At 45.1% G+C, this 72,089-nt stretch overlaps 1 protein-coding gene and 2 long non-coding RNA genes across 3 annotated transcripts; 1 reads left to right on the forward strand and 2 right to left on the reverse strand.

Annotated features, from left to right (window-relative positions):
- Window positions 1-18,612: 18,612 nt before the first annotated feature.
- LOC124656561 (mitogen-activated protein kinase kinase kinase 18-like) lies at window positions 18,613-19,965 on the reverse strand. Its single transcript, XM_047195283.1, has one exon. It carries the CDS (start codon window positions 19,963-19,965, stop codon window positions 18,613-18,615), a length of 1,353 nt encoding a protein of 450 aa, XP_047051239.1.
- A 4,877-nt stretch (window positions 19,966-24,842) lies between these two features.
- Window positions 24,843-26,359, reverse strand: LOC124683373. The gene is made up of 2 exons (XR_006996668.1): window positions 25,685-26,359; window positions 24,843-25,599 (listed from the first exon to the last, which is right to left on the reverse strand). It is a non-coding gene; the product is annotated as an uncharacterized LOC124683373 (long non-coding RNA).
- Window positions 26,360-29,778: 3,419 nt separating this feature from the next.
- LOC124683374 lies at window positions 29,779-30,961 on the forward strand. The gene is made up of 5 exons (XR_006996669.1): window positions 29,779-30,031; window positions 30,118-30,267; window positions 30,522-30,588; window positions 30,667-30,753; window positions 30,880-30,961. It is a non-coding gene; the product is annotated as an uncharacterized LOC124683374 (long non-coding RNA).
- The last annotated feature ends 41,128 nt before the right edge of the window (window positions 30,962-72,089 follow it).

A 72,089-nucleotide genomic window follows, 5' to 3' on the forward strand; every position in this document is an offset into this window, starting at 1 on the left:
CCCTGAAGAAGATTTCGTCGGGTTCTTTCTTGAAGACAATTTCGTCGGGTTCTCTCTTGAAGACAATTTTTGTAGGCACAGTTCTTCTTTTGCCAACCTGAGATGTATAGTGAAGAAATATGGCGCAGCCCCCGAATGTGGGGTACGGCGAAAGTAAATGATAATTAACTTTATGTAAAACAAAGGAATCACTTAGCTTATTGGGCACGACGGAGTCGGCACGATGAAGTCTTCGAGTGCGGAGAAGAAGTCGAGCCGAAGTACAAACCACCAAATAGCGAAAATAGATGACGCCAAATTATTGATGAAGAAATAGCCGAGCCCCCGAGCACAATGTAGTGGTCGCCTGGAATATTATGTTGTAACTACGCTCAGGGGCGAAGTTGTTGTCGAGCCCCCGAGTATTTGCTCCATGAGTATGTAGCCAATTTTTGACTTCCACTAGAGAATCCGATGAAATTGTCGACCCCATTGAAGCTAAAGCCATTTGAATATTAAGCCATTGAAGATTACGCCATGAGAGATAAAGTCAATGTAGATGAATCCAAGATGAAATATTTGAGATGAATCCATATTGAAGATTACGCCATTAAATATCAAGCATATATTGAAGATGAATCCGCCGATATCATAAAGGATGAATCCATTGAACCGAAGAATCCAGTAATAACCATAGAAGTTGAATCCGCTGATATCATAGAGGATGAATTCATTGAGCCGGAGAAAATAGTTCCAATAATAACCATAGAAGATGAATCCATTGACCCGAAGAATCCAGTAATAACCATAAAAGATGAATCCGTTGATATCATAGAGGATGAATCCATTGACCCGAAGAATCCAGTAATAACCATAAAAGATGAATCCGTTGATATTATAGAGGATGAATCCATTGACCCAAAGAATCCAGTAATAACCATAAAAGATGAATCCGTTGATATTATAGAGGATGAATCCATTGACCCAAAGAATCCAGTAATAACCATAAAAGATGAATCCGTTGATATTATAGAGGATGAATCCATTGACCCAAAGAATCCAGTAATAACCATAAAAGATGAATCCGTTGATATCATAGAGGATGAATCCATTGAGCCGGAGAAAATAATTCTAGTAATAACCATAGAAGATGAATTCATTGATATCATAGAGGATGTATCCATTGACCCAGAAAAAATAGATCCAGTAATAATCATAGATGATAAATCCACTGACCCAAAAATGCGTCGGGTAGTATTATATAAGATAAACCCAATAGTAAGATAAATCCACGGAAGACGAATCCAATAGTAAGATAAATCGACTGAAGATGAATCCAATAGTAAAATAAATTCAATGAAGATGAATTCCATAGTGAGATTAAATCGACTGAAGATGAATCCAATAATAACCATAGAAGATATGTCCACTGATACCCTTATAAGATGAATCCGCTGAAGAGTAAGCCATTAAATATGAAATCCCGCAGAAGTGCGTCTATTCAATATTATACAACCATAGAAGATGAAACCATTGATAACCGTATAGTAAGAATTCGGAAGTGCATCGAGCCAGTATTATATAAGATAAGTCCAATAATAAACATATAAGACGAAGCCGACAATGGCCATATAAGATGAAGCCGATAATAACCATATAATATGAATCCACTCGCCCGGAAATGCATGATGTAGAATTTATAAGGATAATACCAATAATAACCATATAGATGAATCTACCGATTAACCATAGAAAAAGTTGAGGCATTTTTCGGGTTGTCCGACCTAGTGACTTGTCGATATACTATACTTTTTCCTTTTCTTTGCGTGTCGAGGTACATTGCTTTTATGATTTACCATTACTAGGTATTAGCTACGAAATCCATATAGGTGAGAACTTAAGGCACATCTGCATATGTGGTCGACTCGATGTTGTATTACTTGTACTCGATATTGTGGAATCAGTTTCCTTGCAGACCGATTAATTTAACAGGGGTAAAATCCAGATTTAAGCAAACTGAGCTAATAGCCATAAGATAAATTGAACAAGTACTCGCTTTGTAAACAAGGAAATCAAGTACTAGCTACGAAAAACTTAGAATAATAGCACCTGGATTTCTTCTTGTAGGAACGATGGTAGAAACAGGTTCTCTTCCTTGGGCTTGACCCGTTGTGGTGGCTGCTTTTTCCAGCTTTGAAACTGACTTAGACGTGTTCTGAGTTTTGCAACACGCTGCCGACCGGATTTGACAGCAGCTCCCAACAGCAGAAATTCATGTAATAGTATTAGAAAACCACTATCAATACTTTGGCTTTTTCCCTTTTAACTTGACCAGTCCGGTAGTCGATGAGCTCCATCCCCGGAATTATTTCTCGTACAAGATCATGGATAAAAACAGTGATTAGAATTCATAGTTTACTCGGCATTAGTTTAATTTATAGAAGAAAAAACCAACGTGCATGTGATTGAGAATTCGGTACAAGGCTGCAATTACCAACTAGACCATCGCTAGCTTGTACTAGATTGAAAACTAGTCCGTACCTGGTTTGGCCAGATGAATCAACAGACATGCAGATCCCCACGTGGTAGTCATCGCCTTGGGACTTGATCCTTGGAGCACGACGCCTGCAGTGCGAAGGCCACGGCGCTAGATTTCCATTGATCTTACTTTCTGCGCCTCCGCTGATACGATGCGATGAAAACGGAAACCACGATCCGGACGGCACACCCGAGCATACCGCCGAAAATCGAAGCAGATCCATATATCCTTCGTCGAATTAACTGCCCAGAAACGTACGTAACACAGGCACACACGTTTCCGATTTTGCCGCCACCATGACAATCTCTGATGAACTCGATGAAATCGATCACGCTAGATGCCGATGAGCTTGCTAGATGCCGATGTAGATGATGGATCCCGCCCGAATAACAAAATCCAGTCATCGCGATTCCCACAGACGGCGCCAATTGACGAGGGATCACCTCGGCAATGCCTACGTATTGTAGACTTGGGTTTCGGGAGATAGCGACGATGGAGATTCCGGGAACGAGATTAGGCACACGACGTACCTGGCTTCGGGTCCCCTCGGTGGAGGATCCCTACGTGCTGCTAGCAATCCAGTATATCACGATATGTATGTTTACAGGGTGCCGCCGTATGCGGAGCTATGTTGTCTATATTCTGTCTATCTGTTGGCCTCCCTATTTCGGGTGTCCTGGCTAGCTTTATATATGCAACCAGCCTAGGGTTTTACAAGAGTCCTAGTCGACTACTTCTTCGGGTTGCCTTGTTGGGCATTCTCCATATTGGGTCTTCTCCATATTGGGTCTACCTCAAAGGTCTTTATTCTTCTTGTCCATCAGATGCTGTAAACCCCTTCCCCAGCTTCTCATTTCCTGCTAAATCAATGTTGAACACAGGCAGAAGGCATGTTGAGGCTAGATTTGGCCGATTGCTAGGATCGGCCTCCTTTTTCATTGCAATGCTTACTGAGGGTTCACAACTTTTTGGTTCTCCGCTATGGCTACGTGATCTGCTTGAGGTGAGATCTTTGCTTTTTATTTTTTGGGGTCGATCGCAGGGATCGGCCTTGCCACGTATGCCCATAGACTCGGAACTTGTTACTCTGTCAGGCCGGTGGATAAGACCAGCTTCACCCCGTTTTTCGAAGCTTCGATGCGCTCACAGCCGTCCAGATTAACTCCAGAAAGCGGCTCTTGATCGTTTGCTTCCCAGATGTTCATGGCAGCCAAAGAGATTTCGATCGAATCATCTGCATGAACAACCTCCACTTTATCTCCATCCCATTGTATGATGCACTGATGCATTGTGGATGGAATGCAACAGTTAGCATGGATCCAATCCCTTTCAAGCAGGACAGGGTAAGTGCTCTTGCTGTCGACGATGAAGAAGGACGTAGGGATGGTCTTTCGGCCGACAGTTAAGTCCACGTTCAGAACACCCTTGGCTTCTGACGCTTGGCCGTTGAAATCGCTTAGCGTGACGTTGGTCTTGATCAGATCCTCATTGGAACGTCCCAAGCGTCGTAACATGGAGTACGGCATTATGTTGACTGCTGCTCCCGTGTCAACCAACATCTTGCTGATAGGCTGCCCATTGATATAACCTTTCAGGTATAGGGCTTTCAGATGCCTGTAGCTCCTGTCTCATGGCTTCTCAAAGATGACTGGCCGCGGGCCGCAATCAAACTGTGCCACTGACACTTCCTCGTCTTTCGGAGCACAAAACTCTGACGGAAGGATGAACACCATGTTCGTATCAGCCGATGCCTCTACATCGGCTTTTATCTGCTTGCGTCGCCACACTTTCTTCTGTGGCCGTGCCTCTGTCTCCAATGTTTGCTGAATTTTCACGGCCAGGTCGGGCCGTGCTTTCCTCAACGTGTACAGGTACTGCGCCTCGGCTTCCTCCAAGTTGCGTAGCCGCTGCACTCTGCGCTTTTGGGAGTGGCTGAGTCCATCAGGGCACCACCTTGGTCGATCATACCTATCTTCTTCCTCTGACTCCTCGAAGTCTTCATCTTGAGATGACTCAGCTCGTTTCTTCTGAGGTGGGAGAGGTCCAAGACGTTCGAACACTGAAACTTCAGTAGCTTCCTTCCTCTTCCGTCTACATTCTGGGCAGTTCTCGATTGTTGGCAATCGGCTCATTCCTGAGTCCCAGCAGTGTCTGAAGAAGGGACAGTTCCAATGCCTATCCATGTCCTCTTGCTCTCTTGATCTCCCTCGAGCGTGACGCTCATACCCTTCGTATCGACGGTACTTCCTGTCGTCTGCATCGGCCCGACGATATCTATCATCATCTTCGTCGTAGCGCCGACGTCGGTTGTACTGCTGCTCATATTTGTTGAGGAGGTGCGCGGAAAGTGGTCGTTGATACCGCACGCTTCTCACCTCTTCCTCAGTCAAGTACCGCCTGTCATCATGCTGGGGCCGGTCGCGTGGATCGGCCTCCTCTTTATCTTTGCCACGGGAGTTACTGCTCTCTGGTTTATCCTGGCTATGGCGATCTGCAAGCCCTGCCATGTTGATATCAAAAGAAAAATCTGGCTCGCGTCGCATGCAGTGGCTCAGATCTACCATGTTGACGTCCGGGAACGGCTGTGTGTCAACTCTCATGGCAAATTGACCGAAGAGTAATCGGCCTTGTTCTATAGCCATTTGAATTTGTCCGCGCAAGACTTTGCAGTCATTGGTGGCATGGGTGAACGTGTGATGCCACTTGCAGTATGGCCTGCCGTTCATCTCTTGCACCGTGGGGATCTTGTGGCCATCGGGTAACTTCAACTGTTTTTCCTTCAGCAGGAAATCAAAAATTTGCTCCGTTTTGCTCAAATCGAAGTCAAACCCTTTTGCGGGCCCCGGTTGTTTCACCCATTTGCAGGACACGGGTTTTGCCCCCCGAGTCCATTCAGCTACAGCGACTTCCTGATTTTCTGCAGAATCTTGATCTTCATCCATCTCGATCAAGGCGACGTGCTTGTACTTGTCCTGGTACAATTCTGGGTGGCGCTGTTCATATGATGTCAATTTCTGAACCATCTGCGCCAGTGAATTGTAGTCAGCTTGGAAGGTCACATCTTTGAGCGGCGGCTGACGGAGCTGCTATCGCCAGCTCGACTGCTTCCTTCTCAGATAAGCGAACCGAATAACATCGGTTTCTGACGGTCCTGAATCGCTGGATGTACTCAGTCACCGTCTCTCCACGCCTCTGCCGAACCTGTGTCAGATCGGCAATTCCAGCTTCAGTAGCTTCTGAATGGTATTGTTCGTGAAATTGTTCTTCCAGGTGCTTCCACGTCCGAACCGAATCTGGTGGCAACGAGGTGTACCACCCAAAGGTCGGACCCGTGAGAGATTGCGAGAAGAACCTCACACGCAGCTCGTCTGAAGCTGAGACCATGCCTAACTGTGCCAAATATCGGCTCACATGCTCAATTGAGCTGGTGCCTTCTGATCCACTGAATTTTGTGAAGTCAGGGAGCCGATACTTAGGCGGTAGTGGGATTAGGTCATACTCGTTGGGATACGGCTTGGAATAGCCGATCATTCTCTCCTTCGGCAGGATGCCGAACCGATCTCTCATGATGGCGGTGATCTCATCCACCGTAGGAGCTGCAGAAGTTGAGCGTTCATGACTCATTCCGGTGGCATATCTAGCTAGCCACGCCTGTTTCTCGGCATCTGCTCCCGGAAGCGCTTCCTGCTCCAGCAACTACTCCTGTTCCGGCGATCCTTCCTGCTGTGGCAGTCCCTCCTGCTAGAACCTGGCTCATCCAGTTGTTGCAGTCCGGCACGTATGTGCACACGTACCCATGTGGAATCTCCTTGGGCGGCTCGTACAGGAATTGGTAATCGCCAGGATCACCTCCAACCTTGTAGACAACGTACGCCGGCGAACCTTGTTGCTGTGGAGCTGCCATAGCGTACGGCAGTGGTGGCTCCGGTGTAGAACGGTATCTCTCCCTGATGAGTTCCTAGTGCAGGTCCTGAAGGAGAATACTGATGCTTCATGATTTCTTGCACCACCTTAAGCGCGACACGCTCCAAAGTGTTCACCAGGCTCTCAGAGTGCCGATGTAGAGAATGAGCAACGTCATAGTTAATTTCTTGTCGCAGGGCTCTGGTACGTTCATCCGAAGGGAGAGATAGATCTAGTCCCTCCAACGCGCCTTCGGGTTGGAACCCTTTGAACTTGATCCCGTGCGAACGGGTCTTCTCGAAAGAGCCGATGAGATCGGCTTCGAAGATGGCCTTGAGCTCATTATATTTCTTCTTATGCTCAGCAGGCAGATCTTCGTACTTGATTGGTTCCTCCGCCATCTCCGAGGTAGATGTCGACGTGGTTGCTGCGGAAGATTATACCGATTGTCCCACCGGGCGTGCCAGAATGTGTTGCCTGCCAAAACCCACCGGCGAGCAGAGGTTAAGCAACACGAAGAGCCGGGAGGCTTCCAAGACTGCAGTGGGCCCTGGTCCCTCGACGTCGTCCCGCAAAATGTTCCGGCACACGTCCTGGCGTTTGCAAGGGCGTGCCACCCGACCTATACCCGGCCGAGGAAGGTGTGGATTGCTTCGATTAGTTTCTGCATGGCAGACACGTAAACATTAAATACGAGCCCTATCGGCTCTCAGGTTGCCCTGTGGATCGGCTCAAAGAGCCGATCGCCCCATGGCTAACGTCGGGTTAACGATGACATGGGGCTCCTGCTTGATCAATATAAAAAAATCAATCTAATCTACGACAGTTTAGGGTTTTCACCGCATGATCGGAACATCCTGCGCGTAGTTGAGCCTAATAGACACGCAAGATAATGGAAAACTAACCCTAAAAGAGGCCTAAAAACCAACATTAAGTTAATTCCCGGAACATCCCTCTTAGGACTAACAAACCATACCTTACGTGCTACCGGATCGTTCAACCCGTTTGCAAGGCCTAACCATACGGATATCAAACCAATCCTTGAAGAATCAAGGAGCAACTATAACAGATTGGATCTACTAAATAACGAATAAGCAAGGTGCTGCCCTTACACCTAGGTAGGTGTAAGGGCAGCTAGATATCGTGGGGCAGCATAGCCAAACAAGCATGTATAAGAAAAAGCATCCATGCAAGCCCCAAAACACCTATGATAAATAGTGCTACTCGCCATCAACAACGCATCAGCACGAGCAACACAAGGTAAACGAATAAACGTACGCTGCCTAGATCGCAAGATGCGATCTAGGCAGCATGATGCTTACCCGGGAGAAACCCTCGAAAGAAGGGGTGGCGATGCGCCTGATTTGTGTTTGTTGTGAATGTGATTGTCCTTGTTTTCGATAACCCTAGATACATATTTATAGTCCAAGGGACTTTCTAATTCGGGCGTGCACCTAACCGTGCACGGGTTAAACTCTATCTTTTAATTCTAAACTAAGATGCGATCTACTATATTACAGATACACAGGCAATCTAGCCCAAACTCTTCGCGCAAGGCCGCTTCGAAGATCCTCCACGTGTATATCCTTCAAGCCCATCTCCACTTACGGCCCATCTCCTGATTTGGCCAAAATCTGGTGATAACAGTGGCACCTGAGAGCCAATCTGTATTTCTCTCTGTTAGATAGATATGTTTGCTTGTCTACATATGACTAATTGTGCTAGTGCTTCTATGATGGTGATTTTGGTAATTAAACTCACTTGAAAATTTCTTAATAACCTAACACAAAGAATAATTTCTTCTCTGGGTGGTTAATCAGTACTACTATTAAGCAGTACAGTGTGTGGTTGGCCAAGTGGTGGTGGCCAGGGAATAACCCAACGAACGTACGTCTCATGAGCAACAACTTCACTCCTACCGGTTGGGAGATTGGCGTTGCAAATTTGCAGATCCTAGGATGGCTAACGGTGATTTTAGGGGTTACACGTGAGGAGGCGAAACACGATTGGAACGTTTGTAGGCGATCGACCGAATGTCCGGAGGCTCCGTACCGTACGTATGCCGCCTGCCGACGGTTGCCCGCTCACCCCGTCGGTCCACATCGCCGCCAACCATTAGTAAGTGTACACAGCTCGCTCGCGCCTAAAACATGGTACAGCCTGCGTGCGCCCCGTCGCTACCGTTTAAATTCTGCTCGACCGACCGGTCCCATTCTCACGTACGCGCGGGTGGTTCATTTCCCTCCGCTCGATCATGCGTGTGTGTGCGTGCGTGCATGGTTAGATAGCGACACCTGATTCGCAAATGTTTGGTGTATTCGTTTCGGTTCACAGGAGTGAGTGTATGTACTTAGATATGATGTTTTGGAAACATATATCTTCCTAACAAAATATCGCCCCGAGTGAAAACCACAAAACTAACCGACCTGGAAAACCCATACTGGTAAACCTCACATGCGCGGGGGGTTGCCACCAGTGACACTATGGCGAGAAAAACGCTTCGTCCCTGTCCGTCCCCGCGGGCGGACTCGGGGCGACCCACGAAACCCTAGCGTCTAGGCCGCCTCTCCTCCTCCCCCTCCGCCGCCGTCGGCGCAGGCCGCCGGGCAAAGCCCGCGCGGTGCCGGCGGCGGCGGCCATGCCCTTACCCGCGCGCATGGTGGGGAGGCGCGGGGGCTCCCTCGTCCGGCGGCGGTGCGCTTTGGTGGACAAGGTTCCGGCGGCGGCGCTCCTCAGGTGGCGCAGCTCCGGGTGGGTCGACGGCGGCGGCGCGGCCACTTGGCAGCGGGGTGGCGCGGAGGCCAGCGGCGGCGCCTCCTGGCCCAGATCTGGGCCCTGTGGGCTCCATCCCGGGCTTGGACGGGCCGGATCCGGGTGCGTACGCTCCCGGCGGCCAATGGAGATGCTCCGGCCGAGGACGGTTAGGATGGCGGCGCGCGAGGCTGCGGCGCGGCCACGGGAGCTTCACGAGCCCGCCGGGATCGGCCGGGCCGGAAGGGGCTGGTATGCTCCTGTAGCTGCGTCCGGTCTGTCTCCGCAGTTGGCGGTGGAGGTTGTGCCCTCCCGCGTGGCTGCTGTCCAGACCCTCCTAGGCTCGGGATGTCTCCTCCCGGTTTCGTCGGTCGTCGTCTTTGGGCCACGGTGAGATGGCAATGGTGATTGCAAGATCGTGGTGGCGCGAGCTGGTGGGCGGCAAGATTGGCGGAGCGCGATGGAGTGTCCGGGTCGTGGTTCTTTGGGGGACGGGAGAAATCCTTGTCGGATGGTCGACACCGACGCGGTGACGCTCGCGGGCGCCGCCTTCCTTCTTGAGGGGCGTCGGGGTTCCCCCTACCCACAACCCTCCCGCATATCGGGGGAAACCCTAGGATTTGTCCGGGCAGCAGCGTCGTCATCGTCGCATCCCTTCTTGAAGGTGCTGCTTTGGTATGCGGCGCTTCGAAGGGCCAAGATCGTGGTGGAATTCTCCGGAGGGCGCAGCGGTTGCGGATCATCATTGTTTTCGTCGATCTGGCTTTGTCGACGTTATTTTCCTTTTTTCTTCTTCTTTTGTTTTCTTTTGGGCTTTGATGTGCTGTTTGGCCCAGCGGTGGTCTCTATCTTGTATCGGTGTTTGCTATATTAATATAGCGGGGCGAAAGCCTATTTCGAGGAACCTCACATGCGCCGTCGAAACACGCCTACATTCGGTTTCAGGGGAAGTTATCTAGTTCACCGCATTGTATCCTAGCCGCATGGACTCACCGTGCCACCGCCGCCTCCCACAAAACAAATATGACATTCGGTTTCAGGGGAAGTTATCCGGTTGGAGCATTAGTCGCGGGTTGCCTCCCGAACCGCGACTAAAGCCCCCTTTAGTCGCGGTTCGAATATTTCCGCGACTAATGGGGCTGGACGGAAGCCCTTTTTTCTACCAGTGCTGGTACTGCAAAACCGAACATTCAATTATGCGAGCCTTTGGGTCATTTATGGGTGCGAACAAATTGAGGTTTAGTTTGTTGGGAGAGTAGCTCTTGTAGTTTGTTGGGAGAGTAGTTCCTTTTGTAATACTTCCTCCGATTCATATTACTTGACATTAATATTAATGTATCTAGACATATTTTAATTGTAGATATAACCATTTTAGTGGCAAATAATACGGATCGGAGGGAGTACTTTTTTTACACTTTTTGTCATAACTCCTTTAATAAGGCCGGAGGGAAGTGAGCCTAGCTCAACTGGTTGGGGGAGTGGATGTACAAACCTAGCATCTGAGTTCAGATCCTGACGGACGCGGATTGAGGTTCCTATTTATACTTGAGGCCCAGGCTGATCCTGGTACTCATGCAAATTATCTTAAGGACTATGCTTTAATCTTAATCAAGATTAAAAAAATTAGTACTCATGCCAAATGGCTGTGTGCATCCCTGCTTGGTGCAGAGGCCGGGAAGTGAAATTCTCCCCATTTTTAGGGAACAGAACTATTTTTTTGATAATGGGAGTAGCTCCAACTCTCCCGCACCCCCAACTCTTTCGCATCCCCAACTCTCCCAACCCTAGCCGCCTCCCGCCGCCGCCGGGGCAAAGACCTCGGGGCGTGGCGGCGGTGGAGGCCCTTCCTCGCTGTGCCGCGACCGGTCGGCGTGGATGGATGGGCGGCGGCGGCCTGGCGCTGCAGACTCCCTCCTCCCCTTCGGCTCCCCCCGCAGCACGCCGGCATGGGCTGGTGGTGGGCGGCGGCCAGGCCCATGGTCTGCGCCATTTTTCCCCCGGCCTCTCACCGGTGCGTGGAGATGGTCTCGGGCTTCTCCCGCGACACGAGGTCGTCCGGGGCAGCAGCCTTGGGTTCGACGGTGGAGGCAGCCTTCTTCTTTGCCGAAGGAGGTCGGCTGGTTGCTGGGGTGGCGGATCACGTGATCCTCTACCCTGGCGATGAAGATCTAGTCGACGACGAGCTAGCGGCGAAGGGGACACCGGTGAACACCGCGCCTTGACTTCGTTCTTGGCGGATGATGGCGGCGGCTATTGGCGTCGTTCCCCTGCGAAGGCATCATCTTTGTTGGCCTCTCCGTTTGCTCTCGCCGAGTTGGGGTCTCGCGGCTGTCGGTGAAAACCGTGTCAAGATTGGCGGGCGATGGCGGCGCTAAGCGTCGCTTTCTTCTTGAAGGCATTGTCATCGCAGTCCACGGGAACTCACTCGTGCTGCTCCGGGGGAAACCCTAGATCCAGCCAGGATCGGACGATGACGGCGTTCCCTGCGTCGTGCTACCTCTTGGGGCATAGTTTTTGGAGCAGCGGCTGGATGGAGGTGGTTTTTGGTGGAGTGGTGTTCATCTACCACGTTGTCATCGATGATTCTCAGCGGCGTGGAGCTGCGGGGTATCAAAGACGGGCGAGGACTGCTGGACGCGGGCAGGATGGTGGAGCTGTTTGGTGTTATGGTGACATCGACGGCAGGCTTGGCACGGTCAATGCGTTGATCTCGCTTGGAGATGGGTTCGAGATAGATGGCGGTTGCGAACTCTGTGACGTCTGCAATGGCACACCCTCGGGGTTTTGCTTTTTGGATGATGTGTGTTGGTGTACCGTCAGGGAGTATGGCCTTGTTTATGGTCCCCTCTTCATCGTAGGTATAGCGAGTTGTCGCTAGGAAGAAAGCTTCGAGTTGATCTTTGTACTCCTCTTGTAAGGTATTGCGAATAATTTAATAAAGAAGAAACCTTTGAATGGAGAGGCTGAAACTATACTCCTTGATCCAAAAAAAAAAATGTGATATATGTATGCAGGATGCTAGGATATGCTCCGCTGCGACACTTATTAACCCCGCAAACCTGGTTTACGCTTTACCGCGTATGCGGCATGCTACTGTCACAGGTAACGCGAGTGGGGGAAAAAGAAAGAGGCGATAGATCTCAGAAAATCCATGCACGCAAGGTTGGCATAAACGACTGGCGTGAGCTGTGGATTGAAGAGAGCAACAAGGACCATTAGCTCCACTGTTTCACAGCTGGGTATGTGATATCCCTTGCTGTTACTTTGGGCACGCACGGTCAGCCTGTACAATAGCTCCGCTTTTGCTGATTTGGCCTCACGACGTCACCAGCTATACTATCAAGAGCATCGGCGTGTAATCTTTGAGCCTCAGATATGGATCCAAACAAGTTTCGTATATATGTCCACAAACGTGGTATGTAGTTTTGTCCTACAAGTTTTCTGTCCTTTGTTTAGTCCTTTTTCAGTTTCCTTTTCAAGATGGTGAAGCAGTGGCTACATCTTAAAATTAGAATAAAGTTTTCATCGTCCTAACCTCGCTTCGGTATGTTCTTATATATAGTTAGTTAAACTTTGTAAACTTTAACTTTAACCAACACTAATATGTATCTTAATTTAGGAAGGAGGGACTATGTATATACATGTATTAACCAATATTCTGAGGGCATTTAAGTGATGTACATTGAGTAGTCTGCAAAGAACAAGACTAATCAACTTTAAAGAACTAATTAAACAAGGTATGCATCAAAATTGGTTCGAGAATTGATAAACTTGTATACATGAGTGCACACGCTCCTCTTCACGTTTTTTTTCTCATCTACATGTTTCTTTCTAGCTGGTCCTGCGCAACTCATGGACAGGTACATGACTGCTCACGCATGGATTTCAGACAACAGGGTACGACAATAAATAGCAATATGATGCGTACGATATAATTCACGTGAAACCGACACCTACAATACAAGAATCGGCTCAACCAAGACCCTGTTCTTTTAGATGGAGCACAACAGTTGCAACCGACAAGCTAGGTACATTAGTAGAAAAAGAGGCTTCCGTCCACCCCCATTAGTCCCGGAAATATTCGAACCGCGACTAAGGGGGGCTTTAGTCGCGGTTCGGGAGGCAACCCGCGACTAATGCTCCATCCGCTGACGAAAGGTACCCCTTTAGTCGCGGTTAGTAACACCAACCGCGACTAAAGGGCTATGGAAGGATGCGGCGGCGGAAAAATCTTTAGTCGCGGTTGGGGACATCAGCCGCGACTAAAAGTACTTTAGTCGCGGTTGGTGTCCCCAACCGCGACTAAAGTTTCCGAGTTTTTGTACTCCCACGCACCGCACCCCCCACACTGGATCGCCTTTTTTTGGTTTGTAAAATACAAAAGAAAATGATAGAAAATTCAAAAAAAAAATTGTTTTCAGATTCTTGTATGTTATGCAACCTACTATTCGGAGAAATTAAGAAATTCGAATTTCCACTTTTTTTGCAAAAAAAGTTTAAAAAATGGTAAAACCGCAATAACTTTTGCATACGACGTCGAAAAAAAACGTATAATATATCAAAAAAATCCTGGGAAAAAGTTACATCCGAATTCACCCGGTTAGCTAATTTTTAGATTCTCAAAATTCCAAATGGAAATACAAAAGCAGGAAGATTTTAGTTTTTTCTATAAATTAAGTATTATATATTTTTTTAATTTTTTAAAACCTAAAATTAATAATTTCATTCTGCATAAAGATTAATATCATTTTTACCCAATTTTTAGATTTTCAAATTTTTAGATTTTAGGTTTGGCAAAAAATATATTTAATTAATTAATAAAATTAAAAATAATACAAATTAAAAAGTTAATGTTTATTTATTTATTCAATATTATTATTACATCATTACTTTTGTTTATTAAAGAATTATTTGAAATTCAAACACTAAAGAAATGTGACATCGATCAACATGTTAATAGGATTGATATGATACTACTATCACATACATGCGCGCGAAGCACTTGGATGCGAACGGAATGGAACTCGGATGTTAGGCGTGCTAGAGGTGGAGTAGTGGGAGGATGGGTGACCGAGCGGGAAGTTTGACCAAGAGTAAGTAATTTGACTAGAGATAAGTGTAGTTAGAGATAGAGACTAAGCTATGCAAATAACTGAAATAAGAGAAATTCTGAAAAAAAAAGAAAAAAAACGGAGTGAAATTTTTTTAGAAATCCAAATGAATTAAAAAAAATTAACGAAATAGCCTTTAGTCCCGGTTGGGGACACCAACCGCGACTAAAGGTCCTTCGCCCAGGCGCACGGTAGCTGCCCACGTGGACGGGCCTTTAGTCGCGGTTCGTAAGCAACCGCGACTAAGGGGGGGAGGGCCTTTAGTCGCGCTTAATTAGTCGCGATTGCGCAACCGCGACTAATGGCAGTTGCGAACCGCGACTAAAGGCTATTTTTCTACCAGTGGTAGCTAGCTAGTCGTCTTCCACTCAGCAACCATCACACACCAGGAAACAGAAACGAAACCAAACGCATCCTGTCTCATATCAGACGTGCATTTTCATAGAAGATCTCTGCACAAAGTTCCTATCAACTCGTGAGGTAAAATACATTCGCCTGAGATTCGAGAGATCTTTTTTGCGTGTCATCATAACTCATATACGGGTCCTACACTGTCATGCATGTATATATATAGGACAATTTCCTTTCAAGGTAAGAAGGAAGACCACCGAGGTTTTAAGGGCATGCAAGCATGTACTGCTGATGATTTTCCCAGTTACCATATAGAAAACTTCATACATGACGGAAATACAACTGTATTTTTATGATTTTCTCAAATTTAAAGATTTCTAGTAAATTATATATTTTTTAAAAAAATATTTGACAAATCTCGAACGGTACTATGACTGGTATTTTCGAAAACCGGTAATACTGGTGCCCACCGGTATGTTTTTGCAACTGAGAAAAAAACTTGCTGTGGATTGCCTTATTGATGAGTATGTGGTTAGGACGTTAGGTTACATGCGAATACACACGAATCCACTAGGCCGTGGATACGGATATGCGAGATTGGATCATTATGGTCGCAGATCGTAGCGTGTCCGCGATAAGATCTTGTCGTTACAGAGATACGGCATGGAACTTCTTCCTAGCTAGTTTTATCACGGGTCCTTATTGTGTTCCATGCACGTTGGAGAGATTTCCCATCTAAAGTATTCGATGCGCTTGAGGTGTAGCTTTGTTTTGCTCATAATTATGCACCACTTATCCGACCGGCTCTTTTAAAACCCGGGTGCACGCGCCTCCGGCTATGAAAATTTTAAAATAATGATATTTTAAAGTAATACACGTATATATATATTATGTTCATACGTACTCGTCTAAATTTTCAAGAAAAACATGATTATGTGCGATCTACATAAAAATGAGAAAATGGAAATTCACATTTTCTTTGAACAGTATAAATCCAAAAATTATAATGTTATTTGGACGTCGGGTTCTTCAAGTGAGAACTCCCTAGCGCCCCTCACTGGAGATGATGAGCTTCTTTGACCAAGGCTGGAAATCCCAAGGTAAAAATGTTGCGTCCCAATTCATACCACCAGCTGACTTTGTAGATTTACTCACATCTGCATCCAATTTTTTTATCAAGTATTTGTCGAATCATCTTGGAAACAACTAGTCTTGTAGTTTTTATTTGATCTTTATTCTAATTATTGTCATTTGTGTAAAACTATGTCCTATAATATCTTATATTTATTTTATGAATTTGGATGCTATGATTGTGTAATAAACTATGTACTTTAGCTTTCTGTGTTATAATTTTTTGTAACTGAAATGTGTAAAGGTAAATTAAAAACACTAAAATATGTCATGCCGTGGATATTTCAAGGGCGCCGTTGAAGCAGCCGCCATCCGCAAACGAACCGCAGTCCATACGGATCCAAACTGATAGAAATGCAGTCGGAAATATGAGAGGCCATTGGACCTAGCGGGCCAAACGCAACCAAAACAGAGAAAAAACTAAACCAAATAGACGGGCACTAAGAGTATCTCCATCCGCGTTTCCCAAAGCGTCTCCCAAACGGCGCTGGATCGAGTGTTTGGGGGGACTTTTTTCTTCGTGCCTTGTTTTGGGGACGTCGCTCCCCAGCCGCATTCCCCAAAACCACCCCAAACATAAATTCAAATAATTCACATTCAAAAGAGATCGTTCCCTCTGAAGTCGTCGCGATCAAAGTATGGACACGCGATCATAGTACAAACTGGTGTTGCAAATTGAACAAAAATTCAAAGAAGGGGTTCGGCGACGTCGACGGCGCATCCTGAGTCGACATAGGCCCGTCGAGCACGACGACCTCGTCGTGCTCTGCCCGGTCTGCCTGCTCCGTCGCCGACACCGAGACCGATGATGATGCCGCCGACGCAGGTGTACTAGCAGACGTTGTCGCCGATGCGCCTGCTGGTGCCAGCTCTGCCTCCGGGGTGGGGTTGTTGCCGCTGCCTCGGCCGCCGCCATTTTAGCTTCGATGTCGCCGAGGATCATGCCTTTGTAGAAGTTATGCGCCGCCAGCGTCCGGGGAGACATTCTAGCTGTCGACGCGGCCAACAGGGAGAATTCCTCCTTGTGCTTCTTGAGCTCCATCTTCTCTTCTTGCCTCTTGAGCAGCATCGCCGAGCTTTCGTCGGTTTTTTTGTCGCGGAAGATCAGGGTCGAGGAAACCTCGGCGAGGCACTGGGTGATCGACGCTTGCGTCTTCTCAGTCACTGCTGCCTCCACCAAGGCGGCCTTGGCAGCCTTGTTACCGATAGGGCACCCTACCAATGTTGTGAGCGGCGCATCCAGATCAATGGCGGCATGTTTCCCCTTCGATAAGGAAATACGCATCAACTGCCACTTCTCGCTCTTTTTGAGCTTGCTATAGCAATGCAGCAGCACGAAAGGCATATACCCTTCTGAATTCTTCTGGTACATCCCCATGGCGTAGTCGAACTAATCAAAGGAAGCGCAATGGACTATCAGATCGTGATTAAACGAGGCGCTAAACTTGTGGTAGAAAGAGGTGTACCGTATCGGCGATGTTTGTGCCACTATCGGCTCTGTTCTCGAGCTCGGTATGGTACCCATGGAACATGTTCACTAACGCCTGGATGATGGGCCAGCTCGTCGACATTGCATTTTGGCTCCTCTTCATTGGCATTGTGCGGTAATCCTTTGTGACTAGCTTGCGCTCGTCGAACTCTGCCTTAATCCTCACCCAATACTTCCCGTACTTTTCGTTAGCGCCGATAAGCGAGTCATGGCTCACCATCGACCACGACTCGCAGAGACATTGATCTTCCATAATCTTCCACTTGGGGCCTCGTAGCCCGAGACCGCCTTCTTCTTCCTCTTCTTCGTCACGCCGGCCGCGTCAACCTTCACGAGATTCTCTGCATCCTCCCCGGCATCCTCGTCCTCGTCGTCCTCTTCGTAATCGTCGTCCTCGTCCTCCTCGCCCTTGTACTCCCCCCCTCCTCCTCCTCCTCGCGCGCTGCCTCCTCCTCCCCAAACGAAGCACTAGAGGCCTCGAATTCGAGCGGACCCCTGTGACCAGTGAAGATAACACCGTCCGCACAAGGGCCTGGCTGGCGCTGCGGTGCGTCGTACGTCATGGAAAAGAACAAGGTGTTGGGGTTGAAGCCGTCATGCAGCAGCGCATCCTCGTACCGCAACGACAAGTTTGGTGTCACACACTCGGGAGTCGCCAATGCGCCTTTGCTGAAGAAACCAGGTGTCGACGGGGACGCCACTCCCGGAATGTACGCGATGACCGATGTACTCCATGCGCTCGTGCTGGAAGCAGCGAGACACGCGGCCAGCGCGGCCTTTTGCTGCGCACGCGCCGCCTCCTTCTTCTTCTCATGCTCCACCACCCGCCGCCCCCTCCGCTCCACCGTCGACAACTTGTGCCGCAGGCAGTCTTGCTCCCACCTTTCGTCGGTCCAGCTTTCTGGCTTCGTCCTTGCCGCCGACGCCTTCTGCGGCTTTGTGAAGGGCGCCTTCGGCCCTTTCGTCGCTGCCTCCTTGCCCGGTGGCTTGGTGCCCGCTTTTTTGGCCACTTTTTTGGAGCCTATCGGCGGCGCCATGGATGGGAGAGGGTAGCGGCGGAGGGTGGGAGAGAGTAGCGGCGGCGGGGGGGAGGGGGGGTGAAATCTTTTGGCATGGAAGAAATGTGCAGCTATAGGGCGGGCTGTGGCGAGAGACTGATAAAGAAATTATGTGTCAATGACGCGTCGTTTCTCGTTGTGTCCAGTGTGTCCGAAATATCTCTTGTGAACTCGGGACAGACTCGAAACGCCGGACATTATATTGAACCGCGCCGGGCGAGTGAAGGCTTTGGAGCGATTGGGGACGAAAATATGTTCAGCACGCCCTAAAACGCGGTCGGAGATGCTCTAACTTCAGTGCTAAAGTGCTAATAGTGGGGCGGATCGGAGGGAAGAAACAAATAACACGAAGAACAACAGCAGGGGAAAAGGTAAACTTGGGCAGCCAGCCGGGACAAACAATAACATATCCGAAAAGAATCCATTGCTTGTGATTGGAAGGGATGTACATTCGCTGCTAATCACGTGATCACCATCATCACTCCGCTCCCCATTACAGCTGCTCGTGTCATCGTAACGATCGCCGCCGGCATGTGAGGCCTGGCTGCTCGAGGCACCAGCCTCAGCCGCACGCCCGGCGGAGCTGCTGCCGACGGGAGAATCGCTGTCAGCATCCGTGTCCGGCAACATTGCGGGGTTGTCATCGTCACCGCAGGTACCGGAGGAATGGACGGTGATCCAGCTCGCGTCCCAGGTCCAGTCCGGCGCGCCGGCGGCCAGGGCGCGGACTCTGTCGATGGGGCAGGCGGTAGCGGTGTCCGCAGTCGTGTCGTCGTCGTCCTCCCACAATGCCTGGTCGAGCACGCTCTTGGGAGACACGAACATCCCCTTCTCGGCGATCCCCGGCACGGAGCTGGAAGACGACACGGCGGCGGCGACCACGAACTCGTGGTCGAGCAGCTGTTCCGCCGTCCACCGCTCCGCGGCGTCCTGCAGCAGGCACCTGCCCAGGAAATCCTTGCCTTGGTCAGACAGCCAGCGGGGCAGCTCCGGCGACTCGCCTGAGGACGCGACGTGGTGCAGCGTCGCCACGGTGCTGCCGAACCGCTGCCACGGCGCGGCGCCGGTGGCCATCTCGATGACCGTGCAGCCCAGAGCCCAAATATCCGTGGCCGGGCCCTGCTCCTCGCCCCGCGCGGCCTCGGGCGCCATGAATACCGGCGTGCCGCCTCCCAACAGCCGCTCGTCGGCAATGCGCCGCGCGCACCCGAAGTCGGCGATCATGGCGCGGCCGTCGGTGCCGATGAGCACGTTCCGGCCCTTGACGTCGCAGTGCGCAACCCCTGCGGCGTGCGCGTGCGCCAGCCCGCGCAAAATGTCGCGCGCGCGGGAACGGATGAGGGACTCTTCGCACCGCCCGCCGCGCCGCCTGATCTCGTCAGTCAGCGACCCGCCGGGCGCGTACTCAATCAGCATGTCGTAGCCGCCGCTCCCGTCCTCCGACGAGGATACTTCCGAGCCAAGGCAGCGCACGACGTACGGAGAGCTCAGGCCGTGGAGGATGCTCTGTTCCCGCCGGAGCTCGGCGGCCCGGTCGGCACCCACGGACTTCACCGCGAGCAATTCGCCCGTCAGGCGATCGACGGCGAGCGATACGGTGGCGGAGGAGCCCCTGCCGATTGTCGGTCCCCGCGTCCACTCGACGACGCCCATTCTTGCAGCCGCCGCAAGAATGGCTTGTGCTCTGGCTCTGCTTCTTGTTTCCGAGTGGACGCAATTGGAATTGGGAACAAGTACTCTACTCACCACCACACCTCGCGCTTTGTGCGATCGGCTATGTTTATATACTACTCCTAGCTGGGTACTGGGAGTCTGCAACTACAAGGCTAGCAGATAGTAGACCGGTGGTGAGGCTTGCGGGAACGACGATGCTTTGGAAGGTTGAGGTGGTTAATTGTTGGCTGTCCAATGAAAAGCGGTCCGACCTGGCTGTCCGAGGAGATTCGCCATTTGGCAAAACGGGAGTGACCATTTGGGGGCTGGGGTTTCTCAGTTTCATATTGGCAGCACCTAACCATTGGTACAACGGGGCACACTGCTATGCTGGACATTAAGTTTTTATTGGTGGTGCTTAATCAATAATCAGGGGAGGGGGACACTTGTCGTGGAGAGCGTTCTTGCGTAAGGTTTTAAAACATTGTACATGGAAGCCACAGAGAAAGTACCATTTTCCGTAAGGTTAAGTCTATCCTTTAGCTAAACTTTGAGAAATTTTGCCTTCTTTGTAAATTTTGAGAGCTTTCCTTCCTCTTGTATAATTAGTGTTCTTAGAGCATCTCCACCCGCGGCTCCAATAGTGTCACCCTAGACCTGGCTGCTGCCTTGTTTGAGTTTTTGTTTGTTTGCAGTAGCCAATCGAGAAAAAAAATGTATAAGCTTCTTTGTTTCCATTGTTTAGCGACATAGGACTAATGGACTTTGTGTTGAAGACTTTGCATGGATAACTTAATTAGGTTTAGTTCGTAGATGTAGATCGACATTTAAGTCTATCCTTAAACTCAAGTTAGGGATTTTTTGCCTTCTTTGTAAAATTTTGAGAACCTTGCTTCTCCTGTTGTAATTAGTGCTCTTGCTATATTTTAACATAAACAAATTGGATTTAGGTTGCAAAAGCCATGATACTTCGTTGATAAATAGAGCAATTTAGCCTGCAATTTTTTTGGAACAAATCAAGTGGTGTAATACTACCTTTTAAGCACTGGTATTCCCTACTTTCAATTTACTTCCATAACAGGAACAAGCATTAACAATGGAATATAACTTGATCAGAATATGCATGAAGAGTGGAACTGGTCTGCCACCTACCTCAACCAATCGACCGACGCGAAGAAATGAAGGATTAGCTACGACAACACAATCTCTATGGCTGTAATTATGTTTAGTTTAGACTGCTCATAGTGGGAGTAACTTAGGTAGTAACATCACATATTTCAAGGTGTTTTGCTGACATGGCATAGCAATAAATGAAGAAAGAGAGGGAGGTGGTAACTAGCTATGTTACCATAACATCACACACCCCAAGATAAAATGAGTCTACAAACTAATAAATGAGACTTTGCATGATACAATCTCTAAGTTACTTTCCACTATGAAGGTAGTAACATGAACTAGTAACTTATGCATGACACCACCTTATGTTACTCCCCACTATGAGCAGCCTTATATATGATAACAGATAAACGTCACTAAAGATGTAGTTGGACAGTTAAGTCTACCCTTAAGCTCAACTTTGGGAAATTTTCCCTTATGCCTAAAATTTGAGAACTTCCATCTTCTGCCGTAATTAGGCTCTTACTACTATATTTAGGAGTAATGCCGTAAAAACGGATATAGGTCCGATGCTTGTTTTATAGGTACTTTCGTTCATAAATGGAATTTAGTTTAAATTTTCATAATTTTCTGGACAACTCCAGTGAAGGAATATTTCTGTTTTACATATGAGGATGCCCTATTTCATATTGCTTGTTAAGAATCTGCAGGGGGGATGGAAGTGGCCTGCCACTTAACTCAATCAATCGATCGACGCTACTCCCTCTCTCACAGTTTATTAGGCGTGTGTATCCCTAGATCGCAAATTTGATCAAGTTAGCGTTACTTATATATTGTAAAAATTATATCATTAGAAAGTTTAGATGTTCTATTTTCTAATGATATAATTTTTTATTATATAATTTAAATTATATAGGTCAAATTGGCGACTAGGGGATACGGAGAAGACTAATAAACTGAGAAGGAGGGAGTAAGAAATAAAGGATTAGCTACCATTACAACCTTTCAGACCCCCTAACTGTACTGCTAGGGCCAATGAACCGCTCACCACCAGTTTGGAATCGAATACTGGTCTTCTCCACCCTGAGTCCCTGACGGCTCACGCAACGGCATTGCCTTTAACTCGTACTTTCAGTGACATAATAATTGAGGATTGTTAACTGTTTCCCTCGATGGAAAGCATGCGTTTTTTGCTCCTGACTTGATGCACAGCCGCAAGAACACTACTACTAATACTATTGTGATGCTCGTAGTGCTGTACCTTCTAGCTTCTCCGCAAGGTTTTCCTCCGGATTGGCCGCTGGAATCGACCTTTCTCATTTAACTTGAACAACCTGTGACTGGTGGCAAAGCCATATATTGTATAAACCGTGATGCATCTTATTCCTTCACCTACACATGCGTTCCCAATTCAAGTTGATCGTTCCCAATTCAACTTGATCTGTTGTCCCTTTCAAATCCAACCGTACTCGAAAGATAGGGAGTATCTGTACGCCGCCCGCCGCTCAGAGGACGGCAGGCATCTGAAAGACATCGTCCCCAGCGTTAGGCTTGAGGAGGATGGTGGCCGTATCGCTGCACCTGTCATAGTACCGCGCGCGGAGGAAGCTGGCCATGTACGTTGCCACCGTCTTAGTATATATTGTGCATGTAGAATATCATAGAATAAGTGGACAAATTTTCTCCACTTGTCCTGTAGATGTTTTGATTAATTTTCTTTTCATTTGTATTGGCGATTCATAAGTTAAGTGAAATTATTAGGTTAGTTGGCAATGTAATCTTATATAAGATTATATGTTATGGAATAGATATCTCGATAATATCAAAATTGCTGTATTGATAGAAGAATTGACTGCTTTATCATGGATTATTGATTGTGATTAACTTTGGTGCCGTAAAAATCTATCAACGTTGGTATAAGTTTGTGCCGCAACTTATATATGCACGACACTAAATAATGTGTCATATGTTAACGGACCGAGGCGTTTTAATTTCGATGCCGTGTACGAGAATGCGTGGCGTATCACGATGTGCCAAGTGAAAAAAGTGTCTGATATGCTCCCTAACGCAGTTTTCTCTGGCGCATTTTTTTTTGCCATGCTAGCGTGGCCGTAGCAATTAGGGCCGGACATCGCCGTTTATAAACTGTAATATCTATCCTTAAGCTCAACTTTGGAAAATTTTGACTTCTGTGTAAGTTTAGAGAACCTTCCTTCTTCTGCTGTAATTAGGCTTTTACTATATTTTGAATTAACACGGTAAAAAATGGATCTTGATCGCAACACTCATGATGCCCGTTTTATAGGTACTTCAGTTTATAAATGGAATTTAGTTCAATTTGCAAATTTTTACTGACAACTTCAGTGATGGAATATTTCTATTTTACATATGAGGATGCCCTATTCCATAGTGCTTGTCCAGAATCTGCAAGGAGAACAAGTGGTCTGCCACTTACCTCAGTCAGTCGATCGACCCTAAGAATTTTTACAAGTTTTACAATGATTGGCATTTTTAATAACCGTCTATCCACCCAGATCTAACGGTGTTAAATAGACGGAACCAAACCAACGGAACCAAAAATATGGGACCGGAACCAAAATTCGTGGGACCGGATCCTCTAATACATTTTGTAAAAATTATAAAAAACGGACGTCCTTTCGAACAGCCAAATCATCAGCTGAAACCGTGCGAATCTTAAAGCAACAAACAATACAGATCTTGCAAATCTCTCCTGATGAACTCATCCCAACTCGTTTCTCATTGTCGGTTTCTCTTTACCCCGCTATCCTGCACGGAGAGGCCGTGAGGGGAGGAGCGGCAGCGGTGTCCTGGTGCGGTAGTTTTGCTCTGGTTCTAGCCGCCGGCTCTAGGCGAGGAGGGAGGTGGGGCGCCAGGTTGGGGGAATCGGTGGCGGGCTGGGCTCTGGCCGCCGCCGCCGCTGGCGCTAGGCGAGAAAGGAGCGGGCGATGAAACCCACCTTGCGCCCAACCGTCATCATCGACAACGGCAGTACACAACTCTATCCTCCAGTTTCACCCGCGTGGGTTGAACAGCAGCTACAGGAAGATGGGATTCACTGGGAACGTGGAGCCCTGCTTCATAACCCACCGCTGTTGCCATCAGCGACTCCTTCTCCAACCAGACAAGGGCCACCGCCAAGGAGATCTATCTGGCGCAGCATAGCGCGGGCCTCATGGCCGATCACAACTTATTCATCGGTCCTGTTCTAGCAGCACATACAGCTTGAGCTACCCCATTCGCAATGTTCAGATGGGTGCCAATTGTACTGCAGTGCTGAATGCTGATGGTTTGCCACCGCAATGTGTGCGTGTCTTCGTGTGTGATTTTCATTGGATTTTCAGCTGAAAATTGACTGGTCAGGTTGACAACTGGGGCACCATGGAGAAGTTTTCGCAGTGGGACATTGTCTTTAGTTAGTTAGCGGCCTTGCTTCCGAGTAAGCTTGTATTACTGCTCATTGGGATGTATAATTTGAATACGTTGAGATACCAGCAGATGAACGCAGAGACGCACTCTTGGTTTCCCACTACTCATTGAGGTCGATGTTTAGCCTAAATTAAAGAAGTCCAGCATTGCATTGGCAAAATTGTTGCATGCCAAGAGAAAACTATATGTGACAGACTTACTGCAATGAATACGGCTCCAACTGACGGTGTGACAAACCTACTATAATAAATTTCTATCCGATTTAGCCGCAGGATATTCATCTTGGTTTTTTCTCTTATATTTCAGCCAAGCAATTTGAAATACATAGGACCAGGGTAGTATTAAGGCATTCCCAGTAGTTACAAATCGCAATATGGCTCCATAAGAGGGGCACATCAAAACAAAATAGTAGAGCTCAATGCCTATCCTTCATAAGAAAAACAACTAAATGTTACAAGGAAAAGCTAGTATTTTCCAATGTATACAAACTTTGGGGAGCAAAAATGGTTACTGGCAACTATAACCAGACTAAATTCTCATGAAAAGCAACGCTGCTTGGAGAAACTAAAGTACTCCTCCTTATGAACGTTAATCTGGCCACATGCACTTGTGCACACCTAATTGCTTCCGCTTTTTTCTAATAAACTTGTTCGTGACTAGAAATCTGAATTCACCTCCCTTGAACTTTCTCAAGATTATTGACCTTGCAAGCTTCCCGAGATCTTTCTTGAAGTTTTTCAAGACTGTTGACCTTGCAAGCTTCCCAAGATCTCCATGTAGCTCGATAGATTTTATCCCACGGGCCTCCAACTTAAATAAAACATCCTTCAGTAGCTTGGTGTTGTTCATAAATGCAATCACTGTCCGTGCTTCCAGAGCATGGATTCATCTCCTTAAGGTGTCAACTTTGTGTTGAGCCTCCGATGTACTAGTTGCTTTACTGAGATATTGGGATGATTCTTGAAAATCAACAGGACCGTATCATTATTATTTCTAGTGGAAGCATTACACTGATGGTGTGATGATGCTGCCAGTCTGAGACCTTGCCGCCCGCCGCCTCCACGAAGCCACCTGGGACACATCAAAACACAACACAGTCAACAATCGAGACAGATTTAGCTGGGGGAGCAGGATCAAGTGCATTGGCGGGGTGTACCTTGGTTGGAAGACCTGAATTTTTTGATTCTACACATGCCCTGAGAGGTTACTCAGAACTAAGGAAACAATAAGAACCATGGAATTAGAAGAAACACACAAAAAATGAAGGAATTTTAGGTCCTTATAAATGGTGACAACCTGTGATAATAAGTTTAGGCTAGCAGGAGAGGTCCTCAGTTCTATGGGGCAACATACGCAGTTTCGGTTAAAATTATTCAAAACTGAGTGTTCAGAGATCTTGTGTATTTTCGATTGCTTGTTTTGGTCAGAAAAATCAGTATAGTGAACCCACAGGTTTCAGTATCGGTATAGTGAGGCATATGTTGACTGGTGTATGCATGTTTTATTGCAGTTTAGTTACCTGATAAGTATAAAAATCATTGAATTGCTGCAATTAACCATTACACATAAGGTGTGGTAGTGTCAGTATGCACATGCACAAGAGCATTAGAAATCAGTTTCTCATCCAGCATCACTTTATGTAACATGTATATGTGGCTGCTAACTGAACATATGCATGCACATCTCTTAACTGAGAATTTACCTAAGCTCCTGACCCTAGTTCCTGTTTTGCCCAGTGAATGAATGACTTGTTTAAATGCATGTCTGAATCAGGATACAGATCCGTGAGAGTTAGACTGTAGCTGACTCTCCCCGCGATCCCCGTGACGGAGGTGAGGGGGGCTGCGCCGGAGAGGGTGGCGGCGGCTGGCGGCTGCGACGAAGAGAGGGGCGGCGGTGGCTGCAGGCTGCGATGGAGGGAGGGGGCAGCTGCGACGGAGGGAGGCGGCGGCGGCTGCGGCTCGCGTCTGCGAGGGGGTGGCGGCAGCTCGCCTACGATGGAGGAGATGGGCCGGCCGTGCCGGCTGGTGGCTGCAACGGAGGAGAGGGGGCGGCCGCGGCGTCTGGCGGCCGCGACGGAGGGAGGGGCGGCGGCGGCTCGAGTCTGCGATGGAGTGAAGGCGGCGGCTCGGCGTGTGCGTTTTGGAGATGAAGCACGATTGATTATCTTTTTTCCTGACTATATATGATTTCAAGAGTTGACCTTCAAAACGTTCAGTTAAAATTATTGAAGTATTATAGAAGTTACACACCAATTTAATCAACGGTTAGGAAAAAATACATAAGACGGAACCCATATTCGATTAGACGGAACTAAAATTCCGTGCCAATCACCGTAAAAGAAGGATTCGGATGCGTTTGGCAACAACGTTTTTTCAAAGTATTCTTGGTTTCTGAAAATACCATGGTATTGAATACTTTGAGGTGTTTGGTTTCAGCAAAAACTACAATTTTCTATACTTTTTTTTAGAAAACTGTATAAAACTGCACTAATTTTAAAGTATAGAAAAAGGAGGTTGCAACCTCTTTTTCTAAAACTGGAGGGCTGCTTCGGTGCTCCCCCCTAAATGAAGTTAAAGGATCATAGTTGTTGTTTTTTTTGTGTGTGTTGGGTCCGTCGAAACCCATATCCAGCCCATGTATACCAATCTGTATTGATACAATATGTGTATATCACGAAAAAGAAAAGAGGTCATGTGAGCAAGATCTTTATAGGATCTTTCTATTTCGACACACGCACGTGACCGTAGATACGTACAAAAATGAGGTACAACACAACGGGGGCCATATGGACCTATACAGCATTGTACGGACGGTAGACCTACACTGAAATTAGGATCGTGCCCCCGCTTACGAACATGTATGGGAAGATCTCCACCGTTCTTGTGTTTGAAACGCCCTGAATTTTTCCAGGGGAGGAGCACCGGAGCAGAAGTGCTAAAACTGAAGTATTTGTTGGCTAGACAGAAAATACTACGTATAGTTTTATAATATTTTGATTTTAGAAAAACTTGGAGGCCAAACTGAGCCTTAGCTGCCACAATGCAATCTCTCAGAGCCCCCCTAACTGTACTAACTGTACTGCTAGGGCCAACCAACAGTTTGGAATCGAATCCTGGTCTTCTCCATCCTGACGCCTCACGCAATGGCAATAGCATTGCCTTTAACTCGTACTTTCAGTGACATAATAATTGAGGATTGTTAATTGTTTCCCTCCATGGAAAGCATGCGTTTTCTTGCTCATGATTTGATGCACAACCGCAAGAACACTACTCCTACTAATACTATTGTGATGCTCCTCCGGATTGGCCGCTGGAATCGACCTTCTCATTTAACTTGAACAACCTGTGACCGGTGGCAAAGCAACATCTGGTTGAACACATCTTTCTCCCTTGCCCCAATGGAAGAATTGCGTGGCAAGACTCCCTCTTTTCCTTTTCCTTTCTAGAAGTAACCTTTTGGTCTTTCCACTCAAAGAGGACTGCTCATGATTATATAGAAATTGCTGCTTGATTCTTGGACACACTGTTTTGTTTTCTTGCGATTAATTTGCATCACTAATTTTCTCGACCAACCGCTTGCAACAATATGATGCGGACATTTCAACTAGTTTTATTCCCACTTCCAAGCACAAAATATATTAGCTAAAACTTGACTCGGTAGGATGCCGTAGACTAAACATGGCGTCGCTTTCGATCCAAAGGTATTACTGTACTACTTAGTAGACCCAGCCATTTGTAAAGCTCGTGACAATGACTGTTTATGGTTTCGGGATCTTGTACAATTCAGAGCTCGCTAATTAATTGAGATTCTTCATTCTGCAACGGACAATTTTTCAAGAGAAACTGTTTCCAGTGAGCAGACCATCACAGCAGTAGTTTTCTTAGGCCGCGAAGAAGTTACCGGCGTGGCATCATTAATTAGGTGTACAGGATGCAATGCTTTCATGAAGAATCGCTAGCAGACATCGTCCCGATTTGCTCAATGCGGTTGTTGCAGCGGCATCCTCCGGCAATTTTTTCAGATCAAAATGCTGCTGCGTACTGGTCAGCATTTTCAGACCCACGCTGGAGCAATTCAGGTGGAGTGTCGCAACACTGTGTCCCATGATCCGACTGCTAAGTAAAAGATACGGAGTACTAAGAAAAAGAAATCGTCTCACGTCCCGATTCAGCACCCACTCCGAGTGGACCTAAAACTATGCTCGCCACCGCCAGTATAACTACTATACTATTTGGGAACAAACATCTTTTTTGTAAGAATTTTGAGGTATGCTGAGAATTAATGTGGAGCTGACACGTTTGCACTTTATATTTTAGATTTCTGCTGTGTTTGAAATGTGTGCACTTCCGGTGCTTCCTACAAATTTTAATAGCGCTTGGATTCTGTGTGGTACCCCTTCATGTGCGTTTGATTTTTTTTTTCTGTGTGCGTGTAGCAGCCTAGAGCTGGACTCGCAAGTTCCAGTGCGGTCAAAACGGCGCCCATGGTTCCACGATCACCGCTTAATTGCATCTGGTTCATTCTCTCTCCCCCATCTCTCCCATCCGTTCTCTTTCTAGGCACCGCCGAGGCGCCGACGCCATAGTCCACCAGGGCCGGCGCTTGGCAAGCCAGCAGATGGCGGCGAGTAGGACCTCCGTCGACGGGACAAGCCAGCAACGCAGTGGAGAATCCCCGCGTACATATCTCCATCGCGAGCAGATGGTGGCGCGGAGGCCTCAGGGCGCCCTCCTCTCCCACCCGAAACATTGCCGGAGCCTACGCGGCCGTCCTCGTGGTATGCCCACTATGCCATGTCTCTTGCCCCATGCCCAAGCCTCCTGCCCTGGTCTCCTTCCCGTCCCGATTTCCCCAGATGTGGAGGTTGACTAGCTGTGGGGAACGCCGAGAGCCCTCGCCGACGTTTTCGATGCTGATGTGGAGGTTCGTGCGCGGAGTCTTCGCCGGCGGCCGTCTGCCACGGGCACGGGCCGATGCGCCGCCAGCCCGTGACGGGAAGAGCACCGCCTGGGCGTCGCCCAGCGTCGGAGGGATGGAGGCCGAGGAGTGCCACAGTCTGCGTGCCGGAGGGTTTCGTGAGGCCGGCCGTTGGCCTCCATGGCCATGAGCTGATGGTTTAGCTCCATCTTCATGGACCTCCTCCTCCCTCGAGCAGCCCTTCACGGGCCTCCTACTCCCTCGAGCGGCCGCCCAACCCCACCTTTTTCAGTACCAATTCTCCCCGCCGCGAGGCGGTCGTGGACTGAGTCGGCTGCTCCCGGACGCCGGGGACAGAATCCCCTGCCGCGGCTTCCCCGCCGTAATTACCTCACATGGATGGCAGCCCTGGACGGCAGCAGTCCCGCTGCCTACTCACTTTGCTTCTCCACATATCTGCTTTTATTTTCTCCTCCGATCTCCTGGGTCTGTAGATTGTAGATCAGGCCCTGATTCATGCCCTCCGTTCATCTTCTTTGTCTTGCATCTCCATCAATATTTTCTTCGCGTGGCCATCTTGAGGGTAAGCCCTTCTGCGTGAAATCTGTTTTTCTACATTCAGCTTATGATCGGTGTGTTGTTTGACCCCTGTTGAATTGTCTCCTTTAGGTTTGCGTCCTCCGCTATCGAGCCGGACAGCCCTGGAGACGGAGTATTGTAGGACAGTTAGGCTTCTTGTCGTTGGACGACAAAGGCGGTGCAGATCCCCTGCTCCGGGATGGGCTGCTTTTTTCCGCGCCACCTTCGCGCTTACTTGAGGTGAGGTGATTTTTTTTCTTGATGGCCTGTACTTCCTGTTGGGGATTCATGATACTTTGTTCAGAGCTTTGATAAAATTGCTTGAGAAAATCTGTCCTACGAAGATGGCACATGAGAAGCAGTTCTGCTTCATAGATGAACATTACTAATGCGTGTACATTCGACATTGATAACAATTGTTACCTTGGATGCATTCACTGTTAGCCTCAGAACATGTTTATGTCTAACTGGCACAACCTTTTGAAATATGACAGGCTTTATGGCTTATGGACTTCAGGATGATAAACACATGAAAATCTCAGACATGATTCTGCACTGCAGGTATACTGATTTTAAAATTTTAATAGCTACTGTCATATTTGTACTCCTAAAATTAATTCTTGAGCAATGTATTTCCAGGCTGCATATTGTGTCGGTGGGCATTCAGGAAACTGGCAAGTTATTCAGAACTCAATTCTTGGATGTTACTTGCGTCATCCTACTCTGGTATGGCAACCACCTACATAGCAGTTTATATCAGCAAAACGAACAGAGTCAAATTTAATAAGCATAAGTTGCTAACAAGCTAATGGTCATATGGTGGTTTTGTACGCTATTTACGCCCATCAACAGAATCGGCATCATGGAGCTCCATACATCCACATGCTCTTCGTCAGCCAGAGCCCATTGCCCAGTTTAGTCTTTCCCCCGGATCATTTTCAGATCCACCTTTAAGTTTACAACCAATGGTAACATTTCAACTGCAAAATGACCACATTATCTCACTGTAAGAAATATCTGCATTTTTAAATATGAAGTGATCACATTATTATTAATCTATAAAGCCTCTCCAGGTAAAGTTATACACAATTAAGGGACCATATCATCAACTAGATCAAGACAAGACTGAATTCGTTGGAGCTAACGTTATGGTCAAGAAGCATACCATCTTTCTTCCCAATGTTCTCCACTACTATGCATGGATGCTGCACTGGAGTTGCCTGATATGTATTGAGATGGTACGCAGAAGCATGCTTGAAGCCCAGTGAGAAGAAATGAGAAAATTTCTCAGGAGGGAGAACATGCTTGAATGTTGCCGTGTAAGTCTTCTTTCAGATACAATGTACACATGGATTTGGGTGAGTACACACTGCATCTTTCTTTCTCAAATTGTGCTTGCTTGAACGTTGTTTGCTGGCTTCGGCAGCTTTTGTCCATGGCTTCCATGCGTGTGTGCACATGAATTGGGGTGAGTACACACTACACCTTTCTTTCCCAAATTGTGGTAGCTTGGACATTGTTTGCTGGCTTCGGCTGCTATCGCCCATGGCTTCCATGTGTGCAACCGTACCAGTCGCTCTGTCCGGTGGTGTAATCGGAGACAGTGTGCACAACAAGTCAACGAATAGCTAAACTGATATGCTAATTAAAGTAATATGGTTTTGCTAACTTTTCTATGTGCTAATGTAATTAATCTTCCAAAGGGAAGTATGAAAGAAACAAACGAATAAACTATAAAGAGGAAAGGCATATGATCCAGAGCCTTCTAAGGCGTGAACATGACAGTTGCCGGTTCTACCGCCACATTGCCTAGCTAGCCATGAACAACTACTTATTCCAATTATTATTCATGCCCGAAGTTGAAGTTCAAGATGCACCTCTATTTATGTCCGACCAATTCCAGGGTGAGGGATTTTCCTACCAGTTCAATATGTCCAAAGTGAAGAAAGAGAAGTGAGAAATGCGCAAACGTACACTTTCAATTGCCATGGTCTGCTGAATTGATTAATGTGTTGAAAGGTAAGGTTCTTCAGATGAATCGTTCCCAAATGTAATTGCATTATGTATTGTTCTCACAATATTTTAGGTTCAACTTGCAAAATATTATTCAGCATGATTGTAAAAAAATTATATGTTGGAAAGTTGCTCATGAAAAGAAGATATTCGAATTAACTGTTGGGAAATTTCAATTGCAGGTTTATAAAAAATAGAGATTAATCATAACAAATACTTTTTAATCCAAGAGTACCTAGGAAGTGTAATTATGCCATGTGATACATCACAATTTTTTAATAATTTTTTTAGCCAGAATATTAGCGAATTAGAATTGCCTGTAGTGTAGTATGAATTAACAATATAGTAGCGACCAGGTTTCCCGACATGTTCACTGAATTGCATGTTTTGTAATTTCAGGTCAACCAATGTTAATTATTGTTCGACCTTCTTGCTATCGTTTTAGTGGCTCTTAATATTGGTGATGCAAGACGACCTCCTTGCACACTTCAAAGTTCATTTTTGCTTATGCCAAGTGGGTCAGACTAACTAAAGGGTGGTTTTTCTTTGTTCTACTGTGGTAATACATCCGAGCGGAATGTATAACTCTAAACTTTTGTAGCCAAGTGATTTCTTCTTTTTTTCACCTTCAAAATGGCAGTGTAGTTCTAGATGTAGTAAAAAAAAATTGTTGGAACACTTTTGCTCAAGTCACCTCTTACAGATTGATGCCATTTTGAAAGATTGTTCAATGGCAATTGCCCAAACCATTTGTATGTAGAAAATGTAACTCTCTGTTCTTCCTTTATTGTAACTAGCTAGCTAGATCAATTTATTATATCTTTGTTCTTCTTTTACTGATAACTAACTAGGTCAGTAAATTATATTCACATATATCTCCCAAATTAACACTGCATGCTTATCTTCCAAATATGTTAACAATGAAGTAAATCAGTTCAAGTAAGTAAGAAAGAGGAGAGATACAAAAGGAGAGAATGAAGATAGATATGTCAAAACCTTTTGTTTTTGTTCTTGGATCCGGATCCTTTTCTTTTCTTGATGTCTTTTTCCTTATGAATTGTAGATCCAGTTCTTGTTAATTTACATTTTGTTCCATGCCGCCTCCTCCCACCAGCTATAGAGAAGTCCACCCTATATGGAGAGTATGGAGCATACAGAGCTATAGAGAAAACAAATGCTACTGCAATTTCTTGGGCTAGCTTGCCTCCTGAAACCTGAATTGCTTTGAGATATGATTGAAGGATTTGGCTTTCCCAATGGTCTTTGGTTGGTTATTCAGTACTCTTGGATTTATTAGTTATGTTTCCTCAACACAAACATTAGATTACTATAGTGAACTGCGACATACTCACAGTTCAGGTAAGAAATTGATATTTATTTTCTATCTGTTAATACACGTGTTGTAGCTATTTGAGTTTGAGTGGTTTGGATAGATGGAACGGTGGGTTTAGATATTTGAGTTTGAGTGTATGCAGTCCTGCTGATAGGCAAGCAGCTGCCAGCAGCTGCGCCAGCCACACCATATTGGTTCCTCTCCATCAGGGTCGCTCCATTAAGGGGTGAGTGTACTCATTTTTAGATCAGAGAATGGGAAAAGGACCAAACATAGTGTACCAATATGTTGATAACTTATTTGTCTAAGGTTATTGACACGTTTATCGATCTCCCATCACTCAACCTTTTTTGACACGTTTGGCTGAGAGATGGACATTTTTTGACACGTTTGGCTGAGAGATGGACATTTATTGACACGTGTCAATAAACGTATGCTACACGAGGCCACGCACAGCATACAACAAGTCATCGATCACCCATCACTCAGTACCAACCTTTCACCGCAACCATCTACAGACCAGTAATAGTGCATTAGTGTATGTATAAATGTCACACAAAAATAAACCAACAAATACACCATGCCTTTAAATAGCAAGAACAAACATAATTCCCAAAAGAAAGACTAAAATACACATTCATTTAGCTCTACCAGAAATCACCATCACTCCAGTAATAGTGTATTAGTGTATGTATAAATGTCACACAAAAATAAACCAACAAATTTACCATGCCTTTAAATAGCAAGAACAAACATAATTCCCAAAAGAAAAAGACTAAAATACACATTCATTTAGCACTACTAGAAATCACCATCACTCGGCCACACATGGCGCGGCGTGCCGCCGCGCCCTTCTTTGCTAGTATCAACAATAGCCATCCTCCATCAGCTGATCTGATCGTGCCCACTATTTCTTAAAACAGAGGAGATCAGATGCATGGGTGGATCACCAGCAAGACCGACGGCCGATGGACGGTTAGTTAGTGCGCGCGCGGTTCTTGGTTGTTGGTTTGGCGTCAAGTCCAGCAGCGACGTCAATCGATCGAAAAATTGTCGGGACGAAGAAAAAACGTGGGCAAGCAAAGCAGCTGCAAGTCCTCACAACATTATGCCCATAAACACACTCTCCTCGAGCAATCATGGAATCCCGTTACTTAATCTAGCGTCTAAACAATCATTTCTTCTCTAGGGGGTTAATCAGTACTACAGTAGTAATCATTTGGCAAGGCGCGCAACTTAGGACATTTTTCCTCGCCCATCATTACTGGAAGATAAGAAACGACTAGTTGGGCGAGCAGTACAGTCTGTGGGTGGCCAGGGAATAATAATCCGACGACTAGTTGGGCGAGTAGTATTAATTCGCAAAAAAAAAAAAATCCGACGCATTGGTACGTCGAGCAACAAATCTCACTCCCGCGGGTTAGGAGAGAGTGGCGTTTTTTTTTTGTTCGAAGTACAATAGACGAAGACGCTAATAAATACATGCATGTAGTGATATCTATGAACGCTCGTGTACATAACCTACCTTTATTAGCACATCTAAACGACTGAGTCTTAAAACTGATTGGACAAATTTTGATATTGATGACGCTATCGAGTGAACATCGCATTTCGCTGAAAGAATATTCCACCTGAATAAGGTACCAATGTATCACTACACTTCTAATTAATCATCTAATCACTAATTGGTTCTTGGATGGTTCTTGGAGAGTGACGCTGCAAAGCTGCGATCTAGCTTGCGAAAAGAAATTGAGTTGTTAGCATAGAACCACCACATTTCCAGCTAAATGTCGATTTTGGTACCATTTTGTGTTTCGGGAGGAAAAAACTGCGGCATTTTGATGAGATTTTCGCAAAAAACAATAATCGTACATTGATCCTGAATTGACAGAGAAACTGACAGCTGGGTCCTACTTATCAGACACAATTTACTGATGTGGACTGGGTTTTGCCCCAATTACAAAAGTCAAAATATTTGAAGCAAACAAAAAAAATGGAAATCTAGAAAAGGGGGAATTGAGAGGTTCCCTGCCAGAGCCTCCACTGACCATGCCCCTGCCCGACCTTTTGTCGAGACCTCGCCGCCACCGCCTTGCCCCCTGCTTGCCACCAGGATCTGTCGTAGGCCCTCTGCTCGACGGACCCAAACCCCGTCCTCCCGCGCGCTCCCGATGCTCCATGGAGAAGGTGGCGACGCTGGCCACTGCCCGGCGAGTACGGGCTTGGCCACGGCCTCCGGCGAGTACGCGCTCGGCCACGGCGGGCAGCGGCCACCGGCTTGGCGGCCTCGTGGTCTCCGGCGAAGGGACGTACTGCTCCGGCGAGATGCCGACGCCCTGGCGGCGGATGCGTTAGACGCCAGGTCGGAGAACGACGCTATCGCGGAGGAGTTACCGCGTCGGATTCAAGGTCGACGACGAGCACGTGGGACCCTCCACAGTAGCGGACGATGGCCATGACGACGAGCGGCGGGAGTGCCTCTTCGGCACCCTTGCGCCAGCGCAGGATGACGGGATAGCACGGCCAGGTTGGACGGTGGCGTGGCTTGGCGGGTGGCACGACCTTCCTCACCGGCATGCCGCGGTGACCCGCCTCGCTGGTGGTTTTGGAGCACGGCGGTGGGATGGACCGGTGGTGGTGGTGCCGTGGAGGTCGGGATGGGAGGATACTGCTGACTGCTGAGGACTCCTCCACTATTTTTTTTTTGTTGTTTTTATTTATTTTTTGTGTTGTTTTGACAGGTGGGCTCTTGTCCACCTCAGAAAATTGGCCTGCCAACTGGGCCCCATAGGTCAGAAACATTGTCAATTTATTATCGATGAAGGATTAGTGTTTTTTGCGAAAGCCTCCTCAAAATGTGGTAGTTTTTTTGCTTTCGAAACACATAGTGATACCAAAATTGACATTTAACTGGAAATGTGGTGGTTCTATGCTAATAACTCAAAGAAAAGGGAATCGTAAATTCCACCATGTTCTACTAATATGTTGCACAAAACATCGCTTGAACGATTTTTTTACGGTTTTCACCGGCTACTGCTCTAATGTATTGTGATTTTCACCACTTGGTCATCTAATCTACCAATTAGCTCGGTTAGACCTCGCATGTCAATGCTTGAATAAAAGTACAAAAAAATTAAAACATAAAATGTCAAAAAGAAAAAGTTGGCCCTGTTAGTGGTGGGCCTTGCGTGTTTTTACAGTATTCACTAAGTGGTGGTCTAATATATTGCAAAGTCCACCGTCTCGTCATCTAATAAATATTTAGCCATGCTGACATCAAAACCGACGGACCCCTCATTTCAATGCTTCAACTAATGTAAAAAAAACTCTAGAACCTTCCCACAAACATAAAAAGGGTTTGCATATATATGATTTTTTAATGGATGCGCGCAATGAATTTTATATGAAGCATCAATGGTTATAAAAAAAATAACATATGTAGTTTTACAAATAAATTATTACTGACATACTAAACAAATCATAGAAAATAATCATTCATCCAAAACTCATGATTTTTCTATTGATTCTTCATAGCGTATAATTAAGTTATGTATGAACAATTTATGAATAGGCAAATCCTATAAAGCAATTATTTTCCTGCAATCATTTTAGTGAGATACAAGTATTTGTTTTAAAGTATAAGTAGGTTTAAAGTAAAAAAAAGTGATGATACATATCGAATGTTGTCTATAACATTCTAGCATGCATCCAAATTTATTTTTACATTTTGAGTTTTAATTCTTTTTGCAGATTTATTCAGGCATTGACATGCAAGGCTCAACTGCTGTTTTGCCGTCAAGCGAGCTAATTGATTCATTAGATAACCACATGGTGAAAATCCCAACAGATTAGAATAATACCTGGTGAAAACTGCAAAAAAAAAAAAAACCCGATAAAGCAGTTTTTTGTGCAACTCATGGAGGAGAACATAGTGGATCGAATATGCAGTTCCCTCCGGAAAAAGGTGCATGATGGAGATCTGTGGGGGTGACGATGGTAATCGACATTCCCCCTTTTTTTTTGTTCTTTCAAGACGTCACCTCTAGCGTGTGATTTAGATTACAGCCTGACATGTGAGTTCATCCAAATCTCTTTTGAGCAAAGCAAACTTAGTGGCTCATAAATTAGCTAGATTAGCTAGGAATTCCCCTCCATCTGTTTGGCTTGATGATCCTTTATTTTACAATTTCTCTTAAATAATGTAACTCTTGCACGTGCAGTGAATAAGGTTCTCAAAAGAAAAAAGACTATTACAATAATCATTAATAGTAGTATAAAAATCTTAATAATAATAAAAATACAAATAGGTACTTGGGAAGATTTAGCGACGACTATAAACACCAGCTTGAGCCGAAGACACGGCGCCATCCTCGAGCAAAGCATATCGTACTAGAAAAACGGAAGGCTCTCATGTAAAAAGCTCAAAGGACCAATTCGCCAGAGCCGCAACTATCACCAATGATGACAACTGCATGCTAGAAGACACTGACCTAAAACTGCACTGACAAACATGAAAACTGACCTTCGTCAGGCACATGACTCCGCGCGTCCTCCACTAACATTAGACGCATCAACAAAGCGAGAATAGGACTAAGAGGACCGTATCCTGACTTCGATATGTAGCCGCAGCCTCACCATCATGAAAAAAGACAGCGAAAAGCAACATGCCTGAACAAAGAATGAAAACCTCCCATCGGCGAGAAGCTGTGGTCCATCACACCTCAAGGTTCCGAAGGCCACCTGAGATGGAGCGGACCACCAGTGCCGCCGGAGAGGGGAACAAAACTATAGATAGGTTTTGTGATAGCCTCTCATGGCCTCACGTAGCAGTGAGTCACCGTCGTTCCTAAACGTTGTATGTTTTGGAAAACATAATTCGGCTTTGTAAAGCATACTCCTTTGCTATAAGATAGTGCCCATTCATGTTCCCGAAAGTCAAAATTTACCAACTTTAGTCAAGCTTATCGAGGAAATTATCGATATATAATACAAATGTGCATACCTTGTTAAAATGTGCTTTATGGTGAATAAAATGGAATTGATTCTATATTTTAGACGCTAAGTTGTTTGGGTATAAACTTGGTCAAAGTTCACACGGTTTGACTTGGAGAAATCTATATTTTGGTACAGAGGGGAGCAGTACGTTTGGCAAGAGATTTAGTAGGAACTAGTAGAAGCTAGGTACTGGGCTAAAAAAAAAAGTTTAACAAGAAGTTGGTAATTCATTGAAGTAACACGTGATGGGTACAAATTGCAGACAGGTCCCTTACAACACTCGTCCTACAGAACCTAATATTTTAGGATAAGCTCTGCATATTGACAAAACACACCCCAGAACAAAAATTAGAAAAGAAATCAGGCCTGGGACTTCTCCGCCACCTCTCGCCGGCATCCTCGAAGTGTCGCTGCCAACGAACAAGGAGAGCACTGGCGTAGCTATGTGTAGGTGAGGGGGGCCACCCCCCAGCTTTGGAAGAATCTCTAAAGAAAAATTATTTTAGGGACTAAGATGGAAAAACTGGTGTCTTCCCCCCCCCCCCCCCTCCCAAACATTCTTCTTTTCTATTTTGCCCCTCCCCCCATGGATCTTGGGCAAGCTCTGCCACTGAGGGAGAGGTTGCTCGCACTCCCCGCTGGTCACCTACAAGCCACTGGGAACGAATCACTTGGCGGCGACGCAATCGAGCTCTAGCAGAGGCAGAGAAAGGCCTCCACCATGGAGGTTTAGCAAGGACCACCTTGTTGGCCATAGATCGCAGCGTCCATGGTGCCGACTGCATGGTTTCTCTCGTCATCGATGAACCAAGGTTGAAAGTGTCGGCGCCATCTAGGCAAGACCACCGCTCCACCCCTTCTTCTCCCCTCGCCTCCACGGCCGGACATGGATTGAAGCAGGGCAGTGCAACATCTCCATTGATAGCACCAACCAACCCTACAAGTTGCACTCTTAGGAGGGGAAGAAGCAGCAGCAGCAGAGCAAGATCCCTCCTCGCCTCCATGGCGGCCAGCTTACAAAGCTTGTTGATGACTTCGACGTCGCTGCACTTCTTCTCCTCGCCACCACCGTCGGCAAGAAGAATCATGGCAGCCTCCAACCTCCTGGATAGAGAGAGACGCCTAAAGAGCCCTTTATGGAAGGAGATACCGGACTAGAAGAACCTCCGATCTTGCTCCGACCATCGGAGCTCGCCGCCGCAGGTCCACCTCCGGAAGAACCAGATCCTGGCTAGAGATCTAGTTGCCTGTGGTGACCCTGCATACCACTGCATGTTGTAGTATGCCAGTCGCTGACATAATATGTGCGAAGTACCAATCCACAAATATTACATCCCTCCGAGTAGTACAACAGAAACATAGTTGGTCTTTATTTTACTCACTTAAGATTACAAGCCATATATGTACATCACATTGGAGCTTCTCCTGGGTCCATAGAGGATAACTCAAAGGTTCTAGGTGAACCCTACTTAACTTATACAATATAGGTCTAAGCAGGCTTAATACCATTCTACTCGAGCAGCTAAATACTATAGAGTTTGTGTTGCTCGACTACGACTACTACTCGTGTTACTCAAGCGTTGTTTTTTTCCGGAACCTCCCCAGTTCCGTACACGATAAGGTAATCTACCCCCTCTATTCCTCCAGAGAGGTCTGGTTCTTCATAGCAGATCCCATCTGCTCCTTCTGGTCCTTCATTGGCCTCCTCCAGGTGGTTCAGACAATCTAAGCATGAGATTATAAGAGGTATGAGTACGAGCATACTCAACAAGTTCATTATAGGAAAGAGGTGTTTTATGCACTAGCTACGACATTAGACCAGAAAGTCAAATGCCAATCCTGGTTTTTATAAGCATTTCTTCAAAAGGTTGCTTTTATTCCGAAGAGCTATGTCCGTCAGCCTTCACCGGATGTCTAGAACTTCATGGAGTTCCTTTCCGGCTACGTTCGTAGTACCAAATCCCAGAACAACGAGTGTCAAGTCATGATTTGTTACACTCTGCAGAGGTGTGTTGCTTTACCCATAAGAGATCTTAACCTTGGTGCCAACCGGGCAGCTTTCCCGTCCACACTTCCGTGGTGTGAGGCCCGGTATAAGGTCCTAGCCAATCATTGCGTTTCTCCGTGACCCCGCACAACCACTCTTTGTTGCAGTTCCGACCTTGGGTCCTCACCGGTCAGCATATCCATTGGATATCATCCGACCTAGACTAATATCCCCACCGGTCAGCATACCTCGATACCTTCGCCGGCCTTCTGCAACCGATCATGGACCACATTACCGTGGGAAATTAGAATAGGATCCCCACCCTCAAGTTGTTCTCGCAAGACACAACTGCTACGGCAAGCGCATCTGTTGATGTACGAGAGGGAGAAACACATCTGACTACTCCATCCCACTCCAGATCTTACGGTTAACACGGGTCTTACGGCACAAGAATCACTAGATGACATCTGTTGTTAATCCTAGATGGATATAATCCCATTGCAATGGAACCTCCACCATACTCATACCATGGTTTCATTGCCCACCACATAGTCATATTCATATTTATGAAAATAGTATTTTATCTTTTCATGCAAGAGTGATAAGTATAGTACTTTGCAAGTAATTTGATAAAAAAAATACTCAAAGTGATATGAGCAAGCGATGGACTTGCCTGGTGACTGCAAGGTAGTGCAGTTGGATTATTTGGACTGACCCTGGCCCTCTGTTTCTGAAAGATAGCATCATTGTTCGATAAGGGCAATGGTTAAAGACTCAAATATGCATGCTTTTAATTTTTAGGGTTGTTCCCCCTTCCCGATGCTTAATTATTTAATTGTCAGAGGTGGCGAATAAGCACAATTTATAAATACTCCTTAAGATTTATTTAATTAATCCTTAGTGATGTTTACTAAGGAGTTTATTCAAATAAAATATTCTTTGATTCCAAATATTCTTAGAATAATGATGAATTTTTATTCTCCTTTTAATTCTTAAAAAGCTGAGGACTTCTTTATTCAATTTTATTGGTAGTATTTCATTATATTCATTTGTAACATTTATTCAATTTATGATGAGAGTATTTATTTTGGATATCTCTCAAAATTTTAAGTGGTCTACATATTTTTATTTATTTTTTAGAGTTATTTTAGGGGTTTTTTGATTTATTTTCAAATTTTAATAAAAACCCAATGTCAAATGACCGATTTGCCCCTCCCTGGGCCCACTGGTCAGACCGACCGAGCGGTTAGGTTGGACCAGCCCGTTGGGCTCGGCCCAACCGGCTCACTCGCTTGCGTCGCCCTCGCCTTGACCTAACCCTAATCCCCTCTGTGCTCTCGTGACTCTGTGTCGCCATCACCAGCGTCTCCTGGCCACCTCCGGCGGTCCCTGGCGGCGTGGTTGGTCGCAATCGAACTACCTCCCGACGCCGCCCACTTCTGTCCGCCTCGATCTGGAAGATCGCGTTGCCTCCGCTCGTCCTCGACGCCCTACTGCAACAAGGGTTGCGGGATGCGCGGCAATTCTTGTCGCGCCGATGCTCCTTGGCGCCGTGGTGGTGCTCAGAGCATGCTGGTGGTGCGCCGGAGCAGTGGTGCTCGGCATAGCCATGGCTTGGTCTTGGCCTGGCGCCACCGTGACCAGGCGTGTGTCGCCGTGCCTCCATGGGCACGCCTACAACGCCATGCTCCAGGTACGCCTCCTGCTCCCTTCATCCTCTCTTCTCCTTTCCTTCTCCATGCTCTGGGTCACTGGCCAGGCCTCCCTCTCTGAGGATGCTGGTGATACGTCCATTTTGCATCACTATTTTATATCGTAATTTGCTGTTATTCATTGATATATTTCATATTTAGAGATGATATTTATGTTATTTCACCTATTTTGCATGTTTCATGATTATTGGAGAGTTACTCACAGGAGGCAGGATTCTGCTGGAAAAAGCACCGTCAGGATACAGTATTTCTGAAGATCAACAATTGACGAAAAATATACCGAAGATCTTATTTTCGCAGAAGAAGGAGCCAGCCAAAAGGGGAGGCCGAGGAGGGCCGCCATGGGCCCTCCCCATAGGCCGGCGTGGGCCCCACCCTTGCCGCGCCGCCATGTGGTGAGGGGGCCCACGACCCCCCTAGGTCGTCTCTCCTTCTCATACTTCATCTCCCGAAAACCCTAAGGTGCAGGGAGGCATCGAGAATAGACAGAGCCGCCTCTGCGGGGAGGAAAAACACTAGAGAGAAAAGAGCTCTCCGGCAGGCTAAAATCTGCCAGGGAAATTCCCTCCCAGAGGGGGAAATTGTCGCCATCGTCACCGCCATCGAGCTGGACTTCATTGGGATCATCATCACCATCATCTCCACCACCGACACCATCATCTCCACCGCTGCACCTCGTCTCCGCTGTAACATCTAGGGTTGAATCTTGATTATTTCATAGGGGAAACTCTCCCGGTATTGATTACTCCTTGTTATTGATGCTATTGAGTGAAACCATTGAATCAAGGTTTATGTTCAGATTGTTATTCATCATCATATCACCTCTGATCATGTTCCATATGATGTCTTGTGAGTAGTTCGTTTAGTTCTTGAGGACATGGGTGAAGTCCAAATGTTAGTAGTGAACTATGTTGAGTAATATTCAATGGTTTGATATTTAAGTTGTGGTGTTATTCTTCTAGTGGTGTCATGTGAACGTCGACTACATGATACTTCACCTTTATGGGTGATACGTCTCCGACGTATCGATAATTTCTTATGTTCCATGCCACATTATTGATGATATCTACATGTTTTGTACACATTATATGTCATATTTATGCGTTTTCCGGAACTAACCTATTGACGAGATGCCGAAGGGCCGGTTCCTCGTTTTCTGCTGTTTTTGGTTCCAGAAATCCTAGTAAGGAAATATTCTCGGAATCGGACGAAATCAAGGCCCAGCATCCTATTTTTCCACGAAGCTTCCAGAACAGCCGAGAGTCGCCAGAGGGGAGCCCTGTGGGCCCCAGATGATAGGGCGGCGCGGCCTGGGCCCTGGCCGCGCCAGCCTATTGTGTCGTCGCCCCGTCAGCCTTCCGACTCCGACTCTTCGCCTATTTAAAGGTCCCTGACCTAAAACCTCGATACGGAAAAGCCACGGTACGAGAAACCTTCCAGAGCCGCCGCCATCGCGAAGCCAAGATCTGGGGGACAGGAGTCTCTGTTCCGGCACGCCGCCGGACGGGGAAGTGCCCCGGAAGGCTTCTCCATCAACACCACCGCCATCTCCATCAACGTTGCGGTCTCCCATGAGGAGGGAGTAGTTCTCCATCGAGGCTCGGGGCTGTACCGGTAGCTATGTGGTTCATCTCTCTCCTATGTGCTTCAATACAATAATCTCATGAGCTGCCTTACATGATTGAGATTCATATGATGATGCTTGTAATCTAGATGTCATTATGCTAGTCAAGTGGGTTTTACTTATGTGATCTCCGGAGACTCCTTGTCCCACGTGTGTAAAGGTGACAGTGTGTGCACCGTGTGGGTCTCTTAGGCTATATTTCACAGAATACTTATTCACTGTTATGAATGGCATAGTGAAGTGCTTATTTATATCTCTTATTGATTGCAATGTGTTTTGTATCACAATTTATCTATGTGCTACTCTAGTGATGTTATTAAAGTAGTTTATTCCTCCTGCACGGTGTAATGGTGACAGTGTGTGCATCCGTGTTAGTACTTGCCGTAGGCTATGATTATGATCTCTTGTAGATTATGAAGTTAACTATTGCTATGATGGTATTGATGTGATCTATGCCTCCTTTCGTAGCGTGAAGGTGACAGTGTGCATGCTATGTTAGTACTTGGTTTAGTTGTGTTGATCTGTCATGCACTCTAAGGTTATTTAAATATGAACATTGAATATTGTGGAGCTTGTTAACTCCGGCATTGAGGGTTCGTGTAATCCTACGCAATTAGTGGTGTTCATCATCCAACAAGAGAGTGTAGAGTATGCATTTATCTATTCTGTTATGTGATCAAAGGTGAGAGTGTCCACTAGTGAAAGTCTAAATCCCTAGGCCTTGTTCCTAAATATCGCTATCGCTGCTTGTTTATTGTTTCATTGCGTTACTACTGCTGCGTTGCTACTGCTTGTTTACTGTCCTGGGCAAAGCACTTTTCTGGTGCTGTTGCCACTGCTCATACTTATTTATACCACCTGTATTTCACTATATCTTCGCCGAACTAGTGCACCTATTAGGTGTGTTGGGGACACAAGTGACTTCTTGCTTTGTGGTTGCAGGGTTGCATGAGAGGGATATCTTTGACCTCTTCCTCCCTGAGTTCGATAAACCTTGGGTGATCCACTTAAGAGAAACTTGCTGCTCGTTCTACAAACCTCTGCTCTTGGAGGCCCAACACTGTCTACAAGAATAGAAGCTCCCGTAGACATCAAGCTATTTTCCGGCGCTGTTGTCGGGGAGGAAAGGTAAAAGGTACTCACACTCCGGATCTCGGCTACTAAGCTATTTTCGCCGTTGTAAGTACTCGAAGCTATTTCCTTTAGATCCTGCAATTGCATCTTTTTGTTTCTTGTTTACACTAGTTAGGCATAATGGACAACAATGAGCTTCTTATTCTATTTCCTGATTTAAGACATGGATGGTTTGATGCGAAAATTAAAAAACCCATGGAACATATTAGTATGAACACTTTGAATACCATTGTTGCTAATGATATAGAAAATTCTAAGCTTGGGGAAGCTGGTTTTCATGATCTTTTTAGTCCCCCAAGCATTGAGGAGAAAATTTACTTTGATGATACTTTGCCTCCTATATTTGATGATAGCTACTTTGTTGAATTTGCTCCCACTATTACTAATAAAATTGATTATGCCTATGTGGAGAGTAATAATTTTATGCATGAGACTCATGATAAGAATGCTTTATGTGATAGTTATATTGTTGAGTTTGCTCATGTTGCCACTGAAAGTTATTATGAGAGAGGAAAATATGGTTGTAGAAATTTTCATGTTACTAAAATGTCTCTCTATGTGCTGAAATTTTTGAAGCTACACTTGTTTTATCTTCCTTTGCTTGTCACTTTGCTCTTCATGAACTTGTTTATTTACAAGGTTCCTATGCATAGGAAGCATGTTAGACTTAAATGTGTTTTGAATTTGCTTCTTGATGCTCTCTTTTGCTTCAACTACTATTTCTTGTGAGTGCATCATTAAAACTGCTGAGCCCATCTTAATGGCTATAAAGAAAGAACTTCTTGGGAGATAACCCATGTGTTTATTTTGCTACAGTACTTTTATTTTGTATTTGTGTCTTGGAAGTTGTTACTACTGTAGCAACCTCTCCTTATCTTAGTTTTGTTGCATTGTTGTGCCAAGTAAAGTCTTTGATAGTAAGGTTCATACTAGATTTGGATTACTGCGTGAGAAACAGATTTCTTGCTGTCACGAATCTGGGCCTAATTCTCTGTAGGTAACTCAGAAAATTATGCCAATTTACGTGAGTGATCCTCAGATATGTACGCAACTTTCATTAAATTTGAGCATTTTCATCTGAGCAAATCTGGTGCCATTTTAAAATTCGTCTTTACGGACTGTTCTGTTTTGACAGATTCTGCCTTTTATTTCGCATTGCCTCTTTTGCTATGTTGGATGGATTTCTTTGTTTCATTAATGTCTAGTAGCTTTGTGCAATGTCCAGAAGTGTTAAAGAATGATTGTGTCACCTCTGAACATGTGAATTTTTATTATGCACTAACCCTCTAATGAGTTTGTTTCGAGTTTGGTGTGGAGGAAGTTTTCAAGGGTCAAGAGAGGAGGATGATATACTATGATCAAGAAGAGTGAAGAGTCTAAGCTTGGGGATGCCCCCATGGTTCATGCCTGGATATTATAAGAAGACTCAAGCGTCTAAGCTTGGGGATGCCCAAGGCATCCCCTTCTTCATCGACAAATTATCAGGTTCCTTCTCTTGAAACTATATTTTTATTCGGTCACATCTTATGTACTTTACTTGGAGCGTCTGTTTGTTTTTGTTTTTGTTTGTGGTTGAATAAATTCATGCTTGTGTGGGAGAGAGACACGCTCCGCTGGTTCATATGAACACATGTGTTCTTAGCTTTTAATGTTCATGGCGAAGGTTGGAACTGCTTCGTTCATTGTTATATGGTTGGAAACGGAAAATGCTACATGTAGTAATTGGTAAAATGTCTTGGATAATGTGATACTTGGCAATTGTTGTGCTCATGTTTAAGCTCTTGCATCATATACTTTGCACCCATTAATGAAGAAACACCTAGAGCTTGCTAAATTTGGTTTGCATATTTGGTCTCTCTAAAGTCTAGATAATTTCTAGTATTGAGTTTTGAACAACAAGGAAGACGGTGTAGAGTCTTATAATGTTTACAATATGTCTTTTATGTGAGTTTTGCTGCACCGGTTCATCCTTGTGTTTGTTTCAAATAACCTTGCTAGCCTAAACCTTGTATCGAGAGGGAATACTTCTCATGCATCCAAAATCCTTGAGCCAACCACTATGTCATTTGTGTCCACCATACCTACCTACTACATGGTATTTCTCCGCCATTCCAAAGTAAATTGCTTGAGTGCTACCTTTAAATAATTCAAAATTTATCACCTCTGATTTGTGTCAATGTTTTATAGTTCATGAGGAAGTATGTGGTGTTTTATCTTTCGATCTTGTCATTTACTTCTGACAGACTTTCACAATGGACTAGTGGCACATCCGCTTATCCAATAATTTTGCAAAAAGAGTCGGCAATGGGGTTCCCAACCCCGATTAATTAACTTGCATTAATAATTCTCTTCACATGTTTTGCTACGATTCATCGGTAAGCAACTTAATTTTGCAAATAGACACTCCTTCATGGTATGTGAATGTTGGAAGGCACCAGAGGATTCGGTTAGCCATGGCTTGTGTAAGCAAAAGGTTGGGAGGAGTGTCATCCATAAATAAAGAAAAACTAAACTAAAGTACATGTGTAAACAAAAGAGAAGAGGGATGATCTACCTTGCTGGTAGAGATAACGTCCTTCATGGGAGCCGCTCTTGAAAGTCTGGTTGATGAGGTAGTTAGAGTGCCCACTACCATTCGTTGACAACAACAAACACCTCTCAAAATTTTAATTTTATGCTCTCTTTATGTTTTCAAAACCAAAGCTCTAGCACAAATATAGCAATCAATGCTTCACTCTGCGAAGGGCCATTCTTTTACCTTTTATGTTGAGTCAGTTCACCTATCTCTCTCCACCTCAAGAAGCAAACACTTGTGTGAACTGTGCATTGATTCTTACATACTTGCATATTGCACTTGTTATATTGCTTTGCATTGACAACTATCCATGAGATATACATGTTATAAGTTGAAAGCAACCGCTGAAACTTAATCTTCCATTGTGTTGCTTCAATACCTTTACTTTGATTTATTGCTTTATGAGTTAACTCTTATGCAAGACTTATTGATGCTTGTCTTGAAAGTACTATTCATGAAAAGTCTTTGCTTTATGATTCAGTTGTTTACTCATGTCATTACCATTGTTTTGATCGCTGCATTCATTACATGTGTTTACAATAGTATGATCAAGGTTATGATGGCATGTAACTCCAGAAATTATCTTTGTTATCATTTACCGCTCGGGACGAGCGAGAACTAAGCTTGGGGATGCTGATACGTCTCCGACGTATCGATAATTTCTTATGTTCCATGCCACATTATTGATGATATCTACATGTTTTGTACACATTATATTTCATATTTATGCGTTTTACGGAACTAACCTATTGACGAGATGCCGAAGGAGCCGGTCCTGTTTTCTGCTGTTTTTGGTTCCAAAAATCCTAGTAAGGAAATATTCTCGGAGTCGGACGAAATCAAGGCCCAGCATCCTATTTTTCCACGAAGCTTCCAGAACACCCGAGAGTCGCCAGAGGGGAGCCCTGTGGGCCCCAGATGATAGGGCGGCGCGGCCCAGGCCCGGCGCGCGCCGGCCTATTGTGTCGTCGCCCCGTCGGCCTTCGGAGCTCCGACTCTTCGCCTATTTAAAGGTCCCTGACCTAAAACCTCGATACGGAAAAGCCACGGTACGAGAAACCTTCCAGAGCCGCCGCCATCGCGAAGCCAAGATCCGGGGGACGGGAGTCTGCGTTCCGGCACGCCGCCGGGACGGGAAGTGCCCCGGAAGGCTTCTCCATCGACACCACCGCCATCTCCATCAACGCTGATGTCTCCCATGAGGAGGGAGTAGTTCTCCATCGAGGCTCGGGGCTGTACCGGTAGCTATGTGGTTCATCTCTCTCCTATGTGCTTCAATACAATAATCTCATGAGCTGCCTTACATGATTGAGATTCATATTATGATGCTTGTAATCTAGATGTCATTATGCTAGTCAAGTGGGTTTTACTTATGTGATCTCCGGAGACTCCTTGTCCCATGTTTGTAAAGGTGACAGTGTGTGCACCGTGTGGGTCTCTTAGGCTATATTTCACGAGAATACTTATTCAACGTTATGAATGGCATAGTGAAGTGCTTATTTATATCTCTTATTGATTGCAATGTGTTTTGTATCACAATTTATCTATGTGCTCCTCTAGTGATGTTATTAAAGTAGTTTATTCCTCCTGCACGGTGTAATGGTGACAGTGTGTGCATCCGTGTTAGTACTTGGCGTAGGCTATGATTATGATCTCTTATAGATTATGAAGTTAACTATTGCTATGATGGTATTGATGTGATCTATGCCTCCTTTCGTAGCGTGAAGGTGACAGTGTGCATGCTATGTTAGTACTTGGTTTAGTTGTGTTGATCTGTCATGCACTCTAAGGTTATTTAAATATGAACATTGAATATTGTGGAGCTTGTTAACTCCGGCATTGAGGGTTCGTGTAATCCTACGCAATTAGTGGTGTTCATCATCCAACAAGAGAGTGTAGAGTATGCATTTATCTATTCTGTTATGTGATCAAAGGTGAGAGTGTCCACTAGTGAAAGTCTAAATCCCTAGGCCTTGTTCCTAAATACTGCTATCGCTGCTTGTTTACTATTTTACTGCGTTACTACTGTTGCGTTGCTACTGCTTGTTCTTGTCTCGGGCAAATCACTTTTCAGGTGCCGTTGCCATTGCTCATACTTATTTATACCACCTGTATTTCACTATCTCTTCGCCGAACTAGTGCACCTATTAGGTGTGTTGGGGACACAAGAGACTTCTTGCTTTGTGGTTGCGGGGTTGCATGAGAGGGATATCTTTGACCTCTTCCTCCCTGAGTTCGATAAACCTTGGGTGATCCACTTAAGGGAAACTTGCTGCTGTTCTACAAACCTCTGCTCTTGGAGGCCCAACAGTGTCTACAAGAATAGAAGCTCCCGTAGACATCAATGGGCCTAGGGGAATGCATCTTGTATTCGTTTGCTAATTGTGGGGTTGCCAGAGTGACAGCAACCTGAACCCCCGTTGGTATATCGATGCAGGAGGGATAGCAGGATCTCAGAGTTTATGGCTGTGGTTAGATTTATCTTAGTTACTTTCTTGTATTTGCGGATGCTTGCAAGGGGTTTAATCACAAGTATGTATTAGTCCTAGGAAGGGCGGTGCATTAGCATAGGTTCACCCACACAACACTTATCAAAACAATGAAGATTAATCAACTATATGAAGCGAAAGCACTAGACTAAATTCCCGTGTGTCCTCAAGAACGTTTGGTCATCATAAGTAAAAAAACCGGCTTGTCCTTTTGCTAAAAAGGATTGGGCCACTCGCTGCAATTATTACTCTCGCATTTTACTTACTTGTACTTTATTTATCTGCTATATCAAAACCCCCGAATACTTGTGCGTGAGCATTTACGGTGAATCCTTCATCGAAACTACTTGTCAACACCTTCTGCTCCTCTTTGGGTTCGACACTCTTATTTATCGAAAGTACTACGATACACCCCCTATACTTGTGGGTCATCAAGACTATTTTCTGGCGCCGTTGCCGGGGAGTGAAGCGCTATTGGTAAGTGGAATTGGTAAGGGAAATTACTCTCAAAATGGGAAGGACCATATGTCGTTGTGGGGGTGTATCGTTCAGGGGCAATAAAAATTGGTTCTCTGAAAGGAGATGCCGCACAAGTGGTGAATGGACAAAGACTCAAGAATTATATCTCTGGAGATTCTTATAATGAAGATATTGATGTTATTCAAGTGGTGACTCCGGAAGCTTTCATGAAAAATCAAATTGATAGTTCTGCAGAGTTCAACTTCGAATAGGTAACAGTTCTGGTAATAAAAAGTCCGTGTTTAACTTTCCGAACAATGTTTATGCTATTTTTAGAAAATATGAAAAATTGCGAGATCGAATCGGAGTGCAGGAGACGCACGAGGGCGTGTCCCCATAGGCCGGCGCGGGCCCCACCCTGGCCGCGCCGCCATAGGGGGACAGCCGCTCGGAGTCCCTTTTCCACACGGGTTCGACCTGGTACTTTCCTTCTGTCGTGAATTTTTTTGCTATATAATCCCCCGGAACCCCCGAGGTCCGCATATTGTTTTCTCGTCATGTTTTGTTTCGATTTGTTTTCTGCCAGATATTGTTTTCAGATCTAGAGCCACCATGTCTTCGTCGGGAACTCCGAAGGACGGGTTCTTTGAGAACGTCGTCAACCCGTATATGAACGAGTTGAAGATGCATCCCAAGGAATTGTTGCTCGTAGATGGAGAGTTGTAGATTGAAGATGTCCGGGGACCTAAAGGAGAAGGAAGCTTGGAGGACAGGATGGAGAAGCTAGAACAAGAGGTCTTCACCTACAAGAAGATGGCTGAACGTGAAGTGGACATCTTCCACAAGATTATGTCCGAACTTATTGACGGACACAAGAAGGAGACTGCAAAGCTGTGGGATGATATCTTCTCGCTTCACAACACTACAAACAAACTCCAAGCGCAACTTTATGATGTTCAGAATCAAAACTGTGAGTATGAAAACAGGTTTAAACACATAAGCTATGCTGCCAGTTTCAGGATTCCTGAGACCAAGATGTCGTTTGTTGATGGAGAGCCTCTTCCTTGGAAGTCTGATGACGGGAAGAATTCACCACCATCACCGCCAAAGGAGTAATTCATCATTGGTATTGGCACCCCCTTGGTTTGTTCCAAGCTTGGGGGAGTGCCGCGGTATCACATCATCACTATCTTTTACCTTTTTACTATCAAGTAGTGTCATATCATGAGTAGGGAAGTTATCATATAAGATGGTTTGCAATGTGGAAGTATCTCTCTTTTTAGTTGTTTATCTATGTATCCCTTGGTGTGAGTTATCGTTATGAAATATTAATGAGAAGTTTTATCATTTACTTTTTGCACACCTTATTTTAGTTTGCAATTTCTGTTATATGATTGATCTTGTTATTAGTATTGACATCACTTTGGGAGCATCAAGTAAATATAATTGGTTTTGGCAAACTTAGCATTGGTCAATAGCAACAATACTTTGTAGTTTAAGTAGAAAAGAGGGAAATACATGTAAATATATTACTTCATTATCCTTTCTTGTTAGCTAATGAGCTTAGTATTCTGAAGTTAAAATTGCTTGTGCTTATAACGAAGATGCATGATTGTTCCTATCACATGTATATTTGTTTGTTTCCCACAACTCTTATGCTTGCTAACCAACCTTGCTAGCCAAAGACCTGTACTGAGAGGGGATACTTCTCGTGCATCCAAAACTTTAAACCAAACCTATGCCATGTGCGTCCACCATAACTACCTACTTTGTGGTATTTTGCGCCACTCCAAGTAAATACTTCATGTGCTACCTTTAAACAATTCAAAACTTTATTACTCCTTATTTGTGCCAATGTTTTATAGCTCATGAGGAAGTATGTGGTGTTTCATCTTTCAATCTTGTTGGGCAACTTTCACCAATGGACTAGTAGCACATCCGCTTATCCAATAATTTTGCAAAAAGAGTCGGCAACGGGGTTCCCAGCCCCAATTAATTAACTTTCATTAATAATTCTCTTCACATGTTTTGCCCTGATTCATCGGTAAGCAACTTAATTTTGCAATAGACACTCCTCCATGGTATGTGAAATGTTGGAAGGCACCCGAGGATTCGGTTAGCCATGGCTTGTGAAAGCAAAGGTTGGGAGGAGTGTCATTCATAAATAAAACTAAAGTACATGTGTAAACAAAAGAGAAGAGGGATGATCTACCTTGCTGGTAGAGATAACGTCCTTCATGGGAGCCGCTCTTTGGAAGTCTATTTGGCAAGGGGGTTAGAGTACCCACTACCATTCGTTGACAACAACAAACACCTCTCAAAACTTTACTTTTATGCTCTCTATATGATTTCAAAACTTGAAAAGCTCTAGCATATGATTTAATCCCTGCTTCCCTCTGAGAAGGGCCTATCTTTTACTTTTATGTTGAGTCAGTAAACCTATTCCCCTCTATCTCAAGCAAGCAATTGAGTTGTTGTGATCCAACCATTTATATTGTGATCTATTTAATCATGTCTTTTATTCTTCTTTGTTTAGTACAAATTTTATCTGAATGACTATGACTTTGAGAGTTATCAATGATTATGAGAAGATTACTATGATTGAGCATATAAGATCTGCCATACAAGCTCTAATATAAAGGCTTGACTCGAAAGACAAGAGCAATCTGTTAGTTGTTCCCTGACCAAGAACGAAGTTTTCCATCACCAATTATGATTTCCTATGCACCTTTATTTGTGATTGCCCTTTACTTGTTTCAAGTTGAGTTATGTGAGGAAGTTTTCTACTAGAATGTCTTGCGTGAATTAATAAATGTGATGCTTCTTGTCCGTACTTTATTTATCGACTCTTCACTCTATAAACATGTGGTCTTGTTTACCGAGTTCAGTTTCGCTTGGGGACAAGCGAAGTCTAAGCTTGGGGGGAGTTGATACGTCCATTTTGCATCACTATTTTATATCGTAATTTGCTGTTATTCATTGATATATTTCATATTCAGAGATGATATTTATGTTATTTCACCTATTTTGCATGTTTCATGATTATTGGAGAATTACTCACCGGAGGCAGGATTCTGCTGGAAAAAGAACCGTCAGGATACAGTATTTCTGAAGATCAACAATTGACGGAAAATATACCGAAGATCTTATTTTCGCAGAAGACGGAGCCAGCCAAAAGGGGAGGCCGAGGAGGGCCGCCATGGGCCCTCCCCATAGGCCGGCGTGGGCCCCACCCTGGTCGCGCCGCCATGTGGTGAGGGGGCCCACGACCCCCCTCGGTCGTCTCTCCGCGTAGTTCATCTCCCAAAAACCCTAAGGTGCAGGGAGGCATCGAGAATAGACAGAGCCGCCTCTGCGGGGCGGAAAAACACCAGAGAGAAAAGAGCTCTCCGGCATGCTGAAATCTGCCGGGGAAATTCCCTCCCGGAGGGGGAAATCGTCGCCATCGTCACCGCCATCGAGCTGGACTTCATTGGGATCATCATCACCATCATCTCCACCACCGACACCATCATCTCCACCGCTGCACCTCGTCTCCGCTGTAACATCTAGGGTTGAATCTTGATTATTTCATAGGGAAACTCTCCCGGTATTGATTACTCCTTGTTATTGATGCTATTGAGTGAAACCATTGAATCAAGGTTTATGTTCAGATTGTTATTCATCATCATATCACCTCTGATCATGTTCCATATGATGTCTTGTGATTAGTTCGTTTAGTTCTTGAGGACATGGGTTAAGTCTAAATGTTAGTAGTGAACTATGTTGAGTAATATTCAATGGTTTGATATTTAAGTTGTGGTGTTATTCTTCTAGTGGTGTCATGTGAACGTCGACTACATGATACTTCACCTTTATGGGCCTAGGGGAATGCATCTTGTATTCGTTTGCTAATTGTGGGGTTGCCGGAGTGACAAGCAACTCGAACCCCGTTGGTATATCGATGCGAGGAGGGATAGCAGGATCTCGCAGTTTAAGGTTGTGGTTAGATTTATCTTAATTACTTTCTTGTATTTGCGGATGCTTGCAAGGGGTTTAATCACAAGTATGTATTAGTCCTAGGAAGGGCGGTGCATTAGCATAGGTTCACCCATGAAACGTCTCAAACGTATCTATAATTTCTTATGTTCCATGCTACTTTATATGTCATTATTATGCATTTTCCGGCACTAGCCTATTGACGAGATGCCGAAGAGCCAGTTCCTGTTTTCTGCTGTTTTTGGTTTCAGAAATCCTAGTAAGGAAATATTCTCGGAATTGGACGAAATCAACGCCCAGGGGCCTATTTTTCCACGAAGCTTCTAGAAGACCGGAGGACATACGAAGTGGGGCCACGAGGCGCCGCCACACTAGGGCGGCGCGGCCTACAGGGGGCCCGCGCGGCCCTAGTGTGTGGGCCCCCCGTGACGCCCCCTGACCTACCCTTCCGCCTACATATAGCCTTCGTCACGAATACCCCAGTATCGAGAGCCACGATACGGAAAACCTTCCAGAGACGCCGCCGCCAATCCCATCTCGGGGGATTCAGGAGATCGCCTCTGGCACCCTGCCGGAGAGGGGAATCATCTCCCGGAGGTCTCTTCATCGCCATGATCGCCTCCGGATCGATGTGTGAGTAGTCCACCCCTGGACTATGGGTCCATAGCAGTAGCTAGATGGTTGTCTTCTCCTCATTGTGCTATCATGTTAGATCTTGTGAGCTGCCTATCATGATCAAGATCATCTATTTGTAATGCTACATGTTGTGTTTGTTGGGATCCGATGAATATTTAATACTATGTCAAGTTGATTATCAATCTATCATATATGTTGTTTATGTTCTTGCATGCTCTCCGTTGCTAGTAGAGGCTCTGGCCAAGTTGATACTTGTAACTCCAAGAGGGAGTATTTATGCTCGATAGTGGGTTCATGCCTCCATTAAATCTGGGACAATGACAGAAAGTTCTAAGGTTATGGATGTGCTGTTGCCACTAGGGATAAAACATCGATGCTTTGTCTAAGGATATTTGTGTTGATTACATTACGCACCATACTTAATGCAATTGTCTCGTTGTTTGCAACTTAATACTTGGAAGGGTTCGGATGATAACCTGAAGGTGGACTTTTTAGGCATAGATACATGCTCGATAGCGGTCTATGTACTTTGTCGTAATGCCCTGATTAAATCTCATAGTACTCATCATGATATATGTATGTGCATTGTTATGCCTTCTTTATTTGTCAATTGCCCAACTGTAATTTGTTCACCCAACATCTATTTATCTTATGGGAGAGACACCACTAGTGAACTGTGGACCCCGGTCCAATTCTTTACATCTAAAATACAATCTACTGCAATACTTGTTCTTTACTGTTCTTCGCAAACAATCACCATCCACACTATACATCTAATCCTTTGTTTACAGCAAGCCGGTGAGATTGACAACCTCACTGTTACGTTGGGGCAAAGTACTTTGATTGTGTTGTGCAGGTTCCACGTTGGCGCCGGAATCCCTGGTGTTGCGCCGCACTACATTCCGCGACCAACAACCTTCACGTGTTCCTTGACTCATACTAGTTCGATAATCTTGGTTTCTTACTGAGGGAAAACTTGCTGCTGTGCGCATCACACCTTCCTCTTGGGGTTCCCAACGGACGTGTGTCTTACACGCCATCAAGCTCTTTTTCTGGCGCCGTTGCTGGGGAGATCAAGACACGCTGCAAGGGGAGTCTCCCACATCCAATCTCTTTACTTTGTTTTTGTCTTGCTTTACTTTATTTTATTTACTGCTTTGTTTGCTCTTTATATCAAAAACACAAAAAAATTAGTTGCTAGTTTTATTTTATTTACTGTCTTGTTCTCTATATCAAAAACACAAAAAAATTAGTTACTTGTATTTACTTTATTTACATTTTGTTTATTTCGTCATGTTTCCTCCTAAGTACACTCCAAAAGACATACCAGTAGGACGAGGGTCTATAATTGGAAGAGATAATATAGAAGATTTTTTCACTCATGTTAGTACAGCTGAAGATTTTGAAGATAGACACTTGGTAGAACTCGCTCCTACTTATGAAATTGTTGTTGCTTCTTTAGTACACATGTTGGAAACTAAATTTGTTAATCTCAATCCTATAATTCAACATATGTTTCTTACACTCGGTGATATGGAAGAAGGAGAAAAGAAAGATTTTGTCTTAGAAACCCTTCTTAAAGAATTTGGTGGTGTAGCAAGAGAGGCTAGAAAAGTCTTTATTAAATATAAGATGCTTGGCTCTTATACCAACTTTGCTAGTACCCTTGAAAAAATGGAAAAAGATAGATTAAAGTACACTAATAAATTTAATTGTGAAGGGGAGATTAAGACAACAATACCTTGTAAGCTCCTAGGAATGCATGAAGCTCTAGAAAATAACTATGGTTGGCTTGTTCCTCAAAATTTATTTGATGAAAATAGCAAGCCTAAGAATAATGAAAAATGAGCCTCTGAAACTTACATAGATAAGATAAAATGCATAGTTGAGAAAACTCCAAACCCCTCTGTTGATACTTCATCTCTTGATAACACTTGATTCACACTTTCTGCGCCTAGCTGAAAGGCGTTAAAGAAAAGCGTTTATGGGAGACAACCCATTATTTAACTTCTGCACTTTTGTTTTATATTTGAGTCTTGGAAGTTGTTACTACTGTAGCAACCTCTCCTTATCTTTATTTTATTGCATTGTTGTGCCAAGTAAAGTCTTTGATAGTAAAGTCAATACTAGATTTGGATTACTGCGCAGGAACAGATTTATTGCTGTCACGAAATTGAGCCGCCCCGTCTGTAGAAAATTTAGAAAAATCTGCCAATTTACGTGCGTGATCCTCAGATATGTACGCAACTTTCATTCAATTTGGGCATTTTCATCTGAGAAAGTCTGGTGCCTCTAAAAAAATTCGTCTTTACGGACTGTTCTGTTTTGACAGATTCTGCCTTTTATTTCGCATTGCCTGTTTTGCTATGTTTGATGGATTTCTTTGTTCCATTAACTTTCAGTAGCTTTGTGCAATGTCCAGAAGTGTTAAGAATGATCATGTCACCTCTGAATATATGAATTATGCACTGACCCTCTAATGAGATTGTTTTGAGTTTGGTGTGGAGGAAGTTTTCAAGGGTCAAGAGAGGAGGATGATACAATATGATCAAGAAGAGTGAAAAGTCTAAGCTTGGGGATGCCCCCGTGGTTCATCCCTGCATATTTTAAGAAGACCCAAGCGTCTAAGCTTGGGGATGCCCAAGGCATCCCCTTCTTCATCGACAACTTATTAGGTCACCTCTAGTGAAACTATATTTTTATTCCATCACATCTTATGTGCTTTACTTGGAGCGTCTGTTTGTTTTTATTTTTGTTTTTGTTTGAATAAGATTGGATCCTAGCATTCCTTGTGTGGGAGAGAGACACACTCCTCTGTTTCGTATGAACACATGTGTTCTTAGCTTTATCTTTAATGTTCATTGCGAAAGTTGAACTACTTCATTCATTGTTATATGGTTGGAAACGAAAAATGCCGCATGTGGTAAATGGTATAATGTCTTGAATAATGTGATACTTGGCAATTGTTGTGCTCATATAGATCATGTTTAAGCTCTTTCATCATGTACCTTGTACCCATTAATGAATAACTACATAGAGCTTGTTAAAATTTGGTTTGCATGATTAGTTTCTCTAGAGTCTAGATATTTTCTGGTTAAGGTGTTTGAACAACGAGGAGACAATGTAAAGTATTATAATACTTACAATATGTTGATATGTGAGCTTTGCTGCACCTTTTATACTTGAGTTTTCTTCAAACAACCTTGCTAGCCTAGCCTTGTATTGAGAGGGAACTCTTCTCGTGCATCCAAATCCTTGAGCCAAAAACTATGTCATTTGTGTCCACCATACCTGCCTACTACATGGTATTTCTCTGCCATTTCAAAGTACATTACTTGAGTGCTACCTTTAAAATTCTATCCTTTGTCTTTGCAATATATAGCTCATGGGAAAAATAGCCTTAAAAACTATTGTGGTGAAGAATATGTACTTATGTGTCTTATTTCTTAATAAGTTGCTTGTTGAGCGGTAACCATGTTTCGGGGACGCCATCAACTTTTACACCTTTGTTGAATATCATGTGAGTTGCTATGCATGTTCGTCTTGTCTGAAGTAAGGGCGATTTTCATGATCAAATGGTTTGAGTATGCATATTGTTAGAGAAGAACATTGGGCCGCTAACTAAAGCCATGATTTATGGTGGAAGTTTCAGTTTGGATAATCAATCCTCAATCTCTTATGAGTATATTATCTGTTGTTGAATGCTTATGCATTAAAGAGGAGTCCATTATCTGTTGTCTATGCTGTCCCGGTATGGATGTCTAAGTTGAGAATAATCAAAAGCGAAAAATCCAATGCGAGCTTTCTCCTTAGACCTTTGTACAGTGCGCATAGAGGTACCCCTTTGTGACACTTGGTTGAAACATATACTATGCAATGATAATCCATGTTAATCCAAGCTAATTAGGACAAGGTGCGAGCACTATTGGTATACTATGCATGAGGCTTGCAACTTATAGGATATCTTATACATAACACATATGCTTTATTACTACCGTTGACAAAATTGTTTCTATGTTTTCAAAATGAAAAGCTCTAGCACAAATATAGTAATCCATGCTTCCCTCTGCGAAGGGCCTATCTTTTACTTTATTGTTGAGTCAGTTTACCTATACTTTCTATCCCAGAAGCAAACACTTATATCAACTGTGTGCATTGATTCTTACATGTTTACCTATTGCACTTGTGTTGACGTCAGAAACCCCCTGGCGGGCAGAGACGGGCAACACAGTAGAGCCGGGAACAACTAGGGCTGCGGCTGGCCCCAGTCCCTCAGAGCGACGGCCCGCAAAGCCTCCTGGTCGCACGTCCGATGCTATCGCAAGGGCGTGCCACCTGACCTATACCTGGTCGGGAAGGTGTGGATGATGCCTCGCTTAGTTTCCTGCATGGCATACACGTAAACATTAAATACGAGCCTCGATCGGCTCTCGAGTTATCTCGTGAATCGGCTCAAAGAGCCGATCCACCCATGATTCGAACGAGGTGTCCGAATATATGGTGGTCCTGCTTGATCAAGATAAAGCTAATGAGATCTACGACGATTTAGGGTTTTCACCGCATAATCGGATCATCCTACTCACGATTGGGCCTCGCGCTCGCGCACGGTGACCGTAAGCCGATCCTAGACAGGGCCTAAAAACCAACACGAGGTTGATCCTCGGAACGTCCTTTCTAGGGCTAGCAAACGTCACCCTACACGCCGCTGGATCCTCCAACCCTTTGTAAGGCCTAACTATTGCGGATGTTAAACTAATCCTTGATGAAACAAGGAGCAACCGTAACGGATCAGATCTACTAAACTATGATCAAGCGGGTGCCGCCCCTACACCTAAGATAGGTGTAAGGCGGCTAGATGTGCAAGGGTCGCATAACGAAAGCATGTAATTCGAAGAACAATGCTAACCCTAACACATCTAAGATAACTACGTTGCTCGCCATCAAAAAGGCTTCAGCACGAGCAACGCATGAACAACGTGGGCAGGCTTGTGCTGCCTAGACCGCAAGATGCGATCTAGGCAGCATGGTGCTTACCGGAGAAACCCTCGAGACGAAGGAGTTGGCGATGCGCCGAGATTTGTTTGTGTTGAACGTTGGTTGTTGTTTATTCCATAAACCCTAGATACATATTTATAGTCCAACGGACTTTCTAACGTGGGTGTGCACCTAACCGTGCACGGGTAAAACTCTAACTCTTAACCGACACGTAATCTAATATGTTACATATACAAGGGCAAACTAGCCCAAACTTTGCATGTAAGGCCGATTCACGTATTTCTTCTATATATATATTCTTCAAGTCCATCTTGATCGTGGCCCACCTCTGACTCGGTCAAATTCTGGTGATAACACATGCCCCCCTGGTTTTGGAAATGACATTTCCAAAATCATTATGCTCTTCTCCCGTCGGGTCATGTCGTGGCAGAGCAGAACTGCCGCAGAATCTTCCATCATTACGCCTCGCCTCCTGGGCTTCTCTGTATGAATTGACAATTTCGGCATCACGTCCTCGAGAACCGTCATGGCATTAAATCTCCACTCCACTCTCTTTATTTATCTGTGCCAAACGGCTCACAACTCCATCCCCTTGCTCGCTTCTCGTTCACCAAACCAAAAACCCTCTTCCCCTGCAGCCATGTCTTCTTCTTCCTCCTCCGCTTCAGGCCTCTCTCTCCAATCGTCGCTGAGGAACAAGGAAGAGGACGATCCCCGCCCCGGGGCGAACCCCATCTCCTCTGACAAGGAGAAGAAAGAAGGAGAAGCGGAGATGACCAAGGCCTCCCCCTCCGCCAGGCTTCCGCCGAAGAAGCGCTCCCGCATGTGGGCGGACAGCGAGGATGACGATGACGACGAGGAAGAAGAAGATGAGGAGGAGGAAGATGATTCCTCCTCCTCCGCTGGATATCCTCCAACGAAGCGCTTCCGCCGCTGGGCGGATAGCGAGGACGATGATGATGACGAGGAGGAGGAGGAAGCTCCAGCCGATGGTTGGGACAGCAGCGGCGAGGACTTCTCTGGCAGTAGCGCCGATGGCGACACCGACGACGACGACGCTAGCGAGGAGTAGTTATGTAGGACCAGTAGCCCCTTGAGAAACCGGCTCTTTTTTTGTTCTTCTTTTGAGCAATCGGCTTTTCATTGTAAGGAATCCCAATATTAATGAAAAAATTCCTTTTAACTTGATTTCGCCGATTTCTTTCATGCTGATTTAGCCGATTTTTCCTCATCTGACTTTGTCGACTGTTGGCCTAATCCACGCTTAATGACTGATGGCAACGCATCAGTTTCTTATGATAATCTGCGAGGCAGGCCAATTCAGTCATCTATCCAAGCTAGCCATTTCTGCCGATGACGATGGCACAGCTGATCTTAGTAAGCTGGCGATTTGATCTTGAGCAGGCGTCTTTAAGAGAGCCCTGGCACTGTCTTGGATGCTCAAACTGATGACTCCGTAAAAAACACCACTCTCCAGACCAGTCGCGATGCAGGACTAGCCGGTTCCAACCAAACCGGCTCCCCAGAGCAAGGACCTTTAGGGCGAGCTGCCCCCCGAGCCTTAATCAAGGCGAATCAGCTAAATGTGCCGCCATTAGCCTCAAATCATGATGTAGCCAGCCGATTTTAACAACATCGGCTCACCAAAGCAGAGAACCTTCAGGGCGAGCTGCCCCCCGAGCTTCTTCAGTCCACTTCTTTGTCTGAGGCAAACCACCCTCAGCCTGATCTGCACATCCCTGCTGCTCTTGGCATTGTTTTTGAAGAGAGGATCCGAGCCCTTGAACCACTCAATTGAGGAGTTCTCCCATCATAGTCTCTCTTCGTGGTCCACTGACTGCTCCATTGATCCCCTGACAGATATACCTCTTGAGTCGATGGCCATGCATCGGCTTTCATATCCTTAAGTCGATGTCTGCTGCATCGGCTATGCTCAATTTTTTTTGAATTTTTTGAATTTTTACGGCCGATTTATGCATCGGCCCCCATACTCATCACCAAAGGATGAGGCTCTTCCACTGCATACCCTCTACTCATCACCAAAGGATGAGGCGCTTCCACTGCATACCCTCGTGTTTTATCCACCTGGGTGCCCGCCGAGCCGATTCTGTCAAGAGAATTGATGGTATCGGCTCTGTTGGATTACAGTTGAACCCAGGCAGAATGGATGGTGAGGATAATTTTGGCCGATTGCCGGAATCGGCCTCCACGTTGCTTGCTTGGTGAAGGTTTTGTAATGTCCCTTCATAAATTTTTTGGGGCCGATCACAAGGATCAGCCTCGCCACGTTTGCTTATTGACGTGCTCTTGCTACTCGTTCAGGCCGGTAGATAAAACGAGCCCAATCTCGGACTTTATCATGTTGGTGCGCTTGCTGTCGTCCACCTTGAGTGCATCGTGTAATCGTGGAGCACTAAACTTCGTCGGAAGAACGAGCACCATGTTTGTGCCAGCCGATGTTTCATCATCGGCTTTCCTTGCTTGGGGCGCCACTCCATTTTCCGTGGACGACCCTCTTCATCCAGGGCTCGCTGAATCTTCGCAGCCAGATCAGGCCTTGCCTTCCTCAATGTATGCAAGTATAACCTCTCGGCTTCCTCCAGGCCGCGCAATCGCTGAACCCTGCGTTTCGGGAACGGCTGAGTCCATCGTGGCACCACCTTGGCCGGCGGTACCTGTCTTCTTCTTCTCCCTCGTCTTCTGAATCTTCGAGATCTTTCAACCGAGGGGACCCAGCTCGTTTGCTTTGTGGCGGGAGAGGCCCTAGGCGCTTGAACACGGACACGTTGGTTGTCTCCTTCTTCTTCTGGTTGCATTCTGGGCAGTTGCCGATTGTGGGCAATCGGCTCATTCCTGAATCCCAGCAGTGTCTGAAGAAGGGACAGTCCCAGTGCCTATCCTCGTTGACTTGCTCCCCAAACTTATCCTTGGCACGGCGCACGTGCTCCTCCTCATCACGATCATGCCGACGACGTCTCCTGTCGTCCCTAGCTAGACGATCTTCTTCATCATCGTCGTTGTATCGCCGGTGTTGGTCATACTGACTCACATACTTGTTGAGGAGGTGATCAGAGAGAGGTCGTTGATACCTTATGTTTTTCACCTCTCCCTCTGTGACGTAGCGCTTGCCGTCTTGGCGGAGCCGATCGCGCGGAGCGGCTTCCTCTGTATCTTTGCTATGAGAGCAGCTGCTGATACGTCTCCAACGTATCGATAATTTCTTGTGTTCCATGCCACATTATTGATGTTATCTACATGTTATATGCACACTTTATGTCATATTCGTGCATTTTCTGGAACTAACCTATTAACAAGATGCCGAAGTGCCGCTTCTCGTTTTCTCGCTGTTTTTGGTTTCGAAATCCTAGTGACGAAATATTCTCGAATCGGACGAAATCAACGCCAAAGATCTTAGAATCCCTGAAGCATCCAGAACACACCGGAGAGGTCGGAGGGGGCCACAGGCCCACCAAACCATAGGCCGGCGCGCCGCAGAGGGGGCCGCGCCGCCCTAGGGTGTGGGCCCCCCAGAAGCCCTCCTGCGCCGCCTCTCCGCCTATATAAAGCCCCTGACCTAAAAACCTCGGGCGTTCGACGAAAACCACAGAAACCTTCCGCAGCCGCCGCCATCGCGAAGCCAAGATCCGGGGGACAGAGTCTCTGTTCCGCACCCCGCCGGAGCAGGGAAGTGCCCCGGAAGGCTTCTCCATCGACACCGCTGCCATCTCCACCGCCATCTTCATCACCGCCGCTGCTCCCATGAGGAGGGAGTAGTTCTCCATCGAGGCTCGGGGCTGTACCGGTAGCTATGTGGTTCATCTCTCTCCTATGTGCTTCAATACAATAATCTCATGAGCTGCCTTACATGATTGAGATTCATATGATGATGCTTGTAATCTAGATGTCATTATGCTAGTCAAGTGAGTTTTACTTATGTGATCTCCGGAGACTCCTCGTCCCACGTGTGTAAAGGTGACAAGTGTGTGCACCGTGTGGGTCTCTTAGGCCATATTTCACAGAATACTTATTCACCGTTGAAGAGCATAGTGAGGTGCTTATTTATATCTCTTTATGATTGCAATTTGTTTGTATCACAATTTATCTATGTGCTACTCTAGTGATGTGTTATTAAAGTAGTTTTATTCCTCCCGCACGTGTGCAAAGGTGACAAGTGTGTGCACCGTGTTAGTACTTGGTTTATGCTATGATCATGATCTCTTGTAGATTGCGAAGTTAACTATTGCTATGATAATATTGATGTGATCTATTCCTCCTACATATGCATGAAGGTGACAATGTGCATGCTATGCTAGTACTTGGTTTAGTCTCGTTGATCTATCTTACACTAAAGGTTACTAAAACATGAGCATTATTGTGGAGCTTGTTAACTCCGGCATTGAGGGTTCGTGTAATCCTACGCAATGTGTTCATCATCCAACAAAAGTGTAGAGTATGCATTTATCTATTCTGTTATGTGATCAATGTTGAGAGTGTCCACTAGTGAAAGTCTATTCCCTAGGCCTTGTTCCTAAATATCGCTATCGCTGCTTGTTTACTCGTTTTACTCGTGTTACTACCGTCGCATTACTACTGCTTGTTTACTGTTCCGGGCAAAGCACTTTTCTCGGTGTCGTTGCCGTTGCTACCGCTTATTCATACCACCTGTATTTCACTATCTCTTCGCCGAACTAGTGCACCTATTAGGTGTGTTGGGGACACAAGAGACTTCTTGCTTTGTGGTTGCGGTGGTTGCATGAGAGGGATATCTTTGACCTCTTCCTCCCCGAGTTCGATAAACCTTGGGTATCCACTTAAGGGAAACTTGCTGCTGTTCTACAAACCTCTGCTCTTGGAGGCCCAACACTGTCTACAAGAATAGAAGCTCCCGTAGACATCAAGCACTTTTCTGGCGTTGTTGCCGGGGAGGAAAGGTTAAAAGGCACTCATACTACGGTCCCAGGTAAAGTATTTTTCTGGCGCCGTTGTGTGTGTGCTCGAAGCTATTTCCTTTAGATCCTGCAATTGCATCTTGTTGTTTCTTGTTTACACTAGTTTGGCATAATGTACAAGAGTGAGCTTCTTATTCTATTTCCTGATTTAAAACATGGATTGTTTGATGCGAAAATTAAAAAACCTATGAAATCTTATTTGCATGCTGGTAGTAATATTAGTATGAACGCTTTGAACACCATTGTTGATAATAATAATGTAGAAAGTTCTAAGCTTGGGGAAGCTGGTTTTCATGATATTTTTAGTCCCCCAAGCATTGAGGAGAAAATTTTCTTTGATGATACTTTGCCTCCTATTTCTGATGATGATAATGATAGTGGTCTTTTTGTGCCACCTACTATGGAGAGTAAATTTTGTTGTGATTATACTATGCCTCCTACACTTGATGAGAATAATAATGATAGCTACTTTGTTGAATTTGCTCCCACTACAACTAATAAAATTGATTATGCTTATGTGGAGAGTAATAATTTTATGCATGAGACTCATGATAAGAATGCTTTATGTGATAGTTATATTGTTGAGTTTGCTCATGTTGCTACTGAAAGTTATTATGAGAGAGGAAAATATGGTTGTAGAAATTTTCATGTTACTAAAATGCCTCTCTATGTGCTGAAATTTTTGAAGCTACACTTGTTTTATCTTCCTATGCTTGTTACTTTGCTCTTCACGAACTTGTTTATTTACAAGATTCCTATGCATAGAAAGCATGTTAGACTTAAATGTGTTTTGAATTTGCCTCTTGATGATCTCTTTTGCTTCAAATACTATTTCTTGCGAGTGCATCATTAAAACTGCTGAGCCCATCTTAATGGCTAAAAAGAAAGAACTTCTTGGGAGATAACCCATGTGTTATTTTGCTACAGTACTTTGTTTTATATTTGTGTCTTGGAAGTTGTTTACTACTGTAGCAACCTCTCCTTATCTTAGTTTTGAGTTTTGTTATGCCAAGTTAAGCCGCTGATAGAAAAGTAAGTACTAGATTTGGATTACTGCGCAGTTCCAGATTTCTTTGCTGTCACGAATATGGGTCCACCTCCCTGTAGGTAGCTCAGAAAATTACGCCAATTTACGAGCATGATCCTCAGATATGTACGCAACTTTCATTCAATTTGAGCATTTTCGTTTGAGCAAGTCTGGTGCCATTTTAAAATTCGTCAATATGAACTGTTCTGTTTTGACAGATTCTGCCTTTTATTTCGCATTGCCTCTTTCGCTATGTTGGATGAATTTCTTTGATCCACTAATGTCCAGTAGCATTATGCAATGTCCAGAAGTGTTAAGAATGATTGTGTCACCTCTGAATATGTCAATTTATATTGTGCACTAACCCTCTAATGAGTTGTTTCGAGTTTGGTGTGGAGGAAGTTTTCAAGGGTCAAGAGAGGAGGATGATATACTACGATCAAGAAGAGTGAAAAGTCTAAGCTTGGGGATGCCCCGGTGGTTCATCCCTGCATATATCAAGAAGACTCAAGCGTCTAAGCTTGGGGATGCCCAAGGCATCCCCTTCTTCATCGATAAATTATCAGGTTCCTTCTCTTGAAACTATATTTTTATTCGGTCACATCTTATGTGCTTTACTTGGAGCGTCTGTGTGCTTTTGTTTTTGTTTTTGTTTCAATAAATTGGATTACATCATGCTTGTGTGGGAGAGAGACACGCTCCGCTGATTCATATGAACACATGTGTTCTTAGCTCATAATATTCATGGCGAAGTTTCCTCTTCGTTAAATTGTTATATGGTTGGAATTGGAAAATGATACATGTAGTAATTGCTATAAATGTCTTGGGTAATGTGGTACTTGGCAATTGTTGTGCTCATGTTTAAGCTCTTGCATCATATGCTTTGCACCCATTAATGAAGAAATACATAGAGCATGCTAAAATTTGGTTTGCATAATTGGTCTCTCTAAGGTCTAGATAATTTCTAGTATTGAGTTTGAACAACAAGGAAGACGGTGTAGAGTCTTATAATGTTTTCAATATGTCTTTTATGTGAGTTTTGCTGCACCGGTTCATCCTTGTGTTTGTTTCAAATAAGCCTTGCTAGCCTAAACCTTGTATCGAGAGGGAATACTTCTCATGCATCCAAAATACTTGAGCCAACCACTATGCCATTTGTGTCCACCATACCTACCTATACTACATGGTATTTTCCCGCCATTCCAAAGTAAATTGCTTGAGTGCTACCTTTAAAATTCCATCATTCACCTTTGCAATATATAGCTCATGGGACAAATAGCTTAAAAACTATTGTGGTATTGAATATGTAATTATGCACTTTATCTCTTATTAAGTTGCTTGTTGTGCGATAACCATGTTTATCGGGGAACGCCATCAACTCATTGTTGAATTTCATGTGAGTTGCTATGCATGTTCGTCTTGTCCGAAGTAAGGGCGATCTACACCGAGTTGAATGGTTTGAGCATGCATATTGTGAGAGAAGAACATTGGGCCGCTAACTAAAGCCATGATTCATGGTGGAAGTTTCAGTTTTGGACAAATATCCTCAAATCTCTAATGAGAAAAGAATTAATTGTTGTCAAATGCTTAAAGCATTCAAAGAGGAGTCCATTATCTCGTTGTCTATGTTGTCCCGGTATGGATGTCTAAGTTGAGAATAATCAAAAGCGAGAAATCCAAATGCGAGCTTTCTCCTTAGACCTTTGTACAGAGCGGCATAGAGGTACCCCTTTGTGAAACTTGGTTAAAGCATATGTATTGCGGTGATAATCCGGGTAGTCCAAGCTAATTAGGACAAGGTGCGGGCACTATTGGTACACTATGCATGAGGCTTGCAACTTATAAGATATAATTTACATGATGCATATGCTTTATTACTACCGTTGACAAAATTGTTTCATGTTTTCAAAATCAAAGCTCTAGCACAAATATAGCAATCGATGCTTTTCCTCTATGAGGACCATTCTTTTACTTTCAATGTTGAGTTAGTTCACCTATTTCTATCCACCTCAAGAAGCAAACACTTGTGTGAACTGTGCATTGATTCCTACATGCTTGCTTATTGCACTTATTATATTACTCTATGTTGACAATATCCATGAGATATACATGTTTCAAGTTGAAAGCAACCGCTGAAACTTAATCTTCTTTTGTGTTGCTTCAATACCTTTACTTTGAATTATTGCTTTATGAGTTAACTCTTATGCAAGACTTATTGATGCTTGTCTTGAAGTGCTATTCATGAAAAGTCTTTGCTTTATGATTCACTTGTTTACTCATGTCATACACATTGTTTTGATCGCTGCATTCACTACATATACTTTACAAATAGTATGATCAAGTTTATGATGGCATGTCACTCCGAAATTATCTTTGTTATCGTTTTACCCGCTCGGGACGAGCAGAACTAAGCTTGGGGATGCCGATACGTCTCCAACGTATCGATAATTTCTTGTGTTCCATGCCACATTATTGATGTTATCTACATGTTATATGCGCACTTTATGTCATATTCGTGCATTTTCTCGGAACTAACCTATTAACAAGATGCCGAAGTGCCGGTTCTCGTTTTCTCGCTGTTTTTGGTTTCGTAAATCCTAGTAACGAAATATTCTCGGAATCGGACGAAATCAACGCCAAAGATCTTAGAATCCCCGGAAGCATCCAGAACACACCGGAGAGGTCGAGGGGGGCCACAGGCCCACCAAACCATAGGCCGGCGCGGCCGAGGGGGCCGCGCCGCCCTAGGGTGTGGGCCCCCGGAAGCCCTCCTCGCGCCGCCTCTCCGCCTATATAAAGCCCCCGACCTAAAAACCTCGGGCGTTCGACGAAAACCACGTAAACCTTCCGAGCCACCGTCATCGCGAAGCCAAGATCCGGGGGACAGGAGTCTCCGTTCCGGCACCCTGCCGGAGCGGGGAAGTGCCCCGGAAGGCTTCTCTATCGACACCGCTGCCATCTCCACCGCCATCTTCATCACCGCTGCTGCTCCCATGAGGAGGGAGTAGTTCTCCATCGAGGCTCGGGGCTGTACCGGTAGCTATGTGGTTCATCTCTCTCCTATGTGCTTCAATACAATAATCTCATGAGCTGCCTTACATGATTGAGATTCATATGATGATGCTTGTAATCTAGATGTCATTATGCTAGTCAAGTGAGTTTTACTTATGTGATCTCCGGAGACTCCTCGTCCCACGTGTGTAAAGGTGACAGGTGTGTGCACCGTGTGGGTCTCTTAGGCCATATTTCACGAATACTTATTCACTCGTTGAAGAGCATAGTGAGGTGCTTATTTATATCTCTTTATGATTGCAATGTGTTTGTATCACAATTTATCTATGTGCTACTCTAGTGATGTGTTATTAAAGTAGTTTTATTCCTCCTGCACTTGTGCAAAGGTGACAAGTGTGTGCACCGTGTTAGTACTTGGTTTATGCTATGATCATGATCTCTTGTAGATTGCGAAGTTAACTATTGCTATGATAATATTGATGTGATCTATTCCTCCTACATATGCATGAAGGTGACGGTGTGCATGCTATGCTAGTACTTGGTTTAGTCTCGTTGATCTATCTTACACTAAAGGTTACTAAAACATGAGCATTATTGTGGAGCTTGTTAACTCCGGCATTGAGGGTTCGTGTAATCCTACGCAATGTGTTCATCATCCAACAAAAGTGTAGAGTATGCATTTATCTATTCTCGTTATGTGATCAATGTTGAGAGTGTCCACTAGTGAAAGTCTATTCCCTAGGCCTTGTTCCTAAATATCGCTATCGCTGCTTGTTTACTCGTTTTACTCGTGTTACTACCGCTGCATTACTACCGCTTGTTTATTGTTCCGGGCAAAGCACTTTTCTCGGTGTCGTTGCCGTTGCTACTGCTTATTCATACCACCTGTATTTCACTATCTCTTCGCCGAACTAGTGCACCTATTAGGTGTGTTGGGGACACAAGAGACTTCTTGCTTTGTGGTTGCAGGGTTGCATGAGAGGGATATCTTTGACCTCTTCCTCGGTGAGTTCGATAAACCTTGGGTATCCACTTAAGGGAAACTTGCTGCTGTTCTACAAACCTCTCGCTCTTGGAGGCCCAACACTCGTCTACAAGAATAGAAGCTCCCGTAGACATCAAGCACTTTTCTCGGCGCCGTTGCCGGGAGGAAAGGTAAAAAGGCACTCATACTACGGTCCCGAGTAAAGTATTTTTCCGGCGCCGTTGTGTGTGTGCTCGAAGCTATTTCCTTTAGATCCTGCAATTGCATCTTGTTGTTTCTTGTTTACACTAGTTTGGCATAATGTACAAGAGTGAGCTTCTTATTCTATTTCCTGATTTAAAACATGGATTGTTTGATGCGAAAATTAAAAAACCTATGAAATCTTATTTGCATGCTGGTAGTAATATTAGTATGAACGCTTTGAACACCATTGTTGATAATAATAATGTAGAAAGTTCTAAGCTTGGGGAAGCTGGTTTTCATGATATTTTTAGTCCCCCAAGCATTGAGGAGAAAATTTTCTTTGATGATACTTTGCCTCCTATTTCTGGTGATGATAATGATAGTGGTATTTTTGTGCCACCTACTATGGAGAGTAAATTTTGTTGTGATTATACTATGCCTCCTACACTTGATGAGAATAATAATGATAGCTACTTTGTTGAATTTGCTCCCACTACAACTAATAAAATTGATTATGCTTATGTGGAGAGTAATAATTTTATGCATGAGACTCATGATAAGAATGCTTTATGTGATAGTTATATTGTTGAGTTTGCTCATGTTGCTACTGAAAGTTATTATGAGAGAGGAAAATATGGTTGTAGAAATTTTCATGTTACTAAAATGCCTCTCTATGTGCTGAAATTTTTGAAGCTACACTTGTTTTATCTTCCTATGCTTGTTACTTTGCTCTTCACGAACTTGTTTATTTACAAGATTCCTATGCATAGAAAGCATGTTAGACTTAAATGTGTTTTGAATTTGCCTCTTGATGATCTCTTTTGCTTCAAATACTATTTCTTGCGAGTGCATGATTTCCTGGACCACGCGCAGAGCGACACGCTCCAAAGTGTTCACCAGGCTCTCAGAGTGGCGGTGCAGCGAATGAGCCACCATGTAGTTGATTTCCTGCCGCAGCGACCTGGTGCGTTCTTCTGACGGGCGGACAGGTCCACTCCATCGAGTGCGCCTTCGGGTGTGAAACCCTTCCACCCGACGCCATGGGAGCGGGTTCGGTGGAAAGAGCCGATGAGTTCGGCTTCGAGGGTTGCCTTGATCTCGTCATGTTTCTTCTTGAGCTCATCGAGCAGATCCTCGTACTTGACCGGAGTGCTTTCCGCCATCTCGGATCCGGACGGCGATGTGGTGGATGTCGAAGGTTGTCCCACCGGGCGTGCCGTAATGTGTTGACGTCGAAACCCCCGGCGGGCGCAGACGGGCAACACAAGTAGAGCCGGGAACAACTAGGGCTGCGGCTGGCCCCGGTTCCTCGGAGCGACGGCCCGCAAAGCCTCCCGGTCGCACGTCCGATGCTATCGCAAGGGCGTGCCACCTGACCTATACCCGGTCGGGAAGGTGTGGATGATGCCTCGCTTAGTTTCCTGCATGGCATACACGTAAACATTAAATACGAGCCTCGATCGGCTCTCGGGTTATCCCGTGAATCGGCTCAAAGAGCCGATCCACCCATGATTCGAACGAGGTGTCCGAATATATGGTGGTACTCGCTTGATCAAGATAAAGCTAATGAGATCTACGACGATTTAGGGTTTTCACCGCATAATCGGATCATCCTACTCACGATTGGGCCTCGCGCTCGCGCACGGTGACCGTAAGCCGATCCTAGACAGGGCCTAAAAACCAACACGAGGTTGATCCTCGGAACGTCCTTTCTAGGGCTAGCAAACGTCACCCTACACGCCGCCGGATCCTCCAACCCTTTGTAAGGCCTAACTATTGCGGATGTTAAACTAATCCTTGATGAAACAAGGAGCAACCGTAACGGATCAGATCTACTAAACTATGATCAAGCGGGTGCCGCCCCTACACCTAAGATAGGTGTAAGGGCGGCTAGATGTGCAAGGGTCGCATAACGAAAGCATGTAATTCGAAGAACAATGCTAACCCTAACACATCTAAGATAACTACGTTGCTCG

This window comes from Lolium rigidum, chromosome 1 (genome assembly GCF_022539505.1).
Source record: "Lolium rigidum isolate FL_2022 chromosome 1, APGP_CSIRO_Lrig_0.1, whole genome shotgun sequence".
In the NCBI taxonomy this organism is placed as follows: domain Eukaryota; kingdom Viridiplantae; phylum Streptophyta; class Magnoliopsida; order Poales; family Poaceae; genus Lolium; species Lolium rigidum.

What these genes read in the sequence shown, in the direction of transcription:
- LOC124656561 (XM_047195283.1), bottom strand. Translation starts at nt 19,965, where the DNA reads ATGGGCGTCGTCGAGTGGACGCGGGGACCGACAATCGGCAGGGGCTCC.